This window comes from Antechinus flavipes, chromosome 1 (genome assembly GCF_016432865.1).
Source record: "Antechinus flavipes isolate AdamAnt ecotype Samford, QLD, Australia chromosome 1, AdamAnt_v2, whole genome shotgun sequence".
NCBI lineage: Eukaryota > Metazoa > Chordata > Mammalia > Dasyuromorphia > Dasyuridae > Antechinus > Antechinus flavipes.
The window spans coordinates 258,528,473-258,600,561 of NC_067398.1; positions in this window are offsets into that span (position 1 = coordinate 258,528,473).

Here is a 72,089-nt window from a genome sequence, read left to right on the forward strand (position 1 = left end):
CATATATAGGACTGCTTGCCATCTTGGGGAGGGGGTGGAGGGAGAGAAGGGAAAAGTTGGAACAGAAGTGAGTGCAAGGGATAATGTTGTAAAAAATTACCCAGGCATATGTTCTGTCAATAAAAAAGTTATAATAATTAAAAAAAAAGAAATAATACTCTTGACAGTGAAAATCAGATATCAAGGAAATTTATTAAAGAAGAATTTTAAGGCATTTCTTAATGTTTCTGGCCAGAAGTGGGCTCTACTCCTCTTTGGGAAGAGGGAGCACTGAGTACAGAAATTGGGGGACCTTTATACTTGCTTGTGATGCAGCCCCTCCCTCCAGAGAGTTGATTGGTCCGTTTTATCCGGGTTACAGATTTCTGATACTCTCACTACATGTTTCCCCTTAATATGTATAAAACATACCTCCCCCCATCATATATCTCATTTCAAAAATAGCAGAAAAATCCTCCTCAAGTCAGGTCATTGACCCCCCCCCCCAACTAGCTTAGGCTGATGGGTTATTATCTTAAAATTTGTGATTTTCTCAAAACCACAAGACTTTCTGATTGGCTGGATCCATCTGTGCCTTCCTAGCCCCCCAATTTCTTGTTTGCTCAAGGCTTCTATTGATCATTTAATTGTTCTATGAATCCTAACCTTACTTAACCTCTCACATTCTGAAAACCTGCTGGTCAGTGGGACTCACTCTCCTTCTCCTACACTATCTCAAAACTTGCAACACTGTGGAAACCCAACTTTTCAGCATTTCTCACAGAGAAAAAAGACATTCCTTGCTGTTGAGGAACTTACAATCTCATAGAAGAAATAACATGGAAACAAATATACACAAAGCAAGTATATACAATATAAATAAGAAACAATTAAGAGAGGGAAAAACAGCAGAATTAAGAGGGGTTAGGGAAGGCATCTTGTACAGGCAAAATTTTAGCTGAGACTTAAAGGCAACTGGGGAGGCCAGTAGTTTTAGCAAAGGAGGGAAAGTGTTTAGCCATGGAAGAACAACCAAAGAAAATGCCTGGAGTCAAGAAATGATGCATCTTGTTCAGGGGACAGACAGAATACCCTCTCACTAGATAAAAGAGTTTGTTAGAGAGTTAGGTATAAGAAGATTGGAAAGATGGAAAGAAAGTAAGGTATTAAGGGCTTTGAATAATCAAGAAAACATTTGCTATTTGCTCCTGAAGACAATGAGAATCACTGGAGTTTAAGTAATAAGAGGGTTTTTAATTCCTGATCAAACTTGCAGATGCATTTTATTAGCTCCGTGGAGAATGGATTGGAGTAGGACAAGTCTTAAGATGGGTAGACCTATTGGCAAATTATAACAATAGTCCAGAACTGAATGATGAGGACCTGTTCTAGATCAGTGGGAGTGTTAGAGAAGGGGGAATATATGGATGGTAAAAGGGGCAGAGGGGAGAGAGACAGTGAAAAATTCAGACTCTGGAGTCTGAGGAACTGGGACAAGGATTTTGCCATCTATAGTTATACAGAAGGTAGGAGCAGGGATGGGTTTGGGGGCAAAGATATTGAGTTTTATGTCTGAAAGGTAGTTTGAAATGTAAGATTAGATGTTAACTGATTGAGAAAGGCTAGGTGCATTTGAGAAACTTCAACATAAAAAAGAATAAAGTAGCTAACATTATCAACCATCATTATCAGATGATTCACAGAAATCAAAAAGGATGAAGATTTAGGCTCACATAATTTTAGAAAGAGAAGTTTCAGTTGAATAACAAGATTAGAAGCCTGAGATAAGGAAAGAATGAAAAAAAAAGAGGAAGTAGAAGCACTAAAAATCTTTCAAAAAGTTGTAGCAGAGTAGGAAGATAGACTGTATAGGTCAATAAGATTGAGGCTTTTGTTTATTTGTTTAGTTTGTTTGTTTTTGATGAAGAGGAGGCTTTAATTGTAAGAAGCAATGAAGAATTCCATAGATCATGGCATTGTAGATTAGAGAAAGAATGAGGATGATGTGGAGACAATCTTCTGGAGGAGACAAGAGGACATAAAATTAATATATAATATATAACAGAATAGGTCTTGGCTAAGAGTGGAGCCAAGGAGATAGGAATAAATATTGGAAGGGATAGTGAGGGGATGATGAAAAACAATGTGAAGTAAAGAGAAGGAGAGGATAGAGAGTTCTTAGGAGATGACTGCAAGGTTTGTTTGTGGCATATGAGGCAAAGTATTTAGCTGAGAAGTAGTGGGAAGAGAAAAAATATTTGGAACAGTCACTATGATGAATGGGATACAGATTCTATGAAAGAAGAGTGTGTAGTATACCCAATGTAGTTTTGTTGTTTCCTTTGGTTTTGTTCAGTAGCACATGAATAGCAACAAAGAAAGTGACCAATGGAATTATCCCAGGGTTGGAGTTTGAAAAGACATGATTGCTAATGGGACAAGAATCAAGGGCTTACATAATAGATAAAAGAATAGACATGAATTAATTTACCAAAGGATCAAGATTGGGAAGGGAAGAGATTGTAGCCAACACAATAAAAAAGCATTTAGAGGTAAAGGCAATGGGATTCTGATGCGTATTAATAAAAATCAAGGTTAAGAGTCTGAAGACATAGAGAAAGACAGACCGATTAAAAATTATGATCAAATGAAGGAATTATAAAGTCCATGCATATCAAAATGGAATATTTGTGGGGAATAGCAAAAAAAATACATCATTGGGTATAGCTAGGATAGAATGGAACTTAGAACATTTGATCAATATGTGTATTGAAGGATCCTATAAAAAGGGGCAGAAATTGGATTAGAAAGCCAATGGAAAGAGGGAGGAAGACCTAGGGGTTGGTAAATAATATCCACCAGGATCTGGATAAAGTCATAAATTGGGATAGAATTACTGTCAAAGAAGAGAATAATGGGGTTAATGGGGATAATGGGGAAAGGAAGAATCTATAAGTGCCACTGGACATATACGAATATTTTTCCTGTCCCTTCATCATAATTAACAACTTGGGGGTATGAAAACAAATATTGTCAATGCCAGGGAAGTAATGTCATTAGGAAGGAGCCAGATGTATGCATGCCAGCAGATAAGAGTAAAAAGCCAAAAGATTTAAGATGAAATGGAGTTTGTAAATTATGGGAAGTTCCAGAGGGCATAATTAGGTTGATGTAAAGAGGGATATTAAAGAAGTATGACTGAGATGAATGTAAGTGAGATAAGGAATTGGACAAATCTTAGTATGAGGAAAGTTTGTTTTGTATGTTTTAGGTTTTTTGTTTTTGTTTTTTTTGTTTTCATTTGTGGGCTCAGTGCCTGGAAATGGAAGACTTAAAAAGGATGGGAGTGTGCTAAACCATTCAGTAATGAATCCAGACAGTGTCAATGCATGTGGGATATCTAATTAGGGTGATAGATGAATAGATGGTTCAAAGTTATCCATCATGAAAGGCATTTTTTTTTTTGCCACATCTCTTCTCACAGGCCACCACAAAAATTATCTTTAATCTAATCTAATCTAAATTTCTAATCTGGCATTCATCTTCTCCCCAATCCTTGTTTAAGTTTAGAGCCTGAATTCTGGAGAACTCATACTTTGTGCTTTTTATGGTGTGCTGGATTTAAGAGGAGATTTTATTGCTCCTGGCTTGGATATGCAATGCTTCCCATAAGTTTGTTCTTTACTCAGAGATGGTAATATTCCAACATGAGAGAGAATTTTAATTTGTCTTCTCCCCTCAACACTAAGGCTTGGTTAGTATAGCCCCTATGACATTAAGTATGAAGTTATGGCAGTGTTGCTTGATCTGTCATAATTATTCAAAAGAATTGGGAAAACATGAGGAAAAAGAAAAGGGCCTGAAATGAATTGATACCTTAGAAATATAGGAACTCTAAAAAATTTTTATATCTTTGAAAAGATGCCAAATAAGACTTTTTGCATGTATGACTCAGAAGCAACCATCAGATGTGGGAAATCACATCATTTAGCCACAGATCCAACTAGATCTATCTTTATTATCTGTGAACAGAATCATGTCTTGTGACCACAGAAGAAAAATGAGCTAAGCAAATTTTTAAAAAAAGTTTTATTACCCAGGGAACACAAAGTGTGTGTGTGTGTGTGTGTGTGTGTGTGTGTGTGTGTGTGTGTGAAAGCTTTATAATCCAGGAAACAGCACAATATGTGTTTGTGTATGTGTGGGTGGGTGGGGGTGATAATAAGTTAGGAAGAGTTGGATGGGAGTGGAAGAATAGGCACAGGTGGGACTTCTGAGTCTTGCAAATTTTGAACAGCTGGGGAAAGCTTTGCCTCTTTAAGATGGAAAACAAGATAGAAGAAATTCTCAATTTCTCCCAACCCCTCACTACAAAATAATGCATTGACTTCAGAAGATAAGGTGAGAAATAGATGTCTCTAGGCTCACAATTCTGCCTTATTTCTATTTCTATCAAAGAGCTTTTTAATAGGAATTTGAGATGTGTGTGTTTTGGCATTACATCAAATATAAATATGACCCCCATAGGGAGCTTGAACTCTATTGGGAATATCAAATCCAGTTTTTATGTAACCCAGGTTTTCAGACAAGCCTGGAATATTTTGAATGAGATTGATAATTGATGTAGAGAATGAATGCTGACACAATGTTTCATGCTTTTATGAGGGGTGGAGTTGGTTAGAAAATTTTGGAAAAGACACATTGTTATTGCCTTCTTTGTCAAAAGTCACTCATGGTGTCAGACTCTCTTGAAAACTAACTATTCATAGGGAGAGACATAGACCCTCTTGAAGACATATAGGAAAAAACCAGCTTTTCAATATGTCTTTGATGTATGTATAATTTAGCCACTTGGAGATTAGGCAATTCCCTCTTGGACAAATTTGGATCTCACTTGCTCTTGACTGAACTGAGATATCTCACTTCTGTTTAAAGAGCTCATTCATTTTTGTTTATTTTCTAGTATACTCTAATTGGAACAACCTCTCTTCTTTCTGTTTATTACCTATCTTGACAAATGGGTTTATTCTCTGATTGTGATGGTCTTTTGTATTACCAGAATTGAATGGGAAGATACCAAGATGAGGAGTGGGGTATCCTCCCCTCTTTAAGATATAGTGAATTGAGGAAAGTGGTTTTCTTGGGTCTGAAGCAATTGTGACCCTAAACCTTAAATATTTAACAGGGAAAATAAATTTCTTCCCATTAAAGTACTTCTTTCTTAGCTAACTCTGGTTAGTCTGCTAAAGTCCTCTATGGATCTACCCTGCTAATCAATGCATTACTCCCACCTTATGGATTATTTCCTTTTTCTTGATTATTTCTGAGTTCCCCTAGGGAACTTGTCTTTTCCTTGCTAACTATATGCTCTCCCAACTCTATTTCATATTTGCCACTCCTGGTGCCCATTTTACCTCTTATTTTCTCTGTAACCTCTTCCTCTAAATAAACCTACCTTTTGGCAAAGGAAATGGTCACTGTGAATGTCACATGTTTATTTCAAACTAACAATTGCTCTCCTGACCTTATCAATAGGAAAAATAAGTTTTTTTTTTTGTTTGTTTTTTTTTTTTTTAAGACAGTAAGACTGGGTTAGAGTTTTCTAACGTAAAGTTTTTCTCACTGTTTATTTCTTTAGTTTCATGCTCTATAACTAATTTTGTCTTCTTTTTCTTTGTTATTAGTGAGCTCATTTTAAAGAAATCCAACATCTTTTATAGAAGTACCTTTTTGTGGTATCAAAGAACTGGCAACAAAATAGATGTCCATCATTTGGAGCATTGCTAGACATATTTGTGTTCATAAATTTAATGGATTATGATTGTGTGTGAGAAACAATTAATATGAAGAATACAAAGAAGGGGCAAAACCAAGATGGTGGAGACATTGCCTGAGCTCTCCCCAGCTTCCCTCAAAATGAATACTAGATCGAACTTATGAACAGATTTGTGGAGTGACAGAACTCACAAATATTAAGAGTGTAATAATTTTCCATATTAAGATATCTTGGGAAGGGCTTCTGGAGTAGTCTGTCTCATTAGGCTAGGGGAAACATGGTCCAGTGCAGGTACAGGACAGAGAGGCTTGGTGCAGAGAAGGCCTGTGCAGGGTGGCATGACACAGAAAATTTAGTAGGAAGCTCTTAGCCAAAATAGAGCGGCACTGCTACTCTGTCCTAATTCAAAAGGCCAGTGGATCAGCAGCCCAGCTATGAGACCTCCATCTCTACTAAAGAAAGCAAATTGTGAGCCTTTGACCCCCAACATGACAGGCAAGACTTGGCCAGGCCCACCTAGAACAGGGAGAAAGTTTGCAACACTACCAGTCCCAGTGCACTCAGTGAAAAGCCCCTGTCCCCTTCCAAAAGAGCTTAGGACAATTTACCCTATGGCCTAGGAGTAGGGTTCAACTTTTTTAAATGAGCAAAAAAGCAAAAAGAAATCTGACTATAGAAAACTATTATAGAGAGAGGGAAAATCACAACATGAACCCAAAAGAAGACAGTAAAGACAAAATTCCTTCAGGTGAAGTCTCAAAGGGGAAAATGAACTGATCTCCAGTTCAAAATGATCTCTTGCAAGAATTCAAAAAGAATCTAAAAAGAGAGATAGAAGAAAAATGGAGGAAATATATGGGAGCTTAGCACAAAAATTATGAAAGTTTGGAGAAAAACCAAAGACTGGGAAAAGAAAGCACAGAAATTGACTGAAGAAAACAACTCCTTAAAAATAAATTTGGCAAAATGGAAAAAGAAAACAATTTTTTGAAAAATAGAATTGGTTAAGTAGAAAAAGAAAACAACTCCTTAAAAATAGAAATGGAGAAATATACAAGAACAAAACAATTCCTTTAAAAATACAATTGCCCAAATGCAAAAGGAGGTAAAAAGGCTAACTGAAGAAATTCACAAAAAATTAGATTTGGACAAATGGAAGTGAGTGACTCAATGAGACATCAAAAATCAGTCAAACAAAAAAGAAAAAAATAGAAGAAAATGTAAAACACCTCACTGGAAAAACAACTGAGCTGAAAAATAGATATAGGAGAGAAAATCTAAGAATTATTGGACTACCTGAAAGCCATCTAGGAAAAAAAAAAAGTCTGGAAAACAACTTTCAAGAAATCATTGGAGAAAATTGCCCAATTTCCTAGAAACAGAAGATAAATAGTCATTGAAAGAATTAACCAATCATCTTCTGAAAGAAACCCCAAAATGAAAACTCCAAGCAATATTGTAGCTAAATTCCAGAATTATTAGATCAAAGAGAAAATACTGCAAGCAGCCAGAAAGAAACAATTCCACAAATAGGATTACCCAGTACGTAGCAATTCCCACTTCAGAGGATCAGAGGGCCTGGAATATGGTATTCTGGAAGAAAAGAAGCTTGGACTACAACCAAGAATCAACTACCAAGCAAAACTAAGTATTATCTTTCAGGGGGGGAAAGGGGCATTCACTGAAATAGAGGATTTTCAATCATTTTTTGATGAAAATACTAGAGCTGAACAGAAAATTTGATCTTTAAATATAATACTCAAGGGAAGCATAAAAAGCGAAGGGAAAAACAGTTTTTAAAGGTTCAAATGTTTATATCCCTCCATGAGAAAATGACCCGTGTAACTCTTGAGAACTGTATCTTTTTCAGGGAAGTTAGAAGGGGTATACTTAGAGGATGTAGGTATAAAATGACCTTAATGTGATGATATAAAATAATTGGGGTGGAAAATGATTATATTGGGAGAAGAGGAAATAGGAGGTAAAATGGAATAAATTATGTCACATAAAGTGGCACACAAAACCATTACAGTTAAGGGAAATAAGGGAGAGGGATGAACATTATTTGACTCTTAATCTCATAAAGTTTGGCTCAAAGAGGGAATAACATATATACTTAGTTTGGTATAGAAATTTGTCTTACCCTATATAAGACTAGTAAGGGAAAGGGGAAAGGAATGGGAAGGGCAGGGCAGACATAGGAAAGGAAAGGGATAATAACAGGGGTGGAGGGGGCTGGAAAAAAGGAAAGCATATTGAGGGAAGTTGTGGTCAGAAGCAAACCACTCTTGAGGAGGAAAAGAGTAAAAGAAGAGAGAAAAGCATAAACTGGGGAAAATAGGATGGCAGGAAATACAGAGATAGCAATGTTAACTATGAATGTGAATGGGTTGAAATCTCCTATAAAACAGAAATGGATAGCAGAGTGGATAAAAAGCCAGAATCCTGAAATATATTGGGTTTGTTGTTGTTGTTGTTGTTTTAAGAAGAGTCAAGTTGACATCTGTAATGTTCTGGTTTAGCTTTCTGTAGATCTTGGGACCAGTCTTCGTTTTGGCAGAATTTGTTTTAGAATTACCATGAGAATAGGCAGGGATAAAGTCCATATTCTTTATTATGTCCTTCACAGTCTGTCTCTTTCACCTGGGGTTCCACTAGCTTTCTGGAGGTCCTCCAGAATGTGTCTTGGTTTCTGTGGAGGAAGCAGGAGAGCCACCATGATAGTCTCTATCTTGAAGTCTGTCTTAGTCTGGGAGCTTGAGCTCCAGCCTCCAGTCCTCTGTCTTCTCCAAATCTGTCCCAGAGTCTGTCTCTACCTCTTAAATACTCTATTACATGAGTAGAACCAGGAGATCATTATATATTTCAACAACGATACTGTTTGAGGATGTATTCTTTTGGAAGTGGATCTCTTTGAAAAAAAGAGCTAATTCAGTTTCAATTGATCAAGGATGAACAGAAGCAGCTACACCCAAAGAAAGAACACTGGGAAATGAATATAAACTGCTTGCATTTTTGTTTTTCTTCCTGGGTTATTTATACCTTCTGAAATCCAACTTCCCCTGTGCAACAAGAAAACTGTTCAGTTCTGCACACATATATTGTATCTAGGATATACTGTAACCTATTTAACATGTAAATGACTGCTTGCCATCTGGGGGAGGGGGTGGAGGGAGGGAGGGGAAAACTCAGAACAGAAGTCAGTGCAAGGGATAGTGCTGTAAAAAATTACCCTGCCATGGGTTCTGTCAATAAAATGTTATTTAAAAATTTTTTTTTAAATAGTCAATTACAATTAAAATCCATTCATTATACTGAATATAAGCTAATCATTATATCACTAGGGAACCATTATTTATTGTAAGATTAATTCAATCATACTGAACTGTAGAACTATTAATTACCACACTAAACTAGATAATCATTGTCTTATCAATTCCACTGAGTTAACACCTTATTGTAAAAATCCTTGTTTCAAGTACACTTCTCCATTACATTCATGCTCTCAGGGAAGTGAGAATCCCAAAAATGAGGTGATCATACCCTCCCTGACACCTCAGGAGATGAAAACACCAAAGCAAAATGGGGAATCAAACCAGATTAGCGGGTTTCTGAAGGGTCTCACTTGAAACAGGTATACATAAATCTATCAACATGTGAGGTATCACATAAGCACATAGCAATATAGTACAGACTAATAGTAATGAAACAAACAATATGAACCAACATGAGGAATTATACATGTCCATAAATCCCAGAAATAGTCCAAAACCAATCTATTGTCCATTACTTCATATGTCAAGGAATCCAATAATTCCTGCAAGTTTTGAAGTCCTGTAATAGTGTCATCATGTGTCAGGGAAGCCAATGATGCCTGCTGGTTTTGAAGTCCTGCAACAGTCTTATCAACAATTTTTCATCTCAGGGAATCCAATGATTCCTGTGGGTTTTGAAGTTCTGTAACAGTCTCATTATCAGCCATGCTCTTTCAGTGTCAGATGTTTCTTAGGTCGTCTCCTTTGTTTCAAGATTTTTTTTCTCTTTTTCTGTTTCTCTCTCTGATGGACAAGGCGAATACGGCTCATTGGCACCCATCTGCTTCTTTCTCCATCTGTAGAGATACAAGCAAACCCTCTCCCCCAAGCAGTTAACCTATCTGATCCCTCCCATTCACCACTCTCTGGGTCCAACCTCGGCTGCCATCATGCCCCACCTGTTTTTGGCCTGGGGCCCTATAGCTGGGCCCTGCCTTTCATTTCCCTGAGTCAATCTACATTCTGAGGCCCAGTGGAAGCCCTTATTGTATTTTGGACATGAGGTTTTGGGTCTTGTTCTATGCCAACATTGAGCTTTCACATGCCCTACTTTATCACACTGAAACCACTGAAGAGTCTCTTTGGAAATCCCTTGCCAAGAGGGACGCTGTCTTCCCATGTTCTGCATCATAGCCTGGATATAAAAGGCATTTGTCCCCACTGTGGCACAGCATCTTATGATCTCCTCTAAAGGAGCATCTTTTTGTAGTCCTCATATAATTCTTCTACAAACCTCATTAGCATTTTCTTTAGCAAGTTGTCTTATCTAATTTCTGTTGCTGCATTTTTACCAATAGTTTTTGTGACAGTTGTCTGCAGACGTCCCACAAAATCAGCAAAGGGTTCATTTGGACCTTGCTCTATTTTTTTGAAGACTTCCTCTCTCTCTTGTTTTCCTGGAAAGGTGCAGCAGCAGCAGTTTGCTCATATGCTATCAAGGGGTAATTAATCTGTGCTAAAGCATCTACATACTGACCTTTACCTGCTAGTTGGTCAAAGATGATTTGTATATTAAGTCCAGTTTGCCTATTTCATTGGTCTTGTATTCTACAAAGTTCACTATACTCTGAAAGCCACAACAAGTTTTGTCCAGGTTCTAAACATGTCCTTGCTATAGATTTCCAGTCACTAGGAGTTAAAATTTTATAAGCCAAATTCTCTAATATCATCTTAACATAAGATGATGTTGCCCCATAAAGAGTGCTAGGCTTTTTCAGATCTTTGATAATTTCCAGATCAAAAAGAGTATATTTTTTCCTTTCTTGACCTGAAGAGTCAACCTCTTAAATAACAGAATATGCTTCTATTCTTAAATCAGATATATCCTGGTCATTTTTTTTTAGCTTTAACTAGTGCCTTTTGTAATCTTGTCATGGGGGTGGACAAAGCTCTTGTATGGATGGTGGTGATGGTGTCACTGCCTCTCCCCCTGCTCTTTCTCCCTCCATCCATGAAGGGTTAATTGAGGGGAGTAGGTCAGGGGATGGGGAATGCCCTAATGGCTCCTACTGTGAAGCACCACACTCCTTAATTTCATCAGCATTGTACTTAACTCCTTTCTTGTCTAATTCTTCATGCTTTTCAACTGTTTTATCAGTACCCTCCCACTCCTGCTCTTTCTTCTTTTTCCTTATTTTAATACTTACATAATTCCTTAAAGTCAATTGTATTAAGTTTGTGTGTGTGTGTGTGTGTGTGTGTGTGTGTGTGTGTGTGTAATGTTTCTTTAAGAATTAAATCAGGGACTTCCGGCCAAGATGGCGGAGAGGAAATACACTTCTGTGTAACCTCCGTGTTTTTCTCTCACTATTCATTTCATTTTATGCCTCTGAATTAATGCTCGACTGAAAAAAAACCATACAATTACTTACCAAGAGAAACCATCCTTGAGACTCGTCAAGAAAGGTCTGTTTTTGCGCGAGGGCGGGGACGGTATTTGGAAGCAGTCTGCGGGCAGCAGCTGCAACCAGAGCACAGATAGCAGCTCAGAACCGGGTAGAGCGGAGTGGGGGTGGGGCGCGATCGCAGCCGTCTCTGCGAGGAGAGCTTTGCTACAGGAGCAAGTCAGCAGCCCAGCAGAGAAGCTAAAAACACCGGGGGTGAAGAATTCAACCCCAAACAGCTGGAGTCTCTCGGGACCTGGCCACCCCTCCCCCACAGTGTCTCAGCCCGCTCGGATCTCAGAGCGCTCGGATCTCAGCGCGCAGGCGCCATAGCACAGTAGGACCCGTGCCTCACGAATACCCTCCCCCTCCCCCTCCCCCAAAGAAAGCAGCCTCCATTCAAGGGTTTTTTTTCTTCTGTTTCTTTGATAGTTTGTCTTTGATAAATAGACAGAATGAGCAAGAAACTGAAAAAGAATTTAACCCTGGACAGCTTTTATACAGATAAAGAGCAGACTCCAAACCCTGAGGAGACTAAAAACAAACAGTCCCCAGGTGAATCCCCAAAGGAGGAGACCATATGTCCCTCAGCACAGATGAATCTCATGGAGGAAATTAAAAAGGCTCTCACAAGGGAGCTAGAAGAAAAATGGGAAAAGGAGAGGGAGGCTCTGCAAAAGGAGAGGGAGACTTGGCAAAAGCAGAGTGAGGCTCTGCAAAAGGAGAGGGAGGCTTGGCAAAAGAGCCTGGAGAAGTCAGTTAAAGAGAGAGTGGATAAAGAAACCAAATCCTTGAAAAATAGGATTGGTGAACTGGAAAACAAAATTGGGGAAATGGAAAAAAATTCCACAGAACAAAAGAACTCAATTGGACAATTAGAAAAAGATCTTAAAAAAGTGAGTGAAGAAAATACCTCACTGAAAATCAGGGTCGAACAATTGGAATTGAATGACTCGAGGAGACAAGAAGAATCAGTCAAGCAAATCCAAAAAATTCAAACAATGGAAAAGGATGTGAAATACCTTCTGGGGAAGACAACAGACCTGGAAAACAGATCCAGGAGAGACAACCTGAGAATCATCGGACTTCCAGAAAAGTATGATGAAAAAAAAAGCCTGGACACTATCTTCCAGGAAATTATCAAAGAGAACTGCCCAGAAGTCATAGAAACAGAAGGTAAAATAGACATTGAAAGAATTCATCGATCCCCTACTGAAAGGGATCCTAAAATCAAAACACCAAGGAATATAGTGGCCAAATGCCAGAACCCTCAGGCAAAGGAAAAAATACTGCAAGCGGCTAGAAAAACCCAATTCAAGTATCAAGGAGCCACAATAAGGATCACCTAGGATCTGGCAGCATCCACATTAAAGGATCGAAGGGCCTGGAATATGATATTCCGAAAGGCTAAGGAACTTGGTATGCAACCAAAAATAACTTACCCAGCGAGATTGAGCATCTTTTTCCAGGGAAGAAGATGGACATTCAACGAAATAAGCGAATTTCATCTATTTCTGATGAAAAAGCCAGAACTTAACAAAAAATTTGATCTACAAGCACAGAACTCAAGAGAAATCTAAAAAGGTAAAGATTAATCTTGGGAACTATATTTCGGCTGTAAAGATGTATAAAGAATACATGTATACCTTGTTCTAGAAACTAGATGTGGAAAGGACATTGTACTAGAAAAAAGGGAAAGTGGGGGTACTACATTTCATGAAGAGGCAAAGAAAACCTAGTATATCTGAGAGAAAGAATGGAGAGGGATGAAAATAGTGAGTATTTTACTGCTTTCAGAATTGGCAGTAAGAGAAGAATTTTAGACATATTCAATCTATGGTGAAACTTCTCCCACCTCATTGAAAAGTGAGAAGGGAAAAGTGAAAAAGGAAGGAATAAGCTAAGTGGAAGGGAATACGGTAACTGGGAGGGAAAGGGGCAAGTTGGGGGGGGAACTCTAAGGGGGGGAGGGATACTGAAAAAGGGAGGGCTGTGAGAAGCAAGGGGAGCTCACAAGCTTAATACTGGGAAGGGGGTAAGGGAGTAAGAAGGGAGAAAAGCATAAACCGGGGTTAACAAGATGGCAAGTAATACAGAATTGGTCATTTTAACCATAAATGTGAACGGGACAAACTCCTCTATAAAGAGGAAGCGGTTAGCAGAATGGATTAAAAGCCAGAATCCTACAATATGTTGTATACAGGAAACACACCTGAAGCGGGGTGATACATGCAGGTTAAAGGTAAAAGGTTGGAGCAAAACCTACTATGCTTCAGGTGAAGCCAAAAAAGCAGGGGTAGCCATCCTGATCTCAGATCAAGCTAAAGCAAAAATTGATCTAATCAAAAGAGATAAGGAAGGGCACTATATCTTGCTAAAGGGTAGAATGAATAATGAAGAAGTATCTATATTAAATATATATGCACCAAGTAGTGTAGCATCTAAATTCTTAAAAGAGAAATTAAGAGAGCTGCAAGAAGAAATAGACAATAAAACTATAATAGTGGGAGATCTCAACCTTGCACTCTCAGAATTAGATAAATCAAACCACAAAATAAATAAGAAAGAAGTCAAAGAGATAAATAGAATACTAGAAAAATTAGATATGATAGATCTCTGGAGAAAATGTAATGGGGACAGAAAGGAGTACACCTTCTTTTCAGCAGTTCATGGAACTTATACAAAAATTGATCATATATTAGGACATAAAAACCTCAAACTCAAATGCAGTAAGGCAGAAATAGTGAATGCATCCTTTTCAGACCATGATGCATTGAAAATTACATTCAATAAAAAGCCACAGGAAAGTAGACCAAAAAATAATTGGAAACTAAATAATCTCATACTAAAGAATGATTGGGTGAAACAGCAAATTATAGACATAATTAATAACTTCATCCAAGAAAATGATAATAATGAGACATCATACCAAAATGTATGGGATGCAGCCAAAGCGGTAATAAGGGGAAATCTCATATCTCTAGAGGCCTATTTGTATAAAATAGAGAAAGAGAAGGTCAATGAATTGGGCTTGCAACTAAAAATGCTAGAAAAGGAACAAATTAAAAACCCCCAATCAAACACTAAACTTGAAATTCAAAAAATAAAAGGAGAGATCAATAAAATTGAAAGTAAAAAAACTATTGAATTGATTAATAAAACTAAGAGTTGGTTCTATGAAAAAACCAACAAAATAGACAAACCCTTAGTAAATCTGATTAAAAAAAGGAAAGAGGAAAATCAAATTGTTAGTCTTAAAAATGAAAAGGGAGAACTCACCACTAACGAAGAGGAAATTAGAGCAATAATTAGGAGTTACTTTGCCCAACTTTATGCCAATAAATTCGACAACTTAAATGAAATAGAAGAATACCTCCAAAAATATAGCTTGCCTAAACTAACAGAGGAAGAAGTAAATATCCTAAACACTCCTATCTCAGAAAAAGAAATAGAACAAACTATCAATCAACTCCCTAAGAAAAAAACCCCAGGACCAGATGGATTTACATCTGAATTCTATCAAACATTTAAAGATCAATTAACTCCAATGCTAAATAAACTATTTGAAGAAGTAGGGATTGAAGGAGTCCTACCAAACTCCTTTTATGACACAGATATGGTACTGATACCTAAACCAGGTAGGCTGAAAACAGAGAAAGAAAATTATAGACCAATCTCCCTAATGAATATTGATGCTAAAATCTTAAATAAAATATTAGCAAAAAGATTACAGAAAATCATCCCCAGGATAATACACTATGACCAAGTAGGATTTATACCAGGAATGCAGGGCTGGTTCAATATTAGGAAAACTATTAACATAATTGACTATATCAACAACCAAACAAACAAAAACCATATGATCATCTCAATAGATGCAGAAAAAGCATTTGATAAAATCCAACAGCCATTCCTAATAAAAACACTTGAGAGCATAGGAATAAAAGGACTTTTCCTTAAAATAGTTAGGAGCATATATTTTAAACCTTCAGTAAGCATCATATGCAATGGGGAAAAACTGGAACCTTTCCCGGTAAGATCTGGAGTGAAGCAAGGTTGCCCACTATCACCATTATTATTCAATATTGTATTAGAAACACTGGCCTCTGCAATAAGAGTCGAGAAAGAGATTAAAGGAATTAGAGTAGGCAATGAGGAAACCAAACTATCACTCTTTGCAGATGATATGATGGTATACCTAGAAAACCCCAGAGATTCTACTAAAAAGCTATTAGAAATAATTCATAATTTTAGCAAAGTAGCAGGATACAAAATAAATCCCCATAAATCCTCAGCATTCTTATACACCACCAACAAAATCCAAGAGCAAGAGATACAAAGAGAAATTCCATTCAAAATAACTGTTGATAGCATAAAATATTTGGGAATCTACCTACCAAAGGAAAGTCAGGAATTATATGAGCAAAATTACAAAAAAGTTTTCACACAAATAAAGTCAGACTTAAATAATTGGAAAAATATTAAGTGCTCTTGGATAGGCCGAGCAAATATAATAAAGATGACAATACTCCCTAAACTAATCTATTTATTTAGTGCTATACCAATCAGACTTCCAAGAAAATATTTTAATGATTTAGAAAAAATAACAACAAAATTCATATGGAACAATAAAAAGTCGAGAATCTCAAGGGAATTAATGAAAAAAAAATCAAATGAAGGTGGTCTAGCTGTACCTGATCTAAAATTATATTATAAAGCAGCAGTCACCAAAACCATCTGGTATTGGCTTAGAAATAGATTAGTTGATCAGTGGAAAAGGTTAGGTTCACAAGACAGAATAGTCAACTATAGCAATCTAGTGTTTGACAAACCCAAAGATTCTAAATTTTGGGATAAGATTTCATTATTTGATAAAAACTGCTGGGATAACTGGAAATTAGTATGGCAGAAATTAGGCAAGGACCCACACTTAACACCACATACCAAGATAAGATCAAAATGGGTCCATGACCTAGGCATAAAGAACGAGATTATAAATAAATTAGAGGAACATAGGATAGTTTATCTCTCAGACTTGTGGAGGAGAAAGAAATTTGTGACCAAAGATGAACTAGAGACCATTACCAATCACAAAATAGAAAATTTTGATTATATCAAATTAAAAAGCCTTTGTACAAACAGAACGAATGCAAACAAGATTAGTAGGGAAGTAACAAATTGGGAAAACATCTTTACAATTAAAGGTTCTGATAAAGGCCTCATTTCCAAAATATATAGAGAACTGACTCAAATTTATAAAAAATCAAGCCATTCTCCAATTGATAAATGGTCAAAGGATATGAACAGACAATTTTCAGATGAAGAAATTGAAACTATTACCACTCACATGAAAGAGTGTTCCAAATCACTATTGATCAGAGAAATGCAAATTAAGACAACTCTGAGATATCACTACACACCTGTCAGATTGGCTAAGATGACAGGAAAAAATAATGATGAATGTTGGAGGGGATGCGGAAAAACTGGGACACTGATGCATTGTTGGTGGAGTTGTGAACGAATCCAGCCATTCTGGAGAGCGATCTGGAATTATGCCCAAAAAGTTATCAAACTGTGCATACCCTTTGATCCAGCAGTGTTTCTATTGGGCTTATACCCCAAAGAGATACTAAAAAAGGGAAGGGGACCTGTATGTGCCAAAATGTTTGTAGCAGCCCTGTTTGTAGTGGCTAGAAACTGGAAATTGAATGGATGCCCATCAATTGGAGAATGGCTGGGTAAATTGTGGTATATGAATGTTATGGAATATTATTGCTCTGTAAGGAATGACCAGCAGGATGAATACAGAGAGGCTTGGAGAGACCTACATGGACTGATGCTAAGTGAGATGAGCAGAACCAGGAGATCATTATACACTTCGACAACGATATTGTATGAGGATGTATTCTGATGGAAGTGGATTTCTCTGACAAAGAGACTTAACTGAGTTTCATTGGAGAAATGATGGACAGAAACAGCTACACCCAAAGAAGGAATACTGGGAAATGAATGTGAACTATTTGCATTTTTGATTTTCTTCCCGAGTTATTTTTACCTTCTGAATCCAATTCTCCCTGTGCAACAAGAGAACTGTTCGGTTCTGCAAATATGTATTGTGTCTAGGATATACTGCAACATATTTAACATATATAGGACTGCTTGCCATCCTGGGGGGGGGGAGGAGGGAGGGAGGGGAAAAAAACGAAACATAAGTGATCGCAAGGGATAATGTCGTGTAAAAATTATCCTGGCATGGATTGTGTCAATACAAAGTTATTATTAAATAAAATAAAATTTAAAAAAAAATTAACAAAAAAAAAAAAAAAAGAATTAAATCAGGACCATTATCATTGTAATGTTCAATTAATTGCTCTCCTACTAATTTCCACTTGTCTGGCTTTAATTCTTCTTCCTTAGAGAATGAAGGAGATGTGTATTTTAATGTTTCAAAGAGTTCAATGATCTGCTTCCAAGTTACAATCAAACCTTGGTGTTTTTTATTAGCTTAACTATACTTTCTACACAGTTCCCTTGGGAGTTCTGGCCCATTACAAACATCATACTTTTTCTTTCTTTTTTTTATTAAAGATTTTTATTTACAAAACATATGCATGGGTAATTTTTTCAACATTGACCCTTGCAAAACCTTTTGTTCCAAATTTCCCCTGCTTCCCTCATCCCCTCCCCTAGCTGTCAGGTAATCCAATACCTATTAAATATGTTAAAATACATGTTAAATCCAATATATTTATACATAATTATACAGTTATCTTGCTGCACAAGAAAAATCAGATCAAGAAGGAAGAAAAAGAAAAACTGAAAAAGAAAACAAAATGCAAGCAAATAACAACAAAGAGAATGAGAATATGTTGTACTTCACACTCAGTTCCTGGAGTCCTCTCTCTTCATCACTAAATGAGTGGCATTTGTTTGAATCATATCATTGTTGAAGAGAATCACATACATCAGAATTGATCATTGTATAGTCTTTTTGTTGCCATGTATAATGATCTCCTGGTTCTGCTCATTTCACTTATCATCAGTTCATGTAGGTCTCTGCAAGCCTCTCTGAAATCATGTTGCTGGTCTTTCTTATAGAAAATAATATTCCATAACATTCATATATCATAATTGGTTCAGCCATTCTCCAATTGATGAGCATCCACTCAGTTTCCAGTTTCTAGCCACTACAAAAAGGCCTGCCACAACATTCTTGCATATGTGGGTCCCTTTCTCTGCTTTAATATCTCTTTGAGATATAATCCCAGTAGAAACACTGCTGGATCAAAAAGCATGCACAGTTTGATAACTTTTTGAGTATAATTCCAAACTGCTCTCCAGATTGATTGGATCAGGTCACAATTTCACCAACAATGTATCCCTGTCCCAGTTTTCCCACATCCCTGCAAACATTAATCATTATCATTTCCTGTCATCTTAGCCAATCTGACAGGTATGTTATGGTATCTCAGAGTTGTCTTAATTTGTATTCTCTGATCAATAGTGATTTGGAGCACCTTTTCATGTGCCTACAGAGTTTCAATTTCTTCATCTGAACATAGTTTGTTTGTATTCTTTTACCACTTATGAATTGGAGAATAGCTTGAACTATTATAAATTTGAGTCAATTCTTTATATATTTTAGAAATGAGACCTTTATCAGAACCTTTGAATGTAAAAATGTTTTCCCAGTTTATCTACAATATATTGTTTACAAGAAAAACATTTGATGCAGAGAGATACATACAGAGTAAAGGTAAAAGGCTGGAACAGGATCTATTATGTTTCAACTGAAGTAATTTAAAAAAAAAACAAAAAAAACCAAGGGTAGTGGTCCTGATCTCAGATTTACAAAAGCAAAAGAAGATGGAATTAAAAGAGATAAGAAATAAAACTACATCTTGCGATCATAGATAATGAAATAATATCAATGCTAAATGTATATGCACCAAGTGCTTTAGTATCCAAATTCTTAGAGAAGTTAAGGGAATTGCAAGAAGAAATAGATAGCAAAACTATACTAATGAGGGATCATAACCACCCTCTAACAGAATTGGATAAATCTAACCACAAAATAAATAAAAAGAGGTTAAGGAGGTGAATACAATTTTGAAAAAAAAATTACATGGAGATAGAAAGGAATATACCTTTTTCTAAGCTGTATATGGCATCTACACAAAAATTGACCATATGTTCGGGGACACAAACTTCACAATCAAATGCAGAAGAGCAGAAATAGTAAATGCATCCTTTTCAGCTCATGATGAAATAATAAACATATGTAACAAAGAGCCAAGAAAAAATAAATCAAAAATTAATTGGAAAATAAATAATCTAATAGTAAATAATAGATGTGTCAAACAATAAATCATAGAAACAATTAATAATTTCATCCAAATAAATGACAAAAATAAGACAAAAATAAGGCAAAGCAGTTCTTAGGGGAAATTTTACATCTCTAAATTATTACATAAATAAAATGGAGAAAGAGGAGATCAATGAATTGGGCATGCAATTAAAAATTTTAGAAAAAGAACAAATTAAAAAACCCAATTAAATACCAAATTAGAAATTTTTAAAATCAAAGAAGAAAATAATAGAATTTAATGTAAGAAAATTATTGAACTAAAAAATAAAATTATGATTTTTTTAAAAAATAAAACAACCAACAAAATAGACAAAAATGGTTAATTTGATTACAAAAAGAAGAAAACAAAATTATCAGTATCAAAATAAAAAGTTTAAATTTGCCACCAATGAAGAAAAAATTAAGACAATAATTAGGAGCTTTTTTGCCCAATTGTACACCAATAAATCTGATAATCTAAGGGGAATGGATGAATACTTAGAAAAATATAGATTGTCCAGATTAACAGATGAGGAAATAAATTACTTAAATAATTCCATTTTAGATAAAAAAAAATTGAACAGTCATTAATGAACTCCCTAAAAAAAATCTCCAGGGTCAGATGAATTTACAAGTGAGTTCTATCAAACATTTAAAAACAATTTCAATTTTACATAAACTATTTGGAAAGATAGGGGTGAAAAGAGTCCTATCAAATTCCTTTTATAACACAGGTATGATGCTTATACCTAAATCATGAAGGATTAGAAGACAGAAAGAAAATTATAGACCCATTTCCTTATTGATGCAAAAATCTTAAATAAAATATTAACAAAGAGATTATAGAAAGTTATTACCATGACCAAACACGACCAGGAATACAAGGCTGGTTCAATATCAGAAAAATTATCAGCATAATTGACCATTATAGTCATATGAAAAATTGCTCCAAATCACTACTGATTAAAGGCAAATTAAGACAACTCTGAAATACTACTTTATACCTCTCAGATTGGCTAAGATGACAGGAAAAAATAATAATAAAATCTTTAGGGGATCTGGGAAAACTGAAACACTAATACGTTGGCTGACTTGTGAAATGATCTAACCATTCTGGAGGGCAAATTAAAACTATGTCTAAAGAGCTATCAAACTGTCCATACCTTTTGATTTAACAATATCTCTACAGATCTGTATCCCAAGAGATCATAAAAACTGAAAAAAGACCCACATGTGCAAAAATGTTTGCAGCAGCATTTTGTTTTGTGTCAAGGAATTGGAAACTGAGTGAATGCCTATTGGGGGATGGCTGAATAAGTTATGGTATAAGGATATAATGGAGTATTATTATTCTATAAGAAATGATGACCAGGATGATTTCAGAAAAGTCTGGAAAGACTTACATGAACTGATGCTAAGTGAAATGAACAGAATCAAAAGAACATTATATATAGCAACAGCAAGATTATATGATGATTAACTGTGATGGACTTGGCTCTTTTCAGCAATGAGGTGATTCAAAGCAATTAGACTTGTGATGGAAAGAGCCATCCACATGCAAAGAGAGAATTATGGAGATTAAATGTGGATCAACAACATTTGTTTGTGATGGTGGTAGTGGTTGGCTTGGTTTGCTTTTCTTCTTTCTCATGTGTTTTCTTTTCCCATTTGATCTGATTTGTCTTGCACAGCATGATGAATATTGAAATATATTTACAGGAATTACATATGTTTAACCTAAATCAGATTGCTTATTGTTTAGGGCATGGCTGTGAGAAGGAGGGAGAAAAATTTGTAACATAATGTTTTGCAAAAGTGAATGTTTAAAACAATATTTTCATATATTTGGAATATATACATATATATATATATATATATATATATATATATAATATATATATATATATAATATATATATATATATATCAGAGAAACAGGGAAAGATTTGTATAAACAAAGTAACCAGATGCAGCAAAACATTGTAGAAATGATGACAATACAAATAGAGTCAATAATCTTACAAAAATAAATGCTGTACAAATATAATGATTAAATTTGACCCCAAAGAAAAGAGGGGAAATGTAGCTTTTTTCATTCTTCCCTGAGATGGGAGACTATGAATGTAGATTATTGCATGTACTGCTGAGCTCAGAGGATGTTAGTTTAACAGAACTACTTCTCTTGCCCTCTTTTTAATTTAATTATTTTTTTATTCTTTGTTATAAGCATGACTCTGGGTAAGGGAGACAGAATAGGAATATATTTGGAAATAAAAATGATTTTTAAAAAATAATTTAAAATTTTAAAAGGAAAAAAGAAAGAAATTAAATTTCACTCATTTGACTTTAAAAGAATATGAGAGTAAGAGAAAATACATTTCAGGAAAATCTGAGAGAAATGGTAATTCTTCTTGGACAGGCAAGGGTTTTTGGCAGCAATTGGGATAAGGAAGATGTGAGCAAGCTGCCACCTAAGCAGTTATTGGGTGTAGCATATTGGAGTGTCTAGGAAAGAATAGCTCATGTATGACTGGGTTTGAAATTTGATAAATTCCAGTCTCTTTCCCCACTGAGGTCACCTCTTGACAAAATCAGAAAGTCATAAAGGAGAATAAGTTTATGTGTTTGAGAGAGGAAAAGAGGGAGGGAAAACATAGATGGGAAATTCCTTTTAATAAAAAGAGAAAGAAATAGTTACATTGAGAAATCAAGAAGGAAAGGAAGCAGGAAGAGGAATGATTAAATTGACTTATAGATTAATGATAGATGAAAGACAAACTAGGGGAGGGAGGGAGGGAGGGAAGAAAAAAGGGAGGGAGGGAGAGAGAGAGAGAGAGAGAGAGAGAGAGAGAGAGAGAGGAAAAGAGAGACAATAAGATAGAGAAATATCTACACACAGAGAGATGCTTGTTTTCCGTTTTGAATATTATTAAATAAAACTTTCCCAATTCGCTGCTACCATGAAAATTAATATTCAATATGATGTCTTTAAGGCCCTGCAAGATCACAAAGTGCCTTCAGAATACTCAAAGAAAGATTAAATGGTATTTATAGTTATTCTATAATTGTATTTTAATTCTCTCAAAATGAACAAATCACATATATGTAAAATATATTATAATTATTCTAATGGAAATATATAATTTAATTGAATATCCATTCATCCAACCATGTAAGGTAATTGCCTGTGTTTTATACTGTTTTATTGAGAAATCGAAGTTTAGAAAATCATTTCTCCCACCTTCTCAATCCATAGAGTTTTAACACCAACTTACCCATCTTCCTATGAATCCCAGTTTTCTTAATCTTGGCATGGAGATGTTAATGAATCTCCTGAGCAAGGTATCTTTTTTATTCATTAACCTTTTCCCAATGCATTTGTGTGCTTGCTTTTGGTTCAGATTTATTATTTCATGGGTTAAAGGAAACTCTCACTGAGAAAAATTCCTCCTACTAATGCAAAACAGCACCTTTCAAGTCAGAGCAAAAGGAAACACTGTGGGAGAAATTAAAAAACAAAAACAAAAACAAAAAAAAAAACAGAAAAAAAGAAGTAAACAAAGCATATGTTGATTTACATTCAGTTTCCTTAGTTCTTTTTTTTTTGGTTGCAGATGGCATTTTCTGTCCAAAGTCTATTGAGATTGCTTTGGATCACTGCATCACTGAGAAGAATCAAGCCTTTCATAGTTGATCATCATACATTGTTGCTGTTATTGCAAACAATATTCCTGGCTCTACTTATTTTGCTCATGTTAATCTTTCCAGGCCTTTCTATAATCAGCTTATTCATAATTTTTATAAAACAACTATATTCCATTACCTTCATGCACAACAACTTGTTCAGCCATTCCCCAATTGATGGGCATCCATTCTTTTTTTTTTTTTTTCAATTCTTTGCTATCACAAAAAAGACTGCTACGAACATTTTTGCACATGTAGGTCCTTTTCTCTATTTTATGATTTCCTTGGGCTACAGAGCCAGTAATTGCACTGCTAGGTAAAAGGATATTCACAGTTTTATAGTCCTTTAGGCATAGTTTCTGAATGCTCTCCAAAATGGTTGGATCATTTCGCAACTCTACCAACAATGCATTTTCCCACATTCCCTCCAACATTTATCATTATATTTTCCTATCATCTTAGCCAAGCTGAGAGGTTTAAGGTAGTACCTTAGAGTTGTTTTAACTGGCATTTCTCTAACCAAGAGTGATTTAGAGCCTTTATTTTCATATAATTATAAATGGCTTTAATTTTATCATCTGAAAATTGTCTGTTCATTTTCTTTGACCATTTATCTTTTAGGGAATGATAGTCATTCTTAGATTTTTTTTTCTGAGGCAATTGGGGTTAAGTGACTTGCCCAAGGTCACATAGCTAGGAAGTGTTAAGTGTCTGAGGTCAGATTTGAACTCGGACCCTCCTGATTTCAAGGCTGGTACTCTATCCACTGCATGACCCAGCTGCCCCATATTCTTAGAAATTTGATACAGTTCTTTATATATTTTAGAAATGAGACCTTTATCAGAAATACTGGCTATAAAGACTTTCTCCCAGTTTTGTAGTTCATTTTAGTTTGTTTTGGTTTTATTTGTGCAAAACCTCTTTAATGTAATCAGAGTTGTTCATTTTGCCTTTTATCACATCCTCTGGGTTCTTCTTTTGTTATAAATTCCTCCTTTCTCCAAAGATCTGATAGGTAAATTATCCCTTGTTCCCCTAATTTGTTTATGGTATGATCCTTCATTCCCAAATCATGTATCCATTTTAACTTTCTTTTGGTATGGTATGTGAAATGTAGATGTATGCCAAATTTTTGACATATTTTTTTCCAGTTTTCCCAGAAATTTTTGTCAAAAAGTCAGTTCTTATTCCAGAATCTGTAGTTTGGGGGGGTTATTAAATACTAAGATTGCTTTAGACCTTGCTTATTGTATCATGTGCATCTAATCTATTCCACTGATCCATCGCTCTATTTTGATTAATGCTGCTTTATAATATAGTTTTTGTTACTGGAGCAACCTGCTAGTGGCTGCTGGGGATCTAATTCTGGCTAGCATGTGAGAGAATGATAGCAATACAAGATTTATTTCATTCCCACAAGCAATATCTGCATCAGAAAGGATGATTTGCAGTAATTCACAGCTATGGGGGCTTTTAGAGAACAGACTTGCCCCTTCATACATAGGTGTGGTTCTCAACAAATTTTAGGTTTGATACTGCTAAGTCACCATCCTTTGTAATTTTTTCATTAATTTCCTTGATAATTTTTGACCTTCTGTTCTTCCAGATGAATTTTGTCATTTTTTCTAGTTCTATAAAATAATGTTTTAGCAGTTTGATTGTTACGACACTGAACAAGTAGACCTATTTAGGCAGAGTTGTCATTTTTATTATATTAGCTCAGCCTAGGCATGAACAATATATATTTTTCCAGTTGTTTCGATCTGATTTTATTTTTTAGTATTTTGTAATTGTGTTCAAATAGTTTTTGGTTTGTCATTTTATTTGTCTATAGTAATTTTAAATGGAATTTATCTTTCTATCTCTTGCTGATGGGCTTGTCAGTAATATATAGAAATGCTGATGATTTGTGTGAGTTTATTTTATAACCTGCAACTTTGCTAAAGTTGTGAATTGTTTCCAGTAGATTTTGGATGATTTTCTAGGATCCTCTAAATATATCATCATATCATCTGCAAAGAGTGATAATTTTATTTCCTCATTGTCTATTCTAATTCCTTTAATTTCTTTTTGTTTTCTTATTGCTAAAGTCAACATTTCTAGAATAATGTTGAATAATAAGTAATGACAATCAGCATCAGTGTTTCACTACTGTTCTTATTGGAAATGTGTCCAGTTTCTCTCCATTACAAATAAGGCTTGCTGTAGTTTAGAGAAAAGATACTGCTTATTATTTTAAGGAAAGCACCCTTTATCCCTATACTCTCTAGTGTTTTCAAGAGGAATGGGTGCTGTATCTTATCAAAAAATTTTTTCAGCATCTATTAAGATTATCATATGATTTCTGTTGGTTTTGTTACTGATTTTGTTATTAATAATGATTGTGGTAATAGTTTTCCTGATATTGAATCAGTCCTGCATTCCTGGTATAGATCTCAGTTGGTCATTGTATATTATCCTGCTGATAAGTTGCTGTAATCTCTTTTCTAATATTTTATTTAAAATTTTTGCATCAATATTCATTAGGGAGATTGATCTGTGAATTTCTTTCTGTTTTAGTCCTTTCTGGTTTAGGTATCAGTGACATATTTATGCCATAGAAGGAATTTAGCAATACTCCTTCTTTACCTATTTTTCCAAATAATTTATACAATATTCAAATTAATTTTGGTAGAATTCACTAGTGAAACCACCTGGCCTTGCAGATTTTTTCTTAGGGAGTTCATTGATAACTTGTTCAATTTCTTTTTCTAAAATGGGACTATTTAAGTATTTTATTTCTTCTTCTGTTAATATTAGCAGCTTATACTTTTGTAAATATTCATCTATTTAGGGTAGATTGTCAGAGCTGCTGCCACGTAGTTATACAAAATATCTTCTAATTATTTGTTTAATTTCTTTTTTTGTTGGTAATGAGTTCCCACATTTCATTTTTAATGCTAGTTTTTTTCTTTCCTTTTTTTTTCTGATCAAATTAACCAAAGTTTTACATATTTTGTTAGTTTTTTCATAAAGTCAAGTCTTAGTTTTGTTTATTAGTTCAATAGTTCCCTTAGTTTCTATTTTATTAATCTCTCCTTTGAGTTTCAAAATTTCTAATTTGGTATATAATTGAGGCTTTTTAAATATGTTTCTTTTCTAACTTTCTTAGTTGCATGCCTAATTCATTGATTTCTTTTTTCTCTATTTTATTTATGTAACTATTTAGAAATATAAAAGTTTCCCTATGAATTGCTTTGCCTACATCCTATAGTTCTGGTATGTTGTCTCACTATTGTCAATTGATTTTTAATCTATCTTTCCCTGGCCTTTTATTGACTATATTTTTTATTGCATTGTGATCTGAAAAGAAAATTTTTACTATTGTTGCCTTTTTTATTTGATTGTGAGGTTTTTATGCACTAATACATGGCCAATTTTTGTGTAGGTACCATGTACTGCCAAAGATATATTCATTTCTGTCCCTATTTCATTTTCTCCAGAGGTCTATCTATATTTCTAGTTTCTTTCTTTTATTTTGTAGTTAAATTTGTCTGATTCTGAGAGAAGGAGATTGAGGTCCCCCCTTAGAATAATTTTGCTGTCTATTTCTTCCTGTAACTGGCTTAAAATCTTCTCTAGGAATTTGCCTACTCTATCACTTGGTGCATATACATTTAATTATGGCATATGAATGTTATGGAATATTATTGTTCTATAAGAAATGATCAGCAGGATGATTTCAGAGAGGTCTGGAGAGGCTTACATGAACTGATGCTAAGTGAAATGAGCAGAACCAGGAGATCATTACACACAGCAACAATAAGATTATACTATGGATCAGTTCTGATGTATGTGGCTCATTTCAACAATGAGGTGATTTAGGACAGTTCCCAATATTCTTGTGATGAAGAGAGCTATCTATAACTAGAGAGAGAACTGTGAGAATTGAGAGTGGATCATAACACAGTACTTTCACCCTTATTATTGTTGTTTGCTTGCATTTTGTTTTCTTTCTCATTTTTTCCCTTTTTGATATGATTTTTCTTGTGCAGCAAGAAATATATATATATATATATACATATATATGATTTAACATATATTTTTAACACGTTTTAACATATATTGGATTACTTGCCATCTAGGGTGAGGGGAAGGAGGGGGAAATTTGGACACAAGGTTTTGCAAGGGTCAATATTGAAAAATTATCCATGCATATGTTTTGAAAATAAAAAGCTTTAATAATACTAAAAAAGAGGTTATAGTTTTGGAGTTTTGCAACAATGTTTCCTGGGATTTTCCTTGTAGGATCTCTTTGCAGGGGTGATCAATAGATTATTTCAAAGAGTATTTCCCCCTCTATTTCTAGAATATCGAACCAGTTTTCCTTAATGACCTCTTGTAGAATGCTATCCAAGCTCTTTTTCTGGTCATGGTCTTCAGGTAGGCCAATAATTTTTAAATAGTTTCTTCTGGATCTATTTTCCAGGTCAGCTGCTTTGCCAATGAGGTATTTCACATTTTCTTCCGTTTTTCATTCTTCTTTGTTTACTTGATTGATTCTTACTGACTCACAAAGTCATTAGCTTCTTTTTGCCCTGTTCTAGAAGTTTTTTTTTTTTTTGTCTTTTTGTGTTTGTTTGTTTGTTTTTGCTGAGGCAATTGGGATTAAGTGACTTGCCCAGGTCACACATGTAGGAAGTGTTAAGTGTCTGAGAACAGATTTGAACTCAGGTCCTCCTGACTAGGGCTGGTGCTCTATCCATTGTATCCTCTAGCTGCCCCTTTGTTCTAGTTTTTAATGTGTGATTTTCTTAAGTTTTCTTTTGTATCTCTTTTTCTATTTGGTTTATTCTACTTTTTAAGGAGTTGTTTTCTTAAAACAACTTTTTTTTTCTTTTCCTTTTCCTTCCTTTCCTCTTTCATGCATATCTCTCATTTATTTTCTCATTTTTTTCTTCTACCACTCTTATTTGCCTTTTGAAATCTTTTATGAGCATTTCCAAGAAGCTTCTTTGGACTTCAGACTAATTTATCTCACTCTTTGAGATTTATTATGTGGACATTCTGTCCTCCTCTGAGTTTGTGTTTTGGTCTGCCCTGTAATTAAAATAGCTTTCTATGGACAAAGTTCTTTTTTGGTTCTTGCTCATTTTCTTTCCTTTTCTTTTGACATTTTTTCTTTTTTACTTTTAAGATGGAGCTCTGCTCCTGGAGTAAAAGTGGCTCTGTCCCAAGCTTCCTGTGCAGCTTTGTGCCTTGGCTTTGAGCACAGGGGCTCCTTGTATTTGCAGGGGGGAGCTTTGCCTGTTCTTTTCAGGAAACAGCCTGGTTTCCCAGAGTTTGCTTTCTAAGCTGGGAGTGGAATTTCTCCTCCTGATTTGTTCCTCTACTGAGCCAAGACTGAGGGTCTTAATTGTTGATTTGCTGTGATTAAGACCCTCTCACTGACTTTCCTCGAGTCTATCTGACTTGGGCTGAACATCCCAGTAAGACTGGCTTTTCTTGAAGTTTTTTCAGTTTATCTTGAGCTGGAGAGTGATTTCATTCCATTGGATTCTGTTCAGAGGCTTGGTTTCATGGGGTTTTCAAGGAAAACTTGGAGAGCTTGAGCAGCTTCCTTACTTTACTCAGCCATCTTGGCTCCATTCCCCAGAATCCATGACTGGGATCAGCAGCACCTTTTTCTGTGGGATAACTAAAAAGTTGCCTATGAACACTGAGAGATTAAATGTTGGGATTGTGTTCATATAGTCAGTATGTATCAGAGGCTAGAACTAAATCCAGAATTTTTTTATTGAAAGCTGACTTCTAACCCACTATTCTATGTGGCTTCTCCTTTAATGTGTAGTATAGTTGATGGTAAGAAATGCTGATGATGTCAGTCATAAGTTTAATTCTTTCTCTACTACTTACTTTGATAATAGAACAAGTTGCTTACCAGTTCTGAGCTTTTTTCTCTCTTCTATAAAATGGGAATAATAATCAAAGTTATAACTAGGTCAGAATGATTAGAGCTTTGCACAGGGCACCAAAATGTAGAGGGAGCTGCTAGGACTTCAGATACCTCAGCAACATAGAAATAATTGAGCTTAGCATGCAGTAGCAAAAATAATTAATTACTGTAGAAGCTACCAGATGGCACGAGTTTCATCCACCTGGCAGTAGCCCCCCCAATGAGTTCCACCCCAGCCTGACCCCACTTGCCCACAATGCATACCCATTATATCCTAATTGGAGCAGGAGCAGAATTTGCTAGTTATAGCTTTGATAATAATAACAATGATAACTCACATTTATATAACATTCTGAGGCTTACAAAGTACTTCCTCATAATAACACTAGTAAGTAATACCCACAGGCAGAGCAGGTATTATTAGCCCTATTTTACAGATTTTCTTTGAACTATATTCAGCATAGTCCTAGCCATAAACAGATGCTCAATAGGCATTTTTTGACAATGAGAAGCAATTCACAGATGTACAACATTGCAAATGGCAGCTAAAGAGTCATCATTCACCATGGCCTCTATTTCAGTTTCTCCATTTGTATATAAGATAAAAATGCCCTAAGTATTCCATTTCACAATGAACTTGGCTCCTTAAGACTATAAACAACCATGTCTCTCTCACAGAATTGGGGGGCAAGGGGGTGTTGTTAAATTAGATCCTATATGTGAAACTGCTTGGACTTGTAATGATCCCTCTCATTTCTATGGTGCTTGATCATTTTTATCATCCTAGGAGTAAGAGAGCAGGCTTTCTGCTGGTACAAATGATACCAGAATCCTCTATCCTGACAAATTACTACACACAGTGACAGGCAGCCAAGCAGGAACTATAATATTTCAACAGAGAAGTGAAGTTTGAAGAACCGTTCACTCTCTCCTCAACACCTCTTAAAAACTGGGGGGGGGTAGTTTTAAGAGAGTTTTGTTAACTAAAACACCCCTTTCTCTTTTTTCCCAGCTTATATGTTGTTATTTTTTTTCTTTGTTCTCAAAGAGGACCATAACATCAATGAGGGGATTCCATGACATACAAATGAATTGAATTGAATGAGGAAGGGCTGTGCAAAGTTACCAGCCTCACTTTCTCCTCCAGAGCAAGATAGAAATTAGGACAATTGGAGATGGTCCTGGATGTGGTGGGAGACTTTGACCTTTTTAAGCTAAGGTCTTAACAGGTCTCAGGTTGACTGAGTCAATCCCAATCTGTGTTTAAGGCCAGATCAGAAAATAGGCAGAGAATGGCCTCTTTTATCTAGTCAAAAAAATTTTGTGATATATATATATATATATGTGTGTATATATATACATATATATACACATATCTATATGTATATACATGTGTATATAGATATAGATATAAGTATACACACACACGTAATTACCAGAGTGATTTGGTCTTAAGGCATGGTCCAACCTAGTAAATCCCAGAACTTCTTGCAAGGTTTTAGCAATCAAAATTTACATTCCTTTGGGCAGAGCACCTGCAGGTAAGGATATGATAGATACTTTATGTGGACAGAGGGAAGGAAAGAGAAAAGAGAAACAAAACAAAACAGTTATAATTGGATCTCCAGTGGCAACCCAATATAGTGTATTGAAGAATAGTCACATGGCATTACCTCAGTGATATGATGAAATACATCACTGAAGGTGAAGCTCAAGCTGATCTTTCTTAGGTGATCCATTGTTTCTAGAAAACAACTTCCCCTCCCCCCATTCCCTAAAATAATAAAAGTAACACATATTCCCCAAACCCCCACAACCCAAGCTTTCTAATCATACCTCATTTTTATATAGATTTAAATAGAAAAATTAGTTGCAAAAGAGGAAAGCTTGAGATGTTTTTCCTCTTCTATAAAAATGAGAAAATAAGTGGAAGAGAAGACCATATGGAACTTACCTCTTTACCTGTCACCTACAACACTGGAATGTTTCAATTAATCATTGTTATCAAACCTTTGTTCAGTACCTGATTGTGCTAGTTGCCATGATGAACAAATACATATATGTGTATGTGTGTGTATGTGTATGTATATGTATATATATGTATATATGTATGTCTGTATGTCTGTATACATACACACAGACCTAAACTATGACTTTTATAAGTTTATAGTCTAAAGTAGGCACAGCATTATGGGAACATACTGAAAGACTAGGCTGGTCAACTGAAGTAAGCAGTGGGGACATGAACAAGATAAATATTTGAGTTGAAGTAAAAGGCTTGGATGCAGAAGATCATGGCCAAGTCCAGGGGGGGTTATTGTGTTTTTGTTTTTGTGTTCAAGCTGAAGGTTTCAGAGTCAAAAAATCAGAAAGGTGGGAAGTAGTAAGCAGGGTTCCAATACATACCTGTAATAAAGGTAAGAAGATCTCTATTTGTGTCTTAAAGTGTGACATCCAGAGAACCTACTTCTTACCTGCAGCAGTTCACTGGCCAATCTTTACTATGTCTTAATGTCTTGTATCACTCTTAAACTTAATGATACAACCCCCAAAGGCCCACATCCTCTTTCAAGACCTGCTTTCTTTTGTCACCTTATCCCCTATTTATCCCTCTCTTCTGACTACTACAAGGGATTGGAGTATTATAGGTATTCATAAAATGATAGACTTAAAGCTGAATAATGTGTTAGACTCGCAGGGGTCTCCATTTGTATATAAGATAAAAATCCCCTAAGTATTTCATTTCACAATGAACTTGGCCCGCGGGCCAGATGCAGCAGTGGAGGACGTTTATCCCCCTCACCCAGGGCTTTGAAGTTTCTTTACTTAAAGGCCCACAAAACAAAGTTTTTGTTTTTACTATAGTCCGGCCCTCCAGCAGTCTGAGGGACAGTGAACTGGCCCCCTATTTTAAAAGTTTGAGGACCCCTGTGAGGCTATCTTGCCCAACTTCTCATTTTGCAGATAAGGAAGATGAACTTCAGGGAGGTTTAAGCAATTTATCCAGAATCACCCAGCTAAGAAGTATCCAAGGAGCATTTAAACTCAAGTCATCCAAACTTTAAATCTAGCACTCTACTTCTTCTAAGACTACTAAGACTCCATCTCCAAGTATAATTGCCCCCAAGAAGGGCATTCCTATGTACCACTATCCCCAACCTTATTTGCCTCAAGCTTCAGAATTTCTAGTTATGACTGCTCAGAGATCAAGATAGACTCCAATCAGTAATGTAGAATATGGAGTTCATGATTTGGCAAGAGTGAGCAAAAAGATACTAAAGGAGGGGAATCATTGCCTTTTTACTCCTCCTTTATGTTTCCTAATTATATGGCAAGTGCTAGCAACATAAGGATTGAAGAATATCATTGTTGTTGGTTAGGGAAAAAAAAAGTATAAAGGGTATATCTATAGGCAGAGTCCTGGAACAGAGTGAAGAATAAAGATTTTATATCAGTTGATGAATAGATTGATCATGCAAGTGAAAGCTGAATTCAGTTTAGATGACAGAAATGTACAAATGCAAAACTGAACTAGGGTAAGGGAATTATTCCCATGTATGAACCAAAATAATTTAAAATTAAAAGGCATTTGCCATTAAATTTGCTGTATGACAGCAAATTATGCTCTTCCTATACTATAAGCTCCTTAAGTTATTTTCTGTCCTTTCTATGATCCCCTTGAAATCTCTTAACAAATATGTATAGTCACACAAAACAAATTCCTGTGTTATCTTTATGCAATGCAAACATAAATGCATACACACAAACATTTTAGACATAATATGTCGTGCATATTTATGTACATGTATATGTATATATACACATATTCATATAAATATTGTCTCTTCCAAATGCATGTTGTCTCCCCAATAGCATGTAACTTCTTAAAAGCAGATACTATTTTATTTTTATCTCTCTAACCCCCTCTGTAACAGGATCCAACATGTAGTGGCTTTTCAGTAAATTGTTGATTGATTTGACTTGAACTATACTGCCCCATCTTCTTCATCTGCAATTAATTCTATTTTCATTCTCCATTCCTAGAAGGAAAGCATATATCATACTATTCAGTTCATGACTTTCGCTTGTTTCTGTAAGGTGGGTTAGTGGAGAACAGTTTAGAATTAAGCCATTCCATTGGTCTCCTTCAAAAAGCTCTGGACATATTCTAGCCAACTTTTCCAGTGTAAAAATATTATTCAAATCTCTGTAAAAAGCTATTTCTTCTTAAATCTTAATATTCTTACACTAGTATTAAAGTGTGCAATACAATTCCAATCTCTAAAAGAACAATATATAATTCTCATGGTCTCAAAATTTTGTGAGAACCTTTTAGAATTCATTACGTATCACAAATCATTTGGTCTCTGTTTTCCCCTAACTTTCTAGATCTGTTCTAGTCTTTGAAAAGCTACCCACTTGTGAGTATCAGTTTCCATCATTTTGTAGGGATATGTCATCATTAATCATTCCATTCCTGCCAACTATTTTTAGGATAACAGACAATTTAAGGGGCTAATAAGATGATAGCACTACTCAAGGCTTCCATACTTTCTAGGCCCAACATATAATTGTACAGAGAAGATAGGAGGACCCTAACTGCTAGAGGGTAATTCCCTACTTCACAATTGGAAATGATGCCTTAACCTTCCACTGTAAAATGATGGGGTTAGATTAAATGATCTGTAAGGGCCCTCGATCAAAAACTATGATTCTATGTAAATTGGCAATGTTTTCAATGGCTAACAATGTGATTTTGAATGGGGAGGGAGTCTAGTCAAAAGCTTCTCTTACCACCTTATTTTATAAAAGAGTGTCTTAAAAAAAGAAATAGCTTTCTAAAGGGCTCATACAGGGAATCAGGAAGCAGAGAAGGAACTCAAATTTTGGCTCTCTAACATCAGCTCCAATATTCTTTCAACTCTAAGTGCTTGGTTAATAATCAGAAGCTATGAGTTCATAGAATCATGGAATTCCCAAGTAGTGGGACACGGTTTAGTTTTGTTAATAACTAGCTTTGGAAACTTAAGAAAAATTGAATAAGGTTGCTTAGATACTTTAGGGACTTGAACAATGTTGATTGAATTGAACTGTGTCAGTTACTTCATTTTTCAAATGACAGTAATAAGACTTGCCCTGCCTAACTTAAGGAGTTGTCAGAAAGATTAAATGAGATGAATGATAAGAGAAGATATTGAAAAAGTATAAAGTGATATGCAATAGAAGTTTTTTCTTACTATTGATACTAGTATTATTGTGGAAAGATTTAGGATTGCTAATGTTTCTGTATTGCCTTCACCTAAATATTCTCCAAGATCTTTTCCAGATCTCCAATTTTATATTTCCTCCCACAAGTATAATAACGAATTGATAATTTTTTTAAAAAATTGTACTCATGTACTTAAAAAAAGCAGCAAAAACCAACATATATTTGAATATGCATTGTTAAGGTTTTCTGTATCATTTTCTTAACTTTAGACATTCGACAAAACAAATCAAGTCTTGATTTGTGGCATTTGCTTATTTCTGAGATATAAATGCTCACAAAGAAAACTTAAAAATCAGCTCTTCCAAATTAGTATGAGTTGATTGCAGCATACCTTTGCAAGGGTGTAATTTTTTTGATATACAATGCTACTTTACAACTCTTTTATTTATCCTGTTTCTTTTAAGTAAGGTATATCTTTCCATAATTATGTTCTAGCCATAAACCATGGTCTGAATCCTATTTTTTACAACTTAGGAAATATGAGCAGAAAGAGTTTATGTAACTCTCCAATGGTCAAAAAGTTTGTGAGCATCATAAGCAGGATTTTAATATGTCTTTTTCACCTCAAGTCAATACATTCTTATTCTTTTTATGCATCCTGAAACAGTCAGGGGTAAGGGTGCAATTTTGGAAATCAAGACATCTAAATACAAAATAGGCAAAGGAGTGAAAAGCAGGACCACTATTGATAAATTCAATTGTCTACCCATTGACTCAAAACATCTAGAGGGGCAGAGATAACAAATTGATTGAGTGAAACATTCTTCTAGCTTAAGACAACTTATAGGCTTGGAAAGAAACAGCTGTGACATCAGTGAGGAGATGGACCCAGAGTCCATGTAGACAAAATACCACCAATAGGACTAGATGGTATTGTCAGAAGCAGTAGCATCTTCAGAATCTCGCAAGCCAGAGACAGTAAGGATCCATGGAAACTGGTCAGAAAGAAATAACAATGAACATCTGTACTAGCATTTAACAGAAGAATAGATGCTGTTTGGAAAACTCATTTCCTATGACCACTTCTGGGTCATAGTTCAAGGTGTAGAGGAGCATTTTTGAGCAAGAGAATGCTAGAACCCTGAAGAACAGTATTACTCTTGTCCCAAGTCATCAAGGATCCTGAGGAATAATATCATTTCTGTTCCCAAGAGAAAAGACATCCTGATTGCAGTGCTGATTGCAATCCCAAGAAATAAGGGGCTCTTTTTGGGTAAGGAACAGAATACAGACCAAGAAAGCAATGACTCATTCTGTCTCTCCAGTTCACACAACCTTGGAAACACTAAATTTCCAAACCTCCAGAAGTAGCTCTGAAAACAGCAACGTCGAAAATGCCTGAAACTTGGAATAGTGCCTTATTGCCCAAAATGAGAACTGAGTTCAACTTTACCATAAAATCAAAAATCAAGAAATAGCATGAAAAAAAAATAAGCCAACAACAACAACAACAACAAAATTTGATCATAAAAACTTATTACAGTGATAGGGAAAATCAAGATAGAACTCAGAAGAAGCCAATGGAGTTAAAACATCTACAAGTAAAGCCTCAAAAGGAGAAAAAAGTGAACTGGACATAACTCAAAAAGAATTACTGGAAAAGCCAAAAAAAGGTTACTTTTCAAAATCAAAAATTCATACAATATTCAGCAGGTACTATGATAAGAAATATAGTACTTGATTATTCTGGAAGGGAAAAGTCCTAGCATTGCAACCAAAAATAACCTCTCCAGGAAAAAAAAAAAAAACATTTAGTGAAATATAGGATTTTTGAGCATTCCTAATGAAAAAAAACTAGAATACAATACAAAATTTAACTTTCAAATACAAGACTTAAGAAAAAAAGAAAGGGAAAGCATGAATGAGAAACCATAAGGGTCTCAAAAAGTTTAAACTTTTTTTTTCCTTTTTATATAAGAAAATGAAATTTATACCTTCTAAGAATTTTATCACTAGGCAGATTTAAAGGATTCTACATAGAAAGAGGACACAGGAATGAATCAATTATGCAGGGATAAAATAAAAAATGAATGGTCAATAAAGACAGATGTCTTAGGAAAAGAAGGAAGAGAGAAGTATACTGAAAAAAATTATCTCACTTAAAAGAGGCATGGAAGGAAAAACATTTGTAATGGAAGAGAAAGTAAAAGGGGAGGATAGAGTATGGCTCTTGAACCTTATTCTCACTGGAATTGGTTCAAACAGAAAAAAGATGTAAATGCATATTTAGCTTGATATAGAAATTTATTTTATCCAACAGAGAAGTAGCAGTGGAAGAAGATTAAAGAAAGGAGGGATGATAAAAGGGAGAGAAAATAAAAGTACACCGTAGCAAAAAAACAAAACAGAAGAGAAAAGAGACAAAAAGAAAAGAAGAAAAGGAACCAGATAGTACAAAGCAAATGTACAGTTAGTAATCATAATTGAGAATATGAATAACATAAATTCACCCATAAAAAAGCAGATAGCAAAATGGATTAGTAGCAAGAATCTAACAATGTTATTTATAAGAAACATTTGAAAAAGAAAGACAAAAACAGATTTAAAATAAAGGGACAAACAAGAATAATTATGCTTCAACAGATATAAAAATGCGCAGGGGAAGCAATTATGATCTCAGACAAATCAAAAGAAAAAATAAAGCTAAGTAACAAGGATGACCTAAAAGGAACCATAAATAATGAAACATTTTCAGTACTAAACATATATGTACCAAATTGCATAACATGCAATTTTTTTTTTGATTAAAGCTTTTTTATTTTCAGAACATATGCATGAATGATTCTTCAACATTAACCCTTACAAAACTTTGTGTTGCAGTTTCCCCCCTCTTCTCCCACATCCCCCCCTAAATTACAAGTAGTTCAATATATGTTAAACATGGTAGAAATATATAGCATGCAAAATTTTTAAGGGAAAAGTTAAGTGAATTACAAAGGGAAATAGTAAAATTACACCTAGTTGGAAAGCTGAAAATTCCTCTCTCAAAGCTAGATAGATCTAACCATAAAATAATTTTTATTTCTATTTGTTTTTTAATTTTAATTCTTATTATTATTATAGCTTTTTATTACAAAACATATGTATGGGTAATTTTTCAACATTGACCCTTCCAAACCTTCTGTTCCATCTTTTCTCCTTCTTCCCCCCACTCCCTCCCCAAATGGCAGGTAGACCAATACATGTTAAATATGTTAAGGTATATGTTAAATATTATACACACACACACACACACACACACACACACACATTTATACAGTTATCTTGCTGCACAAGAAAAATTGGATTTAGAAAGAAAGAAAACAACCTGAGAAGGAAAACAAAAATGCAAGCAAACAATAACAGAAAGAGTGGAAATGCTATGTAATGGTCCACACTCATTTCCCATAGTTTTCTCTCTGGATGTAGCTGACTCTCTTCACTACTAAACAATTGGAATTGGTTTGAATCATCTCATTGTTGAAAAAAGCCACATCCATTAGAATTGATTGTAGTATAATTTTGTTGTTTCCTTGTATAATGATCTCGTGGTTCTGCTCATTTCATTTAGCATCAATTCATGTAAGTCTCTCCAGGCCTCTCTGTATTCATCCCGCTGGTCATTTCTTACAGAACAATAATATTCCATAACATTCATATCCCACAATTTACCCAACCATTCTCCAATTGATGGGCATCCATTCAATTTCTAGTTTCTAGCCACTACAAACAGGGCTGCCATGAACATTTTTGCACATGTGGGTCCCTTTCTCTTCTTTAAGATCTTTTTGGGATATAATCTCAGTAAAAACACTGCTGGATCAGAGGTTATGCACAGTTTGATAATTTTTTGAACATAGTTTCAAATTGTTCTCCAGAATGGTTGGATTTGTTCACAACTCTACCAACAATGTATCAGTGTCCCAGTTTTCCCACATCCCCTCCAATATTCATCATTATCTTTTCCTGTCATCTTAGCCAATCTGACAGGTGTGTAGTGGTATCTTAGAGTTGTCTTAATTTGCATTTCTCTGATCAATAGTGATTTAGAACACCTTTTCATATACTAGAAATAGTTTCAATTGCTTAATCCGAAATTGTTTGTTCATATCCTTTGACCATTTATCAATTGGAGAATGGCTTGATTTCTTATAAATTTGAGTCAAGTCTCTATTTTGGAAATGAGGCCTTTATCAGAACCTTTGACTGTAAAAATGTTTTCCCAGTTTATTGCTTCCCTGCTAATCTAGTCTGCATTAGTTTTGTTTGTACAAAAACTTTTTTTAACTTAATATAATAGAAATTTTCTATTTTGTGATCAATAATGATCTCTAGTATTACTTTGGTCACAAATTCCTTCCTCCTCCACAGGTCTGAGAGGTAAATTATCCTATGTTCTAATTTATTTATAATCTCATTAGATCATGAACCTATTTTGATCTTATCTTTGCATATGATTTTAAGTGTGGATCAATGTCTAGTTTCTGCCACACTAGTTTCCAATTTTCCCAGCAGTTTTTGTCAAACAGTGAATTCTTATCCCAAAAGGTGAGGTCTTTGGATTTGTCAAACACCAGATTGCTATAGTTATTATTTTGCCTTGTGAACTTAACCTATTCTACTGATAAACTAGTCTATTTCTTGGCCAATATCAAATGGTTTTGATGATCACTGCTTTATAATATAACTTTAGATCTGGTACAGCTAGGCCACCTTCATTTGATTTTTTCATCATTAGTTCCTTTGAAATTCCTGACCTTTTGCTCTTCCAGATGAATTTTGTTATTAATTTTTCTAGGTCAGTAACATAAAATAAATTTTAAAGAATTTAAGGAAATGAATAGAATCTTAGGTTAAATATGAATAAATTTTTAGGTTAGGTTAGATATCACTAGAGAAAATGAAATGGGCATAGAAAGGAGTATTCCTTCTTCTCAGTTGTAAACTACACCTTCACAAAAATTGATCATGTATGAGGGCATAAAATCTTCTCCACTAAATGAAGAAAAGCAGAAATATTAAAGTTACCATTTTCGGGTGACCATATAATAAAAACTCTATTCAACAAGAGTTTAAAAGCATAGATTAAGATTAATTGAAAATTAAATCATCTTAATTCTAAAGAATAAGAACAAATCATAAAACAAATTAATTTCATTAAGAGAATAATAACAGTGAGAAAATATTTAAAAATTTTTGAGACACAGACAAGAAAGTCTTAGGGTAAAATTGTATTTTTAAACATCTACATAAATAAAAGAAAGAACAGATCAATGAATTAGGCATGAAACTAAGAAAGTAGAAAGAAGAACAAGTTTAAAATACCCAATAATTCACCAAAAAGAGAATTCTGAAAACCAAAGGAGAAATGAATAAAACTGAAAATAAAAAAGGCATTGAAGTATAAATAAAACCAGGAATTTTTTTTGGGGGGGAAAGGGTGTGGAGGAACATTAAGATATATAAACTTTTGGTTAATTTAATTTTAAAGAAGAAAAAAGAAAAACAAATTACCAATATGAAAAATGAAAAGGATAGACATACCATTAATGAAGATGCCATTAAAGCAATTATTAAGTTATTTTATCCAATTTAAAATTAAATCTAAAAATCTAAGTGAAATAGATGAATATTTATCAAAATGTTAATTGCTCAGATTAAGAGAAGATGAAATAGAATATTTCAATACCATATTTTAGAAAAAGAAATGGAACAAGCTATAAATAAGTTCTCTAAAAAAAAATCTCCCAAGACCAGATGGATATATAAGTGAATTCTACAAAACATTTAAGGAATAATTATTCTCAAAACTACATAAACAAATTTTTAAAATAGTAAAGAAGTCCTACCAAATTCCTTTTATGATAAAAATATCTATTTTCCCCTAAACCAAGGAGGGTAAAAACTGAAGAAAGACAATTATAGACCAATGTCCTTAATTAATACCCAAGAAAAAATGGTTTTAATTAATTTATTTTTAATAAACATTCATTTATGAATCATGTTTGGGGAGAAAAATCAGAGCAAAAGGGAAAAACATGGGAGAGGAAAAAAAATTTTCTGTTTAAAAAATTTTGGGATTGCTTTGGATCATTAAACCACTCAGAAGAACTAATTTTTTCATAGTTGATCATCACACATTCTTGCGGTTATTGTGTACAATGTATTTCTGGTTCTGCTTGTTTTGTTCAGCATCAGTTCATGTAAAATCTTTCCAGGCCTTTCTAAAATCAGCTTATTCATCATTTTTTTTTTTTTTTACTGAACAATAATATTCCATTATTTTAACATATCACAACTTATTCAGCCATTCCCCAATTGATGACCATCTACTCATTTTCAAATGAGTTTTGCAAACATAGTATCCCTTTTCCTGCTTTATGATTTCCTTGGGATACAGACCCAATTATTGTTTTATATATTATTATTAGTTATTGTTATTAGTTATATTATATTATATTATTAATTATCAGTTATTGTTTTATATATTATTTTATAGCCCTTTGGACCTAGTTCTAGATTGTTCTCCAGAATGGTTGGATCATTTCACAACTCCATCAACAATGCATTAGTGTCCCAGTTTTCCCACATCCCTTCCAACATTTATCATTATCTTTTTCTGTATTTTAGCCAATCTGAGAAGTGTGATGTGGTATCTCAGAGTTGTCTTAATTTGCATTTCTCTAATCAATAGTGATTTAAAGCATTTTTATATGACTATAAAAAAATTTAAATTTTGTTGTCTAAATATTGTCTGCTCACAACCTTTAACAATTTATCAATTGGGAATAACATATTCTTATTAATTTGACAAAGTTCTTTATATATTTTAGAAATGAGACCTCTATCAGAAACATTCACTGTAAGCAAGCAAAATTCTTAAATAAAATGGTAGCAAAAAATGACAATCACAAAAATCATACATCACTGGGTTGAACTTACACATTTTGTTCTATTTTTTTCATTCTATATATTGTTTTGTTATTTCTTGGGCTCTTATAGATTCATTGACTTTCCCTTGCTTAATTATAATTTTCAAAGAGTTGTTTTCATCTTTTAGACTCCTTTTTATCTCCTTTTCTAATTGAATAACTTTTTTCATAATCTTATTTTTTGGGAATTATTTTAATTTTTTTTTACTTTAGTTTTTCCTCACTGTCTCTCATTTGATTTTAAAATTCTCTTTCAAGTTCTTCTATAAATTCTTTCTAGGCAGGAAAACATTTAATGGGTAGAAGGGTAGAAGAAGGTTGTTTTTTTTTTTTCTTCAAATTTCAGTATCTTCCTATGAAAATGACCCTGGTCTTCTCTATTTTCTTGTGAGTTTCTATGGTTGATTTCTTCCTTGTTTGCTTTCTTATTTTTTTAAAAAAATGAGAAGTATTAGTATAAGCACCTCTAATCATACAGAGCTTTTCTCTCTGATCTGGAGCCCCAAACCAAAAGTTCCACCCTCTTGTGCCCACAGCCAGCAACATCCTAACTCCACTGCTTCTGCACTCAACTTGTGTACTGGTTCCTTCTGTCCCAAGGCTGCTCAGCTAGGCCTGTTGTTATAATTCAATCCCTCAGTCTTCTTAGATTCATACCCTCGACTCCACATGCAATCTGGGAGATGAAAGTTTCTGTGGTTCCTGCTGAGGCCCCAGCCAAACCCAGCTAGTGCCAGAGATCCCCATTTGGTGTTTTGGTGGAGCTGGCCTGAAGGTATTTGCATTTCACATTTGTTAATTACCCGGCCTGGAGTCCAATCTTCTTAACTATAGCCTGTTTGGGGGAGGTGAAGGAATGAAAGTGGGAAAAAAGAATAAAGCAAAAAAGTGTGCAGCAGAAAACAAAAGAACAATCTAAAGCAAAGAAAAGATGGATATTCATGAATATAATTTCTTCTTCTATTATATATCTTTTCTTGAACTGGGAATTTATTGTTATATATTTTGAATCCCCTCTGATGCTTTTCTTGGCACATGACAATGTTCTGTGTTGTTTTGTTTTATTTTTATTTTCTGTCTTTTTTTCTATTCTTTTTTTAATAAACAGAAAATAAAATTTTTAAAAGAATATGAGCAAGTTTTAAAAAGAAATAAAAGTTATCAGTAGTGACATTAAAAATGTTCTTGATCTCTACTGTCTACAGAAATGCCTATTAAAACAATTGTGACACCACCTTACATTAATCATATTTTTTAGATGAGAGAAAAGAAAAAAAATGACAAATCCTGGAATGGACGTGGAAGAACTGGGACACTAATGCATTGTTGATTGAGTTGTGAAGTGATTAAACCATTCTGGAGAGCAATTTGGAACTATGCCTAAAGGGTTATAAAATTTTGCATACTTTTTGAAGTAGCAATGTCACTGCTATGTTGGCATCACAAAGAAAATTTTTAAAATGGGAAAAGGAACTGTTTAAATATAAAAAAGAAAAAAAAGAAATTACAACAGATTGTAGATTTGGAAATTGAGGGGTTTTCCATCACTGAGGAATGATTGAACAAGTTGTGATAAATAAATGTGGTATACTATTAGGTTATAAGAATTAACTAGCAGGATAATTTCAGAAAAACCTGGGAAGGCTTATATGAATACTTTCAAAAGTGAAGTAAGCAGAAATAGAACACTGAACATAGTAATAGGAAATATTGTAAGTATAATCAACTGTGAAAGACTCAGCTATTCTGATCAAGGCAATAATCTAAGACAAATTCAAAGGACTCATGATGAAAAAATGCTATCTTTATCCAGATAGAGAACTGATGAACTCTGAATATAGATTGAAGCATACTTTCTTCCCCACTTCCTCCTTCCTCTCTCCCTCTTCCTCCTCCTCTTCCTCCTCCTTCTTCTTTCTCTTCTTTCTTCTTCTTTTCTCATGCAACGTGGATAATATAGAAATATGTTTCCATGACTTCATAGATATAATTGATATAAAATTGCTTACCGTCTTTAGAAGGAGCAAGAGTAGGAAAGAAGGAGGGCATTTGGAACTCAAAAAAATTAATAATTTTATATAATATTGAGAATTATTTAATGAAACAAATAATATATTTTTTAAAATGAAACAACAATTGGAAAAGTTCATTTTGTTCATCTCTATTGTTTTATAGCTGAAGATATTAATCTCAGCAAAATAAAATGTTAAATGACTCATAGAGACACACAGTTAAAAACACAGGATTTGCAATGTTTTTAGTGCCCTTAATAGTACCATACCATCAGCTATTTCTACCATGTCATAATAAAGATTACTAAGTCCATAAATATAGTCTTCTGTGTTTAGCTATCATAAATAAAGCAAATATGAATATATTTCTTATTATGAAACACTACAGCAGTCGAACAGCTGAACAGACACACCAATGTGAAGCAAAACACACATTCTAGCCACTTAATAAAGTCTTGTTGAGCATGTTCTTTCAACTTGTCATATATCAAAAAGCAAATAAAAAATGAAACATTGTTTAGTAAAACAGGAATCCAGTGTGATCAGAAGAACAGTCCAATTTATTCTGCCGGATAGCATTTTTGACAGGCCAAATTCTCCCCCTCACTTGTGAACATGGAATGAATATGAATGAGTTATGCTGAAGGGAAGACACAAGTAGGCCCATGAAAGTGCAGAATGCCAGTCAGTGTCCACCCGTTTGTATCCAGTAGTGATATAAATAGTTCCTAAAGAAAGCAGGCCCTAAGGGAGCAGTTGATGGGCTATAAGATTTCTTCTTTTAACCCTTTGTATGTGAATTCTGCATTCCAATGCTAGCAGCTGGTGAAAAGTATGTGGAAAGGAGCAACAGCAGGTGAGCCTGCTTCACATAAAATTGCAATACAACACTTGTGTGTGTGTATGTGTGTGTATGTATGTATGTGTGTATGTGTATATATATATATATACATATATGTCTCCCTCTCTCTCTTTATACACACACACACACACACACACACATTCCTTTCAGGCCAATTTTTAATGAGCATTAGATTTCTGAGCTTTCTCTCCCCCTCTTCGTTCCCTCTCCCCTCTTCTTTCCTACCCTTTCTTTGTCTCTCCTTTTTGCTTTCTTCTGGCTAGGATTGGTCTTTATATCTTAGTTATTATGGAGAGCTATTGCTGAAAACTGGGTTCCAGTTATACATGAACCCTAAAGGTTTCAACTAAATATGAAGACATGCCAGAAGAACTTACCTGGAAGTTAGAGCTAGAAACCTGACTTTCACACACCAGCTCTGCTCTACTAACTGTGTGATTTTGGGGAAGTCACATAACATTTCTGGGTCTTAGTTTCCTCATTTGTAAAATGATAAATTTAGACCATATCACTCCCGAGTTCATAATAAATCTGTATTATTATCCTAGAACTATGCTGCAACCCAAGAAATCCATTGAGATTGATGGTTTTTTTTTTCCCAGTCTTGCCTTCCTAATATAAGAACTCACACATATATCTTTGTAAGGTAAGGTAAACATTTTACTTCTCTTCCTCCCCCCCCCCCCCCGCCATTAATCCTCACAATAGATCTAAAAGATAACTCCTATAATTAATCTCATTTGACAAATAAAGAAATTGAGTCTGAGAGAGGTTAACTTAGTGTCAGATAGCAAAAAAAAGTGTCCAATACAACATTACCAAATTCTTTCTTATTTGGAGTCTAATTCTTGCCAGGGTAAATTTTTTACAACATTATCCCTGCACTCACTTCTGTTCCGATTTTTCCCCTCCCTCCCTCCACCACCTCCCCTAGATGGCAAGCAGTCCTTTACATGTTAAATATGTTGCAGTATATCCTAGATACAATATATGTATGCAGAGACGAACAGTTCTCAGTGTTGCACAGGGAGAATTGGATTCAGAAAGTAAAAATAGGCTGGGAAGAAAAACAAAAATGAAAGCAGTTTACATTCATTTCCCAGTGTTCTTTCTTTGGGTGTAGCTGCTTCTGTCCATCATTGATCAATTGAAACTGAGTTAGATCTTCTCTTTGTCAAAGAAATCCACTTCCATCAGAATACATCTTCATACAGTATCGTTGTTGAAGTGTATAATGATCTCCTGGTTCTGCTCATTTCACTTAGCATCAGTTCATATAAGTCTCTCCAAGCCTCTCTGTATTCATCCTGCTGATCATTTCTTACAGAACAATAATATTCCATAACATTCATATACCACAATTGACCCAGCCATTCTCCAATTGATGGGCATCCATTCAATTTCCAGCTTCTAGCCACTACAAACAGGGCTGCCACAAACATTTTGGCACGTACAAGTCCCTTTCCCTTCTTTAGTATCTCTTTGGGATATAAGCCCAGAAGTAATACTGCTGGATCAAAGGGTATGCACAGTTTGATAACTTTTTGGGCATAGTTCCAGATTGTTCTCCAGAATGATTGGATTCGTTCACAATTCCACCAACAATGCATCAGTGTCTCAGTTTTCCTGCATCCCCTCCAACATTCATCATTATTTTTTCCTGTCATCTTAGCCAATCTGACAGGTGTGTAGTGGTATCTCAGAGTTGTCTTAATTTGCATTTCTCTGATCAATAGTGATTTGGAACACTCTTTCATATGAGTGGTAATAGTTTCAATTTCATCATCTGAAAATTGTCTGTTCAGATCCTTTGACCATTTATCAATTGGAGAATGGCTTGATTTCTTATAAATTAGAGTCAATTCTCTATATATTTTGGAAATGAGGCCTTTATCAGAACCTTTAACTGTGAAGATGTTTTCCCAGTTTGTTGCTTCCCTTCTAATCTTGTTTGCATTAGTTTTGTTTGTACAAAGGCTTTTTAATTTGATATAATCAAAATTTTCTATTTTGTGATCAGTAATGGTCTCTAGTTCATCTTTGGTCACAAATTTCTTTCTCCTCCACAGGTCTGAGAGATAAACTATCCTATGTTCCAATTTATTTATAATCTTGGTCTTTATGCCTAGATCATGGACCCATTTTGATCTTATCTTGGTATACGATGTTAAGTGTGAGTCCATGCCTAATTTCTGCCATACTGATTTCCAGTTATCCCAGCAGTTTTTTTTATCAAATAATGAATTCCTATCCCAAAAGTTAGGATCTTTGGGTTTGTCAAACACTAGATTGCTATAGTTGACTATTCTGTCTTGTGAACCTAACTTATTCCACTGATCAACTAATCTATTTCTTAGCCAATACCAAATGGTTTTGGTGACTGCTGCTTTATAATATAATTTTAGATCAGGTACAGCTAGGCCATCTTCATTTGATTTTTTTTTCATTAATTCCTTTGAGATTCTCAACCTGGAGTCTAATTCTTTATGAAGAGGTATCAGAAACTAAGCAACACTCTCAAGTGCTAGAGGAATAATAAGATGGAAAAATAATTGGGAAATAGTTAACAAATAGAATAGAAAATAGATAATGTTAATACAGTTAATTTTCAACATTTGGCTATTTAACTTTCATGACTTCAAGCATTCACATGAATTTATTAGGAACCTCATTTTCACTTTCATGTATGCAATTGTGCACATTCATAGTTCAGCAGAAGAAGGGAAAAAAGGAAAGGTGTGATGCACACCAGATTGTGGAGTGTGGCTAGTATCCAGTAGATTTTTCACGATCTTGTTCACCTGACCATTGGAGAAAAAAAGAACTCCCTATGCATTCACTGCATATTTTAACTGTCTTTGAAACTTAAGTTTTGTGTTGCAATAATGCTTCCAGCATATAGTGCAGGTTTTCAGGCTCTAAGCCCAACCATGCAAAAGTCAGTGATATGAACATAAGAAAAGAATGGTCTTAGATGAACTTCATCCCAGAATTTCTGTAGCTACTAATATTAATGAATTGATGAAGAACTGATTTTAAGCCAAAGCAGCTCTAATATCATCCATCAGTCATGAAGGACAAGATTTTGAAGGTGATGTTGAGACCTTGCCAGTCTCAATGTCTTCCAACAGTAGCAACTAAAGTTCCAGCAAATTTTTTGGTTTTCAGAGGATGACTTAGGTAGAGAAGTTTAAATCAAAAGAGTATATGGTACAATACCCTCACATCACCATTTAACACATTGAGACATAAGACTCAGTCAGAAATGTTTTAGTGTTTTTTTTAAATAGCTTTTTATTTACAAGTTATATGCATGGGTAATTTTACAGCATTGACAATTGCCAAACCCTTTGTTCCAATTTTTCCCCTCCTTCCCTCCACCCCCTCCCCAGATGGCAGGATGACCAATAAGAAATGTTTTAGTTTTAGGAATTTCATTTACTACACAGCTTTTTATGATACTATAGATTTCATGTGCCATAAAATTGAATTATTGTCTGAAATCTGAAGAGTTTTTTAATTAAGATATTAGGACAAAAGGTCACAGAATTCTAGAGAATTACCAGTAAGAAAAAATGTTTTGCATGTTACCAATTTTATTTTTTGAACTGCATTTATGGATCATCTCATAAATACTATGTTAGAAAAATTATAAATATTCTAAGAATAAATGTATTTTAATTAAGAATTATATGAAAAGTATACTTTCAGCAGTCTCTAGCAAAAAGAGTAAAGGTTTTTAGTGGTAATGTGAACATAACTCCATATATTTCACTTAAGTTCAAAGTATCAACATTCATATTTTTGACTTTTGCACTGTTTTTTAGGAATGTCATACCCAGAAAATTTGAGGATTGATTTTTCTAAGACAACATACAAGGAACCTTATGTACCCTGTAGTTGACACTTTGAGTTTTATTGCTGTATGATATCTCCTGTTCTACAATGGGGACAATATAGACAAAGTATACCTGCTAAAAAGAATGAATTTAGGGGTGGAACAAGCTACAGATTTCTATGGAGTAAAAGAAAATATTCTAATCCAATAATAAGCATTTATTGGACAACTACTAATATCATCATACCAGACTTTCTCCCACAGAAGAGAGAATTAATGATTAAAATCAGCTAGAAATATTGATGGGATAGCTAAATAGCACAATGGATAGAGATAGGCCCTGTAATCAGGAAGATCTGAGTTCAAATCCTTTCTCAGACACTAGCTATGTGATCTGGACAAATCACTTAACCCTTTTGGTCTCAGGGTTATCTGAGACCTCCTCTATAAATTGAGCTGGAGAAGGAAATGGGTAACTGCCAAGTAAATTCAAATAGGATCATGAAAAATCAGACACAACTCAAATAACATCATCTAGAATATTAGAAATCCTCCAGAGTAGATTTGATTACTATCATTAATAAAACAAACATGAAAAATTAATGGAGCCTTATATTTTTAACTGAAACTCTTCCTTCAGCACAAAGACAACTGCATATTCAGATAAGGCATTTATTCAAGTTGTTTCCTTCTTGGACAGAGTTAGAATTCTCCTCTTTTGTGCAACCCATTTGAACTAGATCAACGAGGTGTAGAGAAAAGGAATTGTAATTTCACAAAAAATCACCACCATATTTTTATTCAAAACTTTTGGCCCAAATCATCCCATAAATAGGAACTCATTCTCCATTTAAAATGATAGAGAAGAGAGATCAACAGGTACGTGGGAAAAGTATATAATATACTCTACTCGGATTCATCTATGCTTGCTCCATGGAACAGCACATTTTTACTGTGGTTGAAAAAATAAAAAAATATATATTTCTAATTAATTGTAATTTTAGGAATAGTGAGCTTATTAGAGTTTAATTATCACTTCAGTGAATTCCAATTTGGTGCAAACCAATGAAAGCATCAGTTAAAACAGCTGTATTTTTATGAGCATGTATTTTAGTAAATTAGGGGGTTTAGCCTTAAGGATTCATTTTAGTGTAATCTGCTAAAAAGATAAGTAGAGCCAGATGTAGTGTTTATAAACCTCTGGACAATTGCAACTGGAGCTGCAGTATTTAAAAAACCACTTTGTAGCCCACACATATCCTTTCCCCAGAGGAAATAAGTTTACCTCTTCCTGGCTGAAAATAGACTTTTAACATCATGTGAGGAAAAAACAAATATTGGAAAATTTTGAGCTGTTGGTTTGGAGGGGAAGAAGAGAGAAGGGGAATGAAAATCCGAATGTACAGTCTCTACTGAAGGCTAGCAGTCAGTTTGCTCTGGTTTTGCTTATGAGGGTCTTGATAGAAAGTCAATCTGTAGGATATGCCATTTAACCAAATTAAATTCTACTTAGCATCTGGAATGTTGTCAATAACCATCTTTAGAATTCTGAAAAGCCACAGACTGGTGGCAGTAATAGACCCAAAGATTTAATAGGTAAATAAATTAGATTTTGTACTTCCTGCTACCAAAACATGTTTTAGAGGAGCAATTAGTAATTAGGTATCTGACTTTAATGAAGAAAATTTTGTGATCATTAAAATTCTCAAGAAGGACATTTACACCATCAGTAATGTTTATTTACTCTCGACATCTCAACATTAACAGAGCTAGTAGCTGCAATCAGACTTCTTGGCTTCCTTAAGGCTTCCAAATAAATTTGGGAGAGAAAAATTATGTCTGCCTGAATGGAGAGAATTCCATACCTTCTGTCAGTTGGAAAAATGATGTTCCCTACTCAGAGCTTTCCAAGAAATTGGAACCCAAATGAAATAGTATTTAAACCCATCATAGACAAGATTTCTTCATCTGTTTCTGTTTCTCTAAGTGCCTAGGAGAGCTTTGCTTTGCTATGATTAGGGGTAAGAGTGTTATAAGCTCTGCCCTTTCCATTTGGACCCATTTGCTATATATTACAGACTGGTACACATTAATGACAATCCATTCTATTCTAATAGAACATTTATGATTTTCAAAACATTGCCAGGAATGTTATCACATTCAGAACTTCGAAACTTCAAAAACTCAGCAGACTCACGTGAGATGGGCATGGAAGGAACAGGAAAATATCTGGCCTGACTCCTTTATACTGACAGATAATCTGGGGATTTCCCTCTATTGTTTCCTTCCTCCCTCTCTTCCTTCCCCCTTCTCCCATTCCCCTGCCCTCCTTTTCTCCCTCCTCCCTTTTTCTCTCTCTTACTTTTTTCCTTCCTTTTTTCTCTCTCTCTCTTTCTTTCTCTTTTTCTTTTTCATTTCCCTCAACAACTCTTTCTCTTTTTCCAAACTCTAAGGTTTCAAAATGACTCTTCCTTCTATATTTTTTATCCACAGACTCCTTAACTTAAATTAAACTACCAGGAAACAGGAGGGGGTAGAAGGAATGATATATGAGTCCATTAGAATTTGTGTCTCTTGAGGTTGTAACACTTGTTTAATCTTTCTCTTTGTATATGCAATGCCTACCCAGTTTAGCATCTTTAACATCACAGAGTAGGTTCTTTAAAACTGCATGTTAAATTTAATTTAAGAGAATCAGAGTGGAGAATGGTGGGAAAATGAAAAGGAGGGGAGAGGGCTGATGTAAAGAGCACAAAAAAAAAAAAAAAAAAAAAAAGACCTGTCAGGCTACCTGGTGGCTCTTAGCAAAGGAGAGAAACTTTAAAGAGATTGCTTTGGCTAGCATATAATTGCTCTAGGATGAGAAAAGTAATATTCTCTGTTGTTATTCCTAAATTGGGATAGTGTAAATAACACAGTGGATTTATGACCACTGTGCCTAATGGTAAGCTATAGTTCTTTTCCATGTACTTACTTGGGTCTAAAATTTACAAGCATAGCTAAAGATCATTATTGTTTTTTCAGGACCACAACTGAAGCTCATTCATCTTTTTATTTCCCAAAAGTCAATGTCAGTGTCTTTCATTCAGCAGATGTTCAGTAAGTATTTATTGAATTGGATTGCCTCATTGATCCTCTGTTCCCCAACCTCAGATTATGCCATTTATGGAAGACAGTGGGGTGCTACAGTGAGACCATAGAATTAAGAATCAAGAGATCTGAATTTTTTGCTTTAGCTTTCTTACAAAGTGTATGACTTCTGACACATCACTTAACTCTTACCCCTATGACCTTATTTAAGTCATTGACCTTCTTTGGGTTTCAGGTTCTTCAGTGATAGGAAGGTATGAATTGATGAGCCAGAGTCCCTTCCAGTTTAATCTTGATATCCTATATCCTGTTCTGGGTATCAAGGGAATTGTGAACAATTCTATAAAATTGAGTAATATACAATAAAATTGAAGGAAATGGAAAAACACTGACTCAAATTAGGAAAAAAAACCTGTCTGACTACATTTTCTATCACCACCATTTTTTCTACTTACTGCCCAGTTCCAATAACCTTAAGTCTCATTAAATTCATTAAAAGATAGCTCACGACAACAGTAGACAGATGCTAATTAAGCCATTTCTGAGTAAGAATTCTAAGGAGGCAGTGACAAAGAACTTTTTGCTTATTGAAGTCTTGAAATGAGGCCTAAAGATTAAATGTCCAATTTCAGAAAGGAATTTGCAGCATGCTCCAGAACTTCTCTCCAACGCTCTATTCTCAGTAGCTGGCTGAGTGCTCAGAGAAAGGTTAAGACTATCAAAATGTCACATGAAATTCAAGTGCTGTGAGTAACTAGGATCCAATCAGAAGCAATGCAAAATGCATATTTATTGTAAAGGCAGTTGTAAATGTCTACCACCAAGTATGGTGGCAATACTAATGGGAATTTCTGCCTGAAACTTAACAGTCTCCTCAAAGCCCTCATGGTTCTCGGGCAGTCAGATGGGCTCCCCTATTCTAAAAGGGAGCCAGCCTCAGTGACCAAGCTTCTGGGCTGCTTTGGTTCAGAAGGGCTAAATTATGAATTTTTTATACTATTTTTAGAAGGGTCTGTCTAGATAACTTGGGGCATATAGAGTGAACTCTGATAGTGCCTTGGGACCCCTTAAGCTTATCTTATGAAATTTATGCCTAGGGGATATAACCAGTGAGTGTGACTAAGAAACTTATATTATCCTTTATATTAAGAAAGAGTTATCTTACTAAGGAGTGGGGTCGCTTTAGGAATGTAATTAAGTTGTCGAACCAGTTGACAAGGCAAGGTCCTTTGCTTTACCTTTTGCTCTGCTCTCTGTTTCCATAATTCAGGCCTTCTAAATGTTTTCTTCCTCACATCTAATTGTCATTTTTTTTAGTGAGAAGGGCTCATAGGTTTCACAATATGTCCCTTCATGGGTCTGAATGCAGGGAAGGAATAGGGCTTCTAATGACTACGAACTGGGGAAGGGTTAGTGGGCTCTGAAAAGGATTTCTCATGAATGAGACCTTAATGTCCAAGCATCTGGGGGTTAGGCACAGGAGTTCTTATCAATAGCTGAATGGTTTTCTACCTAGAAAATACTTAAATGATGGGGGAGAAGGAACATTGGAAGGGAGATTGTGAGGTTGCCCATTTTAAGTTTGGATTGGCTACCAAGAAATCCCACAGTGCCTGGCAGTTGATGGATATACCTTGGTCCTGATGAGAAGAGGTCCTGCAATAGTTCTACTTAAGATCTTGGGAGACTCTGAGGTACTCTGAACCTAAGGTAGAAATCCCTCTTGCCCAGATCTAAGAGAAATCCTGTATATCCATTCACCTAAGACTAGGAAAAAAGAAACATGGTAATTTTGACAAGAAACAGACAGTTCTATGCATTTATGACCCTATGGCAACCAACTGGAAAAGAATCTCCCCTACCCAAGGACTAAGAATATTTCTTCTTCTTTACTAAAATGTTGCCATCGAGAAAGAGTTCTTCCATTTAGTCTTTTTTATGTATACTCAGTTTTGATTAAACTGCAGAGTATTATGTAGTCAGCTACAATATGTTCTGGAGAGCTGATAAGTTGTCAGTGTGGCTATTTATACTTCTGAAATAGGTGAACAATATAAATCAGGGCTTTATTATTTATTTATAATTCTGATTATCTACACATAAGAAGATGATGGAGAAAATGGCAATGATGCAGATTAAACTTAAAATTATGCTGTAAATATATTTTCTTTTATCTGGAAAGCAAATTGTTACTATTTACCACTAGATCAACAGCCGAACAAAAGTTTTTCTTTGTAACATAACAAACTAAGAAGAGAGAGAGTCACAAGACTCAGAACATGCATCATTACAAAATTTTGTAAGCAAGATCACCAAACCTGTATTCAGATTGCCAGAAAAGGTGAACCACTACCCAACACCAACCCACATTGGGCAACCCCCTACTATTTATCTATGTATTTAGAACAAATTATTCTGTGGATGAAAGGACACCATAGTCCTTATAAAGAGAATTATCTATAAAGGACACCAGCTCTTAATCTTAAATATATAGTCAAATACTTTGGATTAAGTACATTTTTGTTGCTGCTGAATTTGCTGTTACTACTATTGTTGCAAATGTTTGTTTCCATTGTTGCTGTTACTATTTGGGGGATTTAGCCTGACTTTGGCCTGAACTACACAGATAATCACTTTAATATCCCTTTTATTTCATTTAATAACTAAAGCAACTCTTAAAAACCACTAATTATCCGAGATGTTCCCACACTCTTGGATTTAAATGACAGGACTACTAAAGAGTAGAGGGAATGGGGCATCTTTTGTCATACTCCTAAATGCTCATTCTTTCATTCACTCATTTATTCAACAAGGATTTATTAAGTGCCTTTGTTCAGTCTTGTCTGACTCTTTGTGACCGTATTTGGGGTTTTCTTGGTAGAGAAACTGGAGTGGTTTGCCATTTCCTTCTCCAGCTCATTTTCCAGATGAGGAAACTGAGGCAAACAGGGTGAAGTGATTTGTCCAGGGTCACACAGATAGTGAATGTCTGAGGCTGAATTTGAACTCAGGTATCTCTGACTCCAAGCTGAGTGTTCTAATCACTATGCCACATAGCTAACTTACCTCTGCAGGATTTTGATTTAAGGGATGAAAAGAAGTTTTTCCCTTTCCAAAATGCTCTTCCCCTCCTATTTATCAAGGTACTCATAAATTCAAATGTTATTTGTTTCCCTGAATTGCCTTTCCAGGAATTATCTTCTATTTTTTTTAAAGGGACCTAGTTAGCACAAAACTCTGGACCCCAAGTCAGGTAAAGAGTTCAAATTCTGTCTCAGGCATTTACTGGCCTGGCACAATGCTAAGCATTAAGTAAACAAAGAAAGACAAAAACACAGACCCTGTCCTCATAGAGGAAAGCAACATTTAAACAACTATGTATATATAGAAATGATGAGAAGTGATCTCAAAAGGAAGGCACTAGCCTTAAGGAGTGATCAGGAAGGGTCTTTTTTAAAAGGTGGAATTTGAGACAATTTTTGAAGAACCCAAGGAAGCCTAAACTTTTCAACTTTCTTAACATCTGGAACACTGTTCTGAAGATGGTAGATGCCTAATAAATATTTATTGTTAATGGGATCCTGAATGAGATGGATGTATGGAGATATAATTATAAAGAAAGGAAGCCTGTGTAGAGAGCAGGTCTGAGTGGAAGTACTATGGTAGGAAATACAAGGGTACCAAAAATTAGCTAGGGGAGAGGAAAAGAAAAATCTAGCAGAAGGGTGACAAAAAGTGAGATAAAACAAAACCAAACCAAAAGAAACAAAAACTGAAGCCTTCCCAGTGTTGTCTAGGTCAACCTTCCTTGCAGACATGTTTTTTTAAAAAGAGAAAACATCTTATTGGAAAAAATATGGTTCTGAGAACAAGTAGACCTGAGTTTAGCCAGTGGCTCCTTCTTTGAAATTAATAGGGTACATCCCTTCCATATTCCTACAGAAACCCCAGTCCAAACCTGGAAAGAGGTATTGGGGAATTTCTCATTCTGACCTGGAGGTCTGTGAGACTGGAAGTAAAATAGAGTGATAAAAATGAAAGGAAAATAAATTAATTTGTCTTCTAAAGAAGATTAGAACTTTTTCAGATCTGAATACTCAACCAATCATCACAATTCTGAGATATTTGATCAGACCAAGGAGATATAGTTTGTCCTTATAGGAAAGTGGCTCAAGAAATTCCTCATTTACATTAGGGAACATTATGGGGTTGTGTGAAGCTGAAGAATGCTCTATACAAATAGATTTTGTCTTTTCAAACTAAGGAAGATAAAAATAGTTGAGTCAGATTTTGTTATCCAAACTGCAGAAGAATGGGAAGGGGGTAGTTTTGTCAAATACTACACTGCAATAACTAATTTGAGGTTTTTTTTTTCCTTTACAAAATAAAAGAAAAAAAATTCTCTTCTATAAAATGAGGGAATTGAACCAGATTTTCTCGTCAAGTTTTCCCCAGTTTTAAAATTCTTTTAAAAATGAAATGAGGGCAGCTAGGTTATATGTGTTTGGAACAAAAAGACCTACCTAATTTGACTACTACCGAGATCACTCATAGAAAGCAGAATTATTTATTACAATCTCGAGAAGTAGACCCCATCCTGGTCTGTGAGCAAAATTTCACAGCAGGATAGGGCCAGAGCCTTAAAAATGCTTACAGCTTTTATACATTTCAGACAAAGAACCTCCAAAATCACACCCTCTATATGTTGTGATTGGTCACATAAGTCTACTGTTCCCCTAGTTGGTCAGTGGAATGTAGCAGACAAGATGATATACAGCTTCTTCCTTGGACCATGGAATGTAGTCCAGGCCTTATCTAAAATCACGTGACTCTGGAGAAGCTGAAACTGAGGCCTATAAGGCTTGATCTACTTTAGAATCTGTAAGTTCTTCACCTTTTTCCTACATATATGTTAACAGAATACTGATCCTGGGGTCAGGAGAACGTGAATTTAAATCTGACCTCAGAATTTACTATTAGCTATGCGACCCTAGACAAGTCACTTAGCCTCTATTGAGAGAGAGGGAGAGGGAAAGAGAGAGAGAGAGAGAGAGAGAGAGACAGAGAGACAGAGAGACAGAGAGACAGAGAGACAGAGAGAAGGAGGAAGGGAGGGAGAAGGAGGAGAAAGAGGAGGAGGAAGAGGAGGAGGAAGAAGAAGAAGAAGAAGAAGAGGAAGAAGAAGAAGAAGAAGAGGAAGAAGAAGAAGAAGAAGAATGGGAAGAGGAAGGGAAAAGAAAAGGAAAGGGGAAGAGAAGAGGATGGAGAAGGGGAAGGGAAGAGAAAAGGAAAGGGGAAGAGAAGAGAAAAGGAAAGGGGAAGAGAAGAGGATGGAGAAGGGGAAAGGAAAGAGGGAGAAGGAAGAGAACAAGAAGAACAAGAAGAACAAGAAAAGAAGAGGAGGAAAGAAAGAAGAAGAAAACAAACAATGAAAGATTTGCTCAAGATCACCCTTGTAGTGACCTGTGGGTGGAGCCAGTTCTAGAAGCCAAGTATTCTGATTTGCCTGGCAGTGCTCCTTTCTAAAGCTGCAGACAGCATCATCCTTCTAGTACAGCTTTGATATTCTGAAATATATTTCCAAGAATCGCATGCATGACTCCTTTGTTCCAAATCAGTGACAATTCAGTTATACTACTTTGTCCCTAGTAACTCTCCTTTCATGAACTAGGAGAACATGATGGCTAACAAACTCAGGCAGCTATGTTGTCTGTTTAGTGCACCCTGAAAGAATACGTTCAGAATCACATACTCTTTAAGTCCTTTAAAGATCCACTGCTTTTCTTTTAGACAGCCTTTACTAATAGAAATTGTTCCATGGGAGAAAATTCAACTGGAGATGGGACCCACAGCTGTTACAGTTTCCTCAGAGCGAGGACATTCCTGTTTGCCATGCTATGTACATGAAGCACCTGTCCAAAGATAGCAGATGTCTCAGTGTAGAAACATAAAAATCCCTTGGAAAGAAAAGTGCCCCCACACATGGGACAAAGCCCCATTCCTTCCAGTCACTACCCTACCTTCCTCCCTGCTCATTTGGGGAGGAGAACTTACAGACACCAACATTGCAGCCACCTGTTGAGAGTCTGCAGTCCCCTAAATTCCACCCTTTAAAAGAAAGATTATATCCTCTTCATTGTCTTCTCATTGATTTGTTCCTCAGAAGCAGATGAGGGTATTTCTGACAAAAAAAAAGAAAAATAGAGAGAGAGAGAGAAAGGCAATCTGCATGTAAATCAGCATTAGTCATTGACATTTGAAACTTGACAATAAGCCATCTCAGTCCCAGCTGTCCCTGCCGAAGCTGATCTCTTTTGTGAGGCAGGAAACACTGAGAGCAAGGGGAACCAAGAATGAATTTAGATAAGACAGGCCTCCCTCCCCCTCCCTTCTCTAGAGGGAGCCTATCTTTTTTCCCCCCTTTTTAAGCCTTTGTTCTTTCACAACCAAGAACACTTTCTGCCTAATGTCAAATGTAGATGTCAATTTGGCTTTTGTCACTTCACTTCCAACTAATACCGTTTCTCCTAAAAGTCTCACTTAAGCCACTTAGAATATATTTTCACAGATGTGTGCATGCAATCTGGGACTCCACTCCTCACATCCAACAGAGCATTCACAATCCTATTCCTAGCACTCCTGGGAGGAGTGTTCAGGTTGGTGTCTCAATCTTCTCAGCTGCTGCCATCAACAGTATAATGCAAAGTGTGCAGGGCAGGATATTATCATCTCTGGTTGTTGGTGCATCTTCTGGGAACCCAGAGTAGTTACTTGATTTCCTACTTGTTTTCAGTTTCATTACCTGATATTGTGAGAGTAAAGAGGCAGCAAAAAAGATAGGAGTGTGAAATGTAACTCTTGCTGTAGGTGAATAAATGACTTTGTTCCAGGATAAAATAAGCATTAGAACACAGGCATTCTCCCAGGACAGACAGAACTAGGTGAGGAGTATGGCAGCTCATCTGTTTCTTTTCCAATCCTTCACTCCAGTTCCTAGTAATCTTGTCTCCTCTTCTTTCTCCTTGCTAAACACCCACATTTTATATGTCTGTTAAGGCCCCAGCTCAAATCCTACTTTTTCCAAGAACTATATACTGATAACTTCAGAAAACATTTGGTTCAAAAGAAATGGATAAAGCATGTGCTATGTGTTGAGAATACAAATATTTTTATTTGAAAACTAAGACTTAAGATTTTTGCTGATTTCTTACAAGGTGTGAAGAAAATTTTCATTTACACCTGATAGAATTAAAAAACAGCGAGTCATTGGCTGGCAGAAGGGTCAATGCCCCTTAAAAAAGCAATACTCACTCTCTAGGGAGTGAGTGGAGATGGCTATGAGAAATGAGAACTCTGACAATCAAAAATAGAGATAGCTATGGAAGAAGAACAAGTACTTGAGAGGGAATCAATTTACCTTATCTCTTGGGGGACAGAGGAGATTTGTGAGATAGTTTGAAATAGAAGATCAATAGAATAATACAGATTTCTCCATTTCTTGCTCTCAATGTCATATATTTTGATATTTAATTGTCTTAGATCTAACATTTTCTTATAAAATAATTTTATTTTCCCTCAGTGCACTAAAGTGTAAGTATCCCTGTGTTCAAACAAAATTACAAACCCTTTTAGAACAGGAATTATTATATATTCCATTTGTATGCTATATAGCACCTACCATGTGATAGGTACATGACAGATACCCTTCTTATACTTCTTGTTGGAATTAAATTAAGGGAAAGAACATGGTAGAGAGGAAAAAACACCAAATGCAATCTGAGGACCAAAGATTAAACCTTCTTGTGCGTATTATTAGTGTGATCATGGGTAAGAGATCTCATTTTTTTTCTCTTCATTAAAGTGTGGGAAATGATAACATTATGATTGGCTTCTGAGATTCAGCTCTAATCTCTGATTCTATGAACTCATGACTCTTATTGGATTATTCAGGGGCAATGAAGACTTCTGGACATAATGTGACCCAATGGTGTGGCTAATTGCACACCATCATGACAATATGGGTGAAATCTCTTACTCTTCAATGATGTGGCCTAATAGAATGCCTTCATAGCTAATCTTACAAAGCAACAAAATCCATATTTAGATGGATTTTACATACAAAAAGTCCATATTAAGTTAGAAATAGGGATTTCAGCTAAATCAAAGACTAAGGAAGATGAGGTATGAGGGATGGGGAAAGGAACAGTAGAAGTCTGGATGTGGATATGTATTGAATATAGATTGACTTCTGAAGAAATTGGCATAAGTGATGTATCAGACCTTGTATTAATGTTGCTATATGAGAGTAACGAATAAAACTATTTCCTAGCTATTCTTCCTAGAGAAGATTTGTGTTATGAGATTCTTAGAGATCTTCAATGCATAAACTTTGTAGAATATATATATATATACACATCCATATATATATATATACATCCATATATACATCCATATATACATCCATATATATATATATATGGTATGATATGGTAAAATATTTTTTTCTTTTTTCCTCAATAGTTAATTTATTTTTCTAAATACATGTAAAGATACTTTTCAACATTCATTTTTGTAAGATTTTGTGTTCCAAACTTTTTCTCCCTCCTTCCCTTATGTCCCCCTACTCAAGACAGCAAGCAATCTGGTATAGATTATACATGTATGGCATGTACAAAGAAAGATGGAAATATTATGCTTTCATCTACATTCAGTCTCTAGAGTTCTCTTTCTGGATGCAGATGGCATTTTCCATCCCAAAGCTAGTTTAATTGTCTTAGATCACTTTATTTCTGAGAAGAGTTAAATCTATCGTAGTTGATCATTGCATAATCTTGCTGTTACTATATTTATTCTTCTCCTGGTTCTGCTCACTTGAATCAGCTTCAGCTCATATAAGTCTTTCCAGACTTCTCTGAAATCAGCCTGCTCATCATTTCTCATATGGTAGGATTTTTTTTTTAAAGCATGAAAAATATGTACCTTGTACTAGAAGATAAAATATAATTAAAAAGACAAGGTGTACATATATGAGAAGATAAGAGTATCAAAAGATTATTCTAAAAAGATTGCATAAATTATATATCTGTAATGTGTGTTTAAATATATTTTACACATATACATTGATATAGACTCATTATATCCACATACATATTCATGTAGGTTTATATACACAATATGCATATATAAATTAATACATATAACTAGTGGATTATTTTATATTCAATATATATATGATATTTTTTTACATAAGGAAATGCATATATACATGTTTGTATGTACACATATATGCTGTTTTTGTTTGTTTTGCTTCATAGTAATTTCTTGGCAATATGCTCTCCAACCACCAATAGAATAATCACTAACCCTTCACTAAATTAGGGTGGTATTTACTCCAAGCATATGAGACTTTCCACCATTGGAATGAGCAGATGAAAACCATTTATTACAATGGCCATGATGGCATTTGAATTAAGTGTTGTGGAGCACTTAAAGCTTGGTCAAATATCAAAGATGCCAAAGTCATCCACTGCATTCCAGGTCATTATCAATTATTCTGACTTTTATCCAATCACTGAACTTCAATGACTCTGGAAGAGAAAGAAAGGTTGATGACTTTGTGCACTTCTGCCTCACTTAAATCCAAGTCCTTAAGTCAAGACATCACTCTGTGATGTCACTGGTCTTTTTTTAAAATGAAAGACAAACATCATTATCATCATCATCATCATCATCATCATCATCAACAACAACAACAATGATCTCTTGTAATAAAGTAAACATGCTTATAGTACAGGTTATGTTAGATGTCTTTGCTATTTGCTATGCATGTTCATTGTGGCATTTGATGGGCAAAAGTCAAGACTTGGATCAAGCTTAGATAGAGTTCTCCACATTTATCAGTAGCAATCAAGAGCCTGGCCTGCAACTAAAACAATTACATCTCCTAGATTAATAGTATTTAAAAAACAGATATAATTCTAAGCCTTGTACTCCTTTTGAGGAGAACATAGTAGCTAACCTGTAGAACAAATTCATGCTTTATTTCTTAAAAGAAATAAAAATTTCCCTTGTAGAAAGATAAGGGGGTAGGTGGAAAAAAGATACTAAAGGCATCTATTCTTGCCTATCTGAAAGCCAAATTGAGAGACACCCACCCCTTTCACAGGGAATTTCCAGGTGAGGAATCTCCTCTTTTCAAAGCAATTCAATTATCTTCTCTGTAACTTAAAATCCTGGAGAATTTCCCAGAACATTGAGAAAAATTAAATATACTTTCCAGGAAATACAAATATTCTTGGTTATCTTTCCTTCCAGTTGTTTTACTATCAGAAAGGTTTTATTATCAATATCTGAGTATATATGTAGGACCCATAAATTATCTTTCTTCTAGAGAACCCTACACAGGTAGTGTCATTATTTTCAGTAATGATCTTAGCCCTCCTATCCCCACTAATCAAAGAACAACTCCACAAACTCAAAAACCCCTGACAGGGAAACTGAGTCGCTCCATCAGAGTAATTCCTAAAAACCTCCTTTTACCCTTAATGAGGAGTTTGAATGTCAACTGGCTTCCAATTTCCTACTGTGCTCCATCATTATACAATCACTATCATAAAACTGTACCAGCCCCAAGTCCAGACTCTAGGCTTCCTTCTTCTTTTTCCTGGTTCTGCAAGAACTATATAAAAATTCAATCGTCTTTAATAGTTTGTGAAGGGAGTGTCCCTTTTCTTCCAAGGTCCTATCAAAATGTATCCTAATTCCATGCAGGGGCCCAGCAGACCTGTTTTCATCCTCCTCCTTGACTGACCTTTCATTTTGAGTATTTTCTTCAACAAAACTGGCTTGTTTTATTGTCTTGCTATGATGCCATGCTTTCTTGAATTGAGATTTTAATATTATGACACTTCCTAAGGTTCCTAAAGTTCTTCACATATGCCCACATTTTAGATAAAAACTTAAAATAAAAAAAAAAACCTAAAATTACAAAATTGTAGTCACTTGTCTCCTAAGGTAATTAGACCTAATGGAGTTGATAAGAATGCAAGTCTTCTAGTTCCATTCCCCATGGTCTGTTTCTCATGCATTTGATGTTTTCTGGTGATGGAATTGCAGGTAACACTTGCTTTAGAAACATCATCTCATGCTGATGTTCTTCCTTTCTTTTCTTTCTACTGTTTCTTTCTCCCAGGGTAAGATCTATAGAACAACTGGCTGATATCTGTTCCAGGAGAACTGGCTGTTAATTACCACATTTGTAATTCTCCAGTTACTCATCTCCATGGGGCTCTTCACAGTGGGATCCCCAGTACAGCAGAATATTCTTCATTTCTACCCCATGCCAGTTCCAGAGGGGTTCATGCCTACTGGCCAATCCAGAATATCTTTAGGCTGAAGAAAGTTAAATGGTTGAAAGAGTACTTTCATCAGGGCCAGCAAGTTGCATGACAATATGTCTGAGCCAAAAATTCATAGAAATAAGCATTTTTAAATGGCTGGATAACAGTTTTGAAAATATTCTCCCTTCACTATTCTTCTAATAAAATTATCTTTAGGTTCATATCAGACCCATTTCATTGCAAAGTATTTAAGTCACTCAATCAAGTAACAGACATTTATGAAATGTTTTCTAGGCAGCATGATAAATAAAGTGTTGCACTAAGATTCAGGAAGACCTGAATTTAAATCTAACCTCAAACAATTATTAGCTGTATGACTCTGAGCATATGACTTAAATTCTGTTTATTTCAGTTTCCTTATCTTTAAAAGTGAAAATGATAATAATGCTTACCTCCTAAGCTTTATAATTATCTTAAAGAATTACATAAATGCTAAGTATTTTTATTATTATTAGGTATATTTATACCAGAAACAGTAGTAAAGACTGGTGATATAAATATAGGCCAAAAGGAGGTGACTACTCTCAAGGAGCTCACCTTCTAATGAGGGAAGACAGAATTAACAAGGGTGGGGAGGAAAAGAGACATACATGCAAATAATCAAAAGTCCAAAGTATAGATCTTTGGGCTTGGAATGAAGAAGACCTGAGTTCAAATCCTGATTTAGATATGTCCTAGACTCTGGGCAAGTCACTTAATCTTCTGCCGCTCTTAATCTCTCTGGGTCTCAACTTCTTTATTATAAAATGAAAATGTTAGACTTTAAGGTCTTTTTCAACTCCCCGTCTATGATCTCATATAGTAAGTACAAAGGAAAGATCCAAAGTGTTTACAAAAAGCTTTCATCTGGGCCAGCAAGTTATACTTCTAAATATACTAATTCATCTGTGACCTCTTCCATTAGAGAGTTTCTTCTTTTCTTGTCCAACCTCTCCCAATACAAAGGGTTCACCCACTTTTATGGAGGCCTTTCTTGCTGTTTCCCAACATTTCAAGGATATCAGTAGAGCACTCTGTTTGACCGTCTATCATCTTCCTTTTTCTTAACATATGACTAGGCTATTTTTTTATCTTGTCATAAAATTATCTGATGACATCCTTTATTTCCATTCAAAGAGTTCCTCACTGATTATGGATCACATATCCCTTATGTGAATCTCCATTACTCTAGGTGACTGGTTCTCTGGGATGATAATTCTTATATTACTGCTATATAAAAACAACAGCAAAATATTAGTATTGAAAAGATGAGCATTAGCTTTCATGGGATATTTGGGATCAGTAATCACTTACCTGAAAGCAGTACAGTCTAGTCTCCTTTTCCATTTAGTCTTGAAGCCAAAGTTCATTCTCCATTGTATTCAGAAATATGTACTGTTGGACAAATACACCCAAATGTATGATGAAAGCTGATCAATTAACCTTCTTCATCTATTTGGTCTTCCCTGGATAGAAAGGCCAAATTCCTTTGAATGTCTACAGCTGTCTTACACAAGACACTGCAGTGTCGTGGGGGTTGCTGTAATCAGCACAATGTCATTTGCAAACAAAAGTGGTTAAAGGACTTTACCATCAATAAGAGACTTTCTTGACCTGGACTCTGGGCTACATTTTCTCTATCACACTGACAAATAGCAAATTACATAGTGATTAAACACATTCTCTTAAAATGAATGGGATTAAATATCTTAAATGGTTGTAGTGTATATGTTTTGAAAATATTGTAAACCTACATCACTATGCTATAGATTTTATTATACTAGGAGTCATATCATGCTCTGTCTCACTTACTGTGAACTATTTCAATTCAACACAACAACTTTTTGAATGAGGATCACTAGCATACTTTTACCTGGGGTTAGGGAAGAGTGAGGGAGAAAGGGAAGAGAAGAAAATGCTAGCAAAGACTTCATGAAAAAGGTAGTGCCAGTGAATTAAGTGAAGGAAAGCAATTCAACAGATCAAGGGAATCTATTTCAAACATGGAAAATAGATGAGCAAAGAAACAGAAGATAGGATAAAAAGGAGAATATTCTAGTTTAGCTAGAATATAGAGCACCAGAAGAGAAATAAAATGTGATAAATCTGGACAAAGTAGATTAAAGTCAGGAATTATATTGGAAAGGCCATTGAATGCCAAGAAAAGAACTATATATTTAGGGGAAGACAATGAATAGAAAAGTGACATATATAACCCTGGTAGGTTAGGAAGGTATTGAAAAATCATACAGTAGGAAAAGCATTACCTCTGGAGTTAAAGGTCTAATATAATATTTTTGCTTAGATATTCCCTATCAGAGATGAATTTGAGCAAGCAATAGACTAAAAGTCTTTTGGCTTTTAGTTTCTCATCTGTATATAGTCCCAGATGAGCAGGTAGGCAGATAAGAATTCAGCAAGTTTCTCTGATAAAGGTCTCATTTCTCAAATATATGGAAAACTGAGTCAAATTTATAAAAATATAAGTTTTCCTCAACTGATAAAATGTCAAAGGATATGTACAGGCAGTTCTCAGACAAAGACATCAAAGCTTTGTATAGTCATAAAAATGCTTTAAATCACTATCAATAAGAGAAATTCAAATAAAAACAATTCTGAGGGGAGGAAGAAAAATTGTAACTTAAAATCTTATTAAAATGAATGTTGAAAACTATCTTTACATCTAATAAGAAAAATAAAATTTTATTAAATGGGGAAAAAAAACAATTCTGAGGTACCACCTCACACCTATTATCATATTGGCTAATGTGCCAGAAGAGGAAAATGACATGCTGGAGGGGATATGGAAAAATTCACTCACTAATACATGAGTTAATTGAATTTTGAACTGGTCCAACCATTCTGGAGAACAATTTAACCATTGTCATGGTTAAAGACTATAAACTCTACATATCCTTTGACCCACCAATATCTCTACTAATCTGCATCTTAGAGAGAGCCAAGAAAAAAGAAAGGACCTATATTTACAAAAATATTAATAGCAACTTTTTGTGATGACAAATAATTTGAAACAGGTATGAGAATAGCTGAAAAAATTGTGTTATATGATTGTGATAGGACATTATTGTGTTATAAGAAATGACAAAGGACATGGTTTAAGGAAAACCTGGAAAGGCTTTTATGAACTGATACAAAGTGAGTAGAATCAGGAAAACCTTGTATACAGTAAAAGCAATATTGCTAGGATGATTGATTAACTGTGAAAGATTTGGCTATTCTGATAAATACAATTCAAGACAATTCTGAAGGACTTAGGATTAAAAAATGCTATCTACTACCAGAGAGAACAGATGGAGTATGAATGTGGATTGAAACATAAAGTTTTCTCTTCTTTCCCTTCTTTCCTTCCTTTTTTCCTTCCTTCCTTCCTTCCTTCCTTCTTTCCTTCCTTCCTTCCTTCCTTCCTTCCTTCCCTCCCTCCTTCTCTCCTTTCTTCCTTCCTTCCTTCCCTCCCTCTCTTCTTCCTTCCTTCCCTCCCTCTCTCCTTCCTTCCTTCCTTCCTTCCTTCCTTTCTTCCTTCCTTCCCTCCCTCTCTCCTTCCTTCCTTCCTTCCTTCCTTCCTTCCTTCCTTCCTTCCTTCCTTTCTTCCTTCCTTCCCTCCCTCTCTCCTTCCTTTCTTCCTTCCTTCCTTCCTTCCTTCCTTCCTCCTTCCTTCCTTCCATCCCTCCTTCCTTCCTCCTTCCTTCTTTCCTTCTTTCCTTCCTTCCTCCTTCCTTCCTTCCTTCCTTCCTTCCTTCCTTCCTTCCTTCCTTCCTTCTTCCTTCCTTCCCTCCTTCCTTCCTTCCTCCCCTCCTTCCTCTCCTCCTTCCTTCCTTCCTTCCTTCCTTCCTTCCTTTCTTCCTTCCTTCCTTCCTTCCTTCCTTCCTTCCTGCCTTCTTTCTTTCCTTCCTTTCTTCTCTAAAAAGTAAGCTTCTTGAGTGTAGGATTTTGTTTCTGTTCCTTTAACCCTCATATCTAACTTTTTTGTTAGTAGACACATAACAAATACTTTTCCCATTGACATAAATTGAGTTTGTGAAGTCAGGACTGCAATCTAGGCAGGCCACCTATAGCTAGGCACTTTCAAAGTCCTCAGGAGTTCCAATACTTCTCCATATTCCCAAATTAGAGGGCAAAGTTAAGCTTTTCCCCATATCAGAGTTATAAGAGATTAAAGTTACCTGCTTTCTTGAAGTCACAAACTTTATAAAAAGCCAACTTAGCATTCACTCACTAGGCATCTGTTCCTTTGAAATATCCCTACACTAAATAATTCAGGTCTTTAATATAGTTTTCATTCATGCTGATTTAACTAGTCATCTAATGTTACGGGACCCTCAGCCCTGGTGGCAGGTAACACAGAGATAAAGAGATAACTCACCATAATTTATGCTGAAGGAGAATAAAATATTACACTTTGCAAAATGCTCCTGGCACTTAGTGCATTTAGTCACATGTTAGCAACCTATTCCTCTACTTCTGAACCAGGCTTTGCAACAAGATTCTTTTGATTTTTTTTCATGAAAAGGGTTGTCATAGAAAAATTTAACTGGGAATCTGGTTTTAAACTGTCCATATCAAGTAGAAACACCTCCTGGGGATGGAATGCTCCTTATGATACAGCTTTTCAACTTCATAGGTGCCTCTGACATGCACAGAGTAGGTACTGGAGAGTCATGATGCATTTTTAAAAATCACTAGACCTTGAGAAGTATAGTTCTCTGACAAGGACACAAGACTAAGATATAGAAGACCCAGGTTCTATTCTTGGCTGACATTCACTAGATATATGACCTTGGACAATATCCTTTACTTCTCTGGATCTCAGTTTCCCTATCTTTAAAAGAAATTAGTACCTTTTTTGATGTTTTTCTATTTCATTGAATGAAGATTTTTTACTTTGAAGGTTTAATTTTACTAGGTAGGTGATTCTTGGTTGTAGTCCTAGCTCCTTGGTCTCCTGGAATATAATTTTCCATGACCTCTGATCCTTTAATATTGCAGCTCTTAAGTCTTCTGTAATCTGGATTGTGACTCCCCAATATTTGAATTGCTTCTTTCTGATCAATTCTAATATTTTTTTCCTTGACCTGATAGTTCTAAAATTTGACTATAATTTTCCTTGGAATTTTTATTTGGGATCCTAGTGCTAGTGCTTGAGCACTGAAGCTCATAGAATGTTACTGCATTTCACTAAGGACACACTGAAGCAGGTAGTAGTTTGCTCACTGGAGGCTGTCTGCTCAGGGCTATGCTTTTGTGCTCATTATCTTAGTTATGGTATGGTCCTGATGTGAGAGTTTTCCTGCTCCACCACACTGGGGATCAGGATCCATCACTGGTTTGCTGAGGTGGGGCTTATTACTAGCATACTGGGATGCTTCCTGTCCTGGACTTATTTATCTTTTACCTGAGTAAGTCAGCTTTTTTCTGCTGATTTTCCAGGTTTTTGGGGCTCAAAGATCGTTTTACCCTGTCTTTTCATTATTTCTGCTGTTTTAGTATTTGGGCAGAGGTGGCGGCAAGGGTGGGGTTGGATTGCTATTTTATTGTTGTTTGGGTGTAAATATTGGAGATTTCCAATGATTTACTAATTACTTTACCATCCATCTTACTTCTAGGGACAGGAAGTGACTTTTTGGACTAGGTAATCTTTCTGGTTACTTCTAGCTCCAAATCATATGTCACTCTGAGAGATAATGCTTTGATTACTTAGCTGAACAAAAGAATTCTAGTTTAGTTCAATCTTACCTATATAAGATATATCAGCATATAAAATTTTCCTTTTTCCTTTGCTTTCTGTTATTACTTCAAAATATTGTTTCCACCTTTATAAGTGTTTCAGCTTAAACATCCAACAAAAATAACATTTAAGAATTCAACATTAATTTTTTAAGAATATTTTGCTTTTGTGGTTTTTAATACCTATGTGCATTGAACTTCAATACCATATAATCTTCTGTAAGAAAAACCTGTCAGATTATGGATAGCTAATCCACATGTTCTTAATACAGTTCTTAAAAACATATACTCTGCATATTGAAATACACCATGCTGTTAATTTCCCAATTAAATGGGGATTCTTACTGAATCTCCAAGGAATTTCAATAGTGAAGCAATTACAATGGTTGTCAGAATGAGTCATAACTGTACCTGGGGTAAATTCATTTGGGAAGGGAGGGAGTAAAAGTAACAGCATAGAGGACAATCCAAGATCAGGTTAGTGGCACAAAAGACTTTCTGCTATAGTTGGGGTATAGGCGTGGGGATAAAGTCAAAGAACACAGTCAGAGAAGGGGAGAGAAATCAGAGCAGATGATGTACCAGAGCAGAGCAGAGTACCCCCTGAAGTGTAGAGAATAAATGACCCATCCCAAAGAGTTCAGTCTTTTTACTATAGCTATTGGGGAGAAAGGTGGATGTGGCAAATCACAGCAACCAAGGCAACTAGTTTGCATGTCCCAGAAGATCTCAGAGGTGGGGAACCACAGTGATAATCACTATGAAGTGGATGTACCTTCCTGTTGGGACCATGAAACTGTGCTGGTTATGGTTTTAGTACTCGTTGTTCTAGGTATTTAACAATAGCCACTAGCTAAACAAAACTAAACAAAACAAAACAAAAACAAAACAAACAAACAAACAAAAAGGAAATGTGTTAGTTATTTCTTAAATTTTCAGTAGAGATCCGGGGATATTATTGTCTTTTATTTCTTAAGTTCATCCTTATTAGTGTTGAAAATTCACATAGTACAGCCTTCCTGTCACTGGTTACCTCATTTTCATCTGGTTGAGTACCCATTAGCACCTACTAGCATAGGTTCTATTGCTCCTCTGAAGGTTGTTTTAATTTTAGTGGGTAGAGAAGTGGGAATTCCACCAATGGATTTACTATTTTTTCTTAAATGGAAGAAAAATTACTAGCCTATAGTATTAAGATTTAGCCTTGATTCCTTTACTATCTAGATTAGGGATAGTGGACAAGTTAATTAATTGTTTCTGTTTTTTATCTCTAAAATGGAGATAATGATAATAATAATAATAATTTGTGCTTTCTCTATATTGAAAGGTAGCAAGGCAAAATAAATAGTATGCTAGATTTGAAATCAGAAAAACTGGGTTCAAATCTTGAATAAATGTTTATTACCCAGTCATGAGGTCTTTGTTTTCTTGATATGCCTCATAGAAAAGTCAGGATGACACAAAACACAATGACAACAGCTACCAACTGCCATAATTTATTAAATGCAAATTTAATGCAAGGAATCTTGAATTAAAACAAGGATGACTTGTACTGTTGATTCCCCCCCCCCTTTTCTGCATTTTGAGCAAATCTCTTCAATGAGAACGTGAGATTAGTTTTGTTTCTTCCTCACTGAGTGAATATCCCACAGAAAACTCTTTAGTTTTCCCCAAGCACTCAGTTCAGATAGAGGAGAAAGATGTATTTAGTTTCCCTCTGTCTCCCTCTTCACTAAAGGTGACTCCAAAAAAGGAAAGGTCGTTTAGAAAAGGGAATTGAGAGGGGGGAGAGAAATGATGCAGTCATTCTGCCCCAAGCCCCAGTGAACACATCAACAGCTGCACGCAAATCAACTGGCCTGATTTGGGCCAAATGGCTGCGGAAGGAAAAGCATTTCAGAACTTGTCACCTGCGTGCTGAAGCTGAAACTGAAAGAAAAAATTTTTTTAATAGTAACAGCTGCTGGGGATAGCAAACACCTGTACTAACCAGGGATCGGTGGCTGGGTTGCATGCTGGCTGCTGCTAGAATCCTCCAAAAGGAACTTTGGTACATTTCCAGAAGAGATAAATGATTTATGCTGTAGCCATTTGGAAATTGTAGCAATGCCGTAGCAGAAAAGTGTAGGGATTTTCTGGCTTCCATTCATTGTTTGACCTTCTACATATGGATAAGTATTTCACAGGATCATTGATTTAAAGCTAGGAGGAATCTTAGTGATCACTGAGTCTAACCCGAGCGGGTTAAAAAATGAGATACTAGCAAATTGCCCAAGATCTCATACATATAGGTCTAAGGCAGAATTCAAACCCGGGTCTTCTTGGCTCCCTGTCTGGAGTTCTGTCCACTAAATATGATTTCCTCATCAATTTCCTTGACCTAATGACAATGAGAAAAAGAAACAACCTTAAGACCACTTTCAATGAAGGTTTCCAGTCTCTTTTTATTCTGTTAGTGGGGCAGAGAAATACTGGAAGCCATTTGACCATCCTTTTTTGGCTTTCCTGTTTTATGACCTATTAAGACTAGATGATCACCAGCTTAAATAGCTTGAACATTGCTAATAAGGAAAAATTTCAATATGTAACAGATGGACATAGTACCTTTGGGCAAATGTTCCATGAATAAATAAATATTTCTTTCACCATTCAACTATAATTTTCCTTCTTCTTAAACCTGGACACCTGGGCCTAGATGTTGAAACAGCTGGTTACTCAATAGGAAGATGACCATCGATCCTTTAGAGGAGCAGAATTAGGGCTAGATTGTCACTTACATCTTACACATGGTATCATTTTGTTAGCTATACATAAGATTTGAATCCAAGTTGGCCCAAATTTTCATCCTAGCCTAAATGGACAAAAGCTAAATCTCTCCTGATTTTCCCATCCCATTTCCCATAATTGCAATTTTCTCTTGGTGGCAGGGGAAAAAGTATCCCTAGATGAAGTTAAGAAATAGATTTGTTTATTTCAATTGAGAATTGACCTTTGATTCACAGACAATAAGAGCAGTAGTAGCTATTTAAAGTAAGGTATTCAGGAGTAGGTAGGGTGTGTGTGTGTGTGTGTGTGTGTGTGTGTGTGTGTGTGTGTGTGTGTTTAATAGAATTTAAAACTCACCAGATGAATGCTATCTTATATTTAATTCTAATTTTGTCTTAGATGCTTATTTCCTAACCAGAGCTAGGAAAGGACAAATTGGACTTTGCTTAAGAACACTGAATCCAGGGGCTGATTTACCTGTTTCATTTAAATTTGCCTTAAAAAGTTGATTTGAATGCAGGTTTGTTAAGCTTGCCCTAGGTACTCAAATTACTTTTTTTGGCTTTGCTCCTGCCTCTGGCCCACTGAACACATTTCACTTGCTCTTGATTGTGGCTTCTTAATACAATAATCCTACCTTCTATATACTTAGGGAATTGTAGGATTCTGTTCTCTAGTTCTGTTCCCCAAATCAGGGAACTTTCAATTAACCTTCTGCAAAATGCTCAGTCAAAAACCATGATGAGATCCAACCCCTGTTTCAAGCCATGGTAGACTAGAGGAAACGGAACAGATTTAGTTCC